This window comes from Cannabis sativa, chromosome 9, assembly GCF_029168945.1.
Source record: "Cannabis sativa cultivar Pink pepper isolate KNU-18-1 chromosome 9, ASM2916894v1, whole genome shotgun sequence".
Lineage (NCBI taxonomy): Eukaryota > Viridiplantae > Streptophyta > Magnoliopsida > Rosales > Cannabaceae > Cannabis > Cannabis sativa.
In genome coordinates, this window is record NC_083609.1 from 33,109,524 (window position 1) to 33,181,612 (window position 72,089).

A 72,089-nucleotide genomic window follows, 5' to 3' on the forward strand; every position below is an offset into this window, starting at 1 on the left:
AATTGTGTATGAATTTATATTGAACCATGTTATTTTCTGTTATTAAGTTGTAGTTTAATTTCGAATCTTCATTGTTGGTCTAACATGTTTGTTTTTCTAATGAGATAAATCCCTAATGGATTTTCACCATTAGACATACATAATAGTGTAAGATCTCGAAAGATAAATATTGTATATGCAACATCTAGCTGTTCATCAATTGATGACACCTTAGACTAGTATTTTTACAATATGAAACAAGAAGATTACATAAATAAGATTACTTTGTCTTTCCCTAATCGAGGCATCGTTGGATTCTTATTTATAAACGAAATTATCCTAATTCCTCTTAGCTTATTCATTTCGAATTAGCTTCAAAACATATCATTGGATGAATGGTCTATAAATCATTTCATGTCATTCTATATTTTCTCTTAAGAAATTAAATGACGCGCATATGATTATAATCCCGAAATTCTATTCCCAATTGATATAAAACCTCAATCTTAGAAATCTCCTACTTGTATGGGCAAATCTGACTTAGAGTTTGTATTAGTAGTGGTGGTCCAAGATAGAATTACTCATAATATTTGGTATAAATTTAAGTCTTTGACTTTAATTTTAGATTCCAAATAGAAATTTTCTTATATTTCTAATTCCAGAATACAATACAGTTACACTTTCTCAAGTGTTTAATATCCATCTTCTATTAATGAATTAAAACTGTATGGAATATGAGTTAGGTATTCTGTGACCAGGATCCACTTGCAGTATTCTAAGAACTCTTTGATGTAACTAAACCTATGTCATCAATAGACACTACCATTTTTTTTAATCTATGGCATTTGTATCTTGTTCATAGTGGATTTGACAAGATTAATCTCTGCGAAGAGTTAATATGCCTATATCCACTGAAAGTAGTTCATCTCATTCGCAGATGGATGTACATTCAGGGGTGGATATGAGTGGTTAATACCATTAAGGTAAGTGGTTAAAAATCTTGCGAACTGATAGGGGTGGAGAAATAGTTAGTAGATATGCAGTTCAAAGATCATTAAATTGATTTTTGAATTATATCCAAACTTACCTCCCCAGAAATTTCGAGTTGCATATTGATGATTAGTTACTAGTCATTGCCTAAATCCTTCTATGGTAATATAATTTCAGAATGATGTAATGGTTGGGTACTTAATGTAAATCATTACTAGATTCATGGATGACCTAATCAAAATCTTAAGAAAAGCTAGAACTGTTAACCATGGTTTGTTAGCTATTCTAAGTGATTAGGGGTGGACCATCCCATTGTCAATAGATAAGAAAGTGTTTGTTCAAACAAATACTACTTTTCTAAGAAAATGACTAAGTCTGAAAACAAGTAGCAAATAAAGGAGATATTTATTTCTTGATTCCAAAAGTGTTCTATCATCTTATATAACATATGATGATCCCACTCCCTCTGTTGTCTTGTCACAACCAAAGAGGTTAATACCATTTAGTTTTCTTCGACATAATTCACGGTACCTTGTCGTAGTGGGAGAGTTTCTAGGAACTCACCTTCTTATGACTTGGGAGACACTAGTGATTAAAATCGATTGTGAGTTTAAACAAGTAATGGATTGTCAAGATAAGAAACTAAGAAGAAAGCCAATAGAACTATGGTTTAATCCATTCACATGGAGTAACCTAAAGTTTTCTATTACAAGGACATAAAAGGAAATTTTTGTTTATAAGTCCATTCAATGGACTTAACAAAACTTCCTGTTCCTAGTGTTATAGGTTTGAGTTTATCTAAACCTATGGCTTGTGGTATACCTAGTAATTACTTACTCTAATGCAAGCAACTTACTTTAGTAAGATGCTGAAGAATTTTCTTTCTAATGGCAATCTATAGAGGCTTCACAACTTCTTAGGTATAGATTTTATTTATCTAAGGAAAAGTCTCAACTATTCCAGAAAAGATAAAGCCATGAAAGAATTTCTTATATCAACAGTGAGAGGTCTTAGATATGCTTTTGTATGCCTTAGACCAGACACCTGCTGTTGAGTGGGAGTAATGAGTAGGTATCAGATTAATCCAGGAGAAGAACATTGGAAGACAATCAAGTAAATCTTAAGATTAAGAAGAGGAACTATATGTTAGTCTATAAGGGTGTGTTTAAAACTCTTAGACTACACCATATCAGATTTCGAAATTTGCCTTTGTGCTAGAAAATCTTTCTGATAAGATGGTGGTTACTCTGGGGGTGGAATAGTGATTTTGGAGAAATGTAAAAACCTATCTGAAGTCTCTAGGTCTACCAGAGAGGGACTGAATGTTAAGATTGTAGGAAAGGTACTTATTCAGTCTAAGGAAAGTTCTATACATTTTTGGCATCATTCCGAATTGCCTTAAACTACTAGTGTTAATTTCCTGATTAACCAAAAGTAGTTGCCAAAGATATAGAATCCAGTATCCCAAGAGAGTAGACATATAGAGAGGAATTTCACATTATCAATGATTTTGTGATTAAAGGAAGAGTAATGGTGGAGAAAAGGTTGTGGTTAATTCAACCTTTCAGATCCTATTACGAGGAGTTTACTACTACTACACTTGATTTGTATATCAAGGTGTTGAGATTATTTGAAACGCACTTTTTGTTTTATATTAGTGCAAGTGGGAGTTTGTTGGGTTTTATGGCCTAAATAAAACTCATTTCAATATAATCAGATTTACTTATTAATATAGATCAGAAATAACATTTAATGTTGCATGGTTCACATGATTTATTTCATGATTATATGTACATAATGTATAAATTCATCTGAAACCCTTTTCACATACTTGATCTTGTTTATTGTGCCGTCAACACATTGGAAAGTAAACATGACTATGTGAATAAAGTTTCCTAGATTTATCGAGACACGGGGTTTTGCGATATGATAATCTACAGCAAGAGTTTACTTGTATTTGGAGAAATACTATGTTCTTTCCAGAACATTGGTTAAAGTAAAGCTCAGGTTGGATGCATGGAGTATGCATCGGAAGGGACCGATATTGAACTTCGACTTAGATTTAATTAAACTTACCGTAGAATCTATTCAAGTTAATATCGCCAAGTTGATCCTAGATCAAATGATCTTAATCCTGTTATGTTTAGGCTCAATCTTGAAAGGCTATTCGTGTTCTTTGATTTGTTAGTTAAGCCTACTTTTAGGTCAGGGTGATACGTACATTTTGGGAACACGGTAGTGCAATTGAGTGGGAGCGCTAGCATAAACATGGAATCTATAGCTTCTATCTGGCGAATAGTAAGCAAAGGATGATCTCCTTCGAGCTTGACCAAACGAAAATAAATGGTGGAGATCTCATTTCACATAAGCTGAAATATCATTTATACGGGGTCAAGTGTTTTAAGGATAAAATACATAGTAGGGTGTTACGGTAATTTAATCCCTTTACTGTGTAGATCATTCATATAGAGGATCATTGATCACATTAGGATTATAACAATGGATAACTAATGATGTGTCTATATGGTGGAACATATAGAGCATTCTATATACTGAGAGTGCAATTCTAAGTTCTATGCGTGGATTCAACGAAGAATTAATAAGTTAGTGAATTTTAGTGCTAAATTCTTGATCTACTTATTGGAAGCTCGGTTATATAGACCCATGGTCCCCCCACTAGTTGAGATAATATTGCTTGTAAGACTCATGTAATTGGTTTTGATTAATCAATTATAATTCTCAAATTAGACTATGCCTATTTGTGAATTTTTCACTAAGTAAGGGCGAAATTGTAAAGAAAGAGTTTATAGGGGCATATTTGTTAATTATGATACTTTGTATGGTTCAATTAATAAATATGATAAATGACAATATTATTTAATAATTATTTATAGTTATTAAATAGTTAGAATTGGCATTTAAATGGTTGAATTAGAAAATTGGCGTTTTTGAGAAAATCAGATGCAGAAAAGGTAAAACTGCAAAATTGCAAAAAGTGAGGCCCAAATCCACTAGTATAGGGCCAGCCACTTTTGTAGGAAATTTAAACTGATATTTTCATTATTTTAATGCCAAATAATTCAAACCTAACCCTAGTGGAATGCTATAAATAGATAGTGAAGGCTTCAGGAAAATTACACTTAAATTTTCTATTTTTCCTTCAGAGAAAAACCTGAGCCTTTCTCTCTCCCTATCTTTAGCTGCCACTTCTTCTTTCTCTTCCCTCTTGATAATTTCGAAATCCTTAGTGTATGAGTAGTGCCCACACACATCAAGTGATACCTCAATCATAGTGAGGAAGATCGTGAAGAAAGACTTTCAGCAAGAAGGAGGTTTCAGCATCAAAGATTCAGAGAAAGAGATCCAGGTTCAGATATTGATAATGCTCTGCTATAGAAAGGAATCAAGGGCTAGATATCTGAACGGAAGGAGTCATATTATTCCGCTGCACCCAATGTAAGGTTTCTTAAACTTTATATGTGTTTAATTTATCGTTTTAGAAAGTTCATATTTAGGGTGTTAATCAACATACTTGTGAGTAGATCTAAGATCCTGGTAAAATAATTTCCAACATGGCACGTGTTCGATGCGCCTGTTGGTGATTCGATGTGATTCTGACTAAGAGACCCTTCGGTTTTTGGCTAATTAGTGCTCAGATTGAATCGTTCCTCGAGAACGCCATTTATTCACATGCTTTTGACGGTTACCCTTCTCCAAGTACTCAATTGCTTTTGATTTCCCAATATTTACTTTTTGGGGGAAATCGGGGCGTTTGAAATTCTAATTGACTGCACCTTTCCACTAATATGCTTATAAATAGGGCAGGAAATCCTAATAAACCATTTTTAGCATTTTTCTCGTTAAGTAATTTCAGAGCAAAAAACACTTTTCTCTCTCAGATTCTTCGTGGAATTAACAGAAAGAGCCGATCAGCGTCGTCCGAGCGACCTCAAAGCTTCGAACAGTGAGTAAGTTTCTCATCTTTTCCTCTTTGAATGCCTGAATTTTCAATTTTCTAGGTTTTCATTTAAGAAAATTTCAATAATCTTGACTTGTTTTAGGAAAATTGTAGAGAATCTAGGTTCAGAACTATGAAACTTTGACTGTAGTAGATCATATAACTTGATTGTTGTGGCACTCCGACTTTAACTTCCCGATATTCGGTTCTCACTTTGCCCATTCAGGGTTTAGTGAAGATTAACCCTTAATTCAAGGTTTTGAAATTCTGGGTTATGAACCTAAACCACACGAAATTTTCATCTTTTTAATCTTTTGATTAGACTTGGTCAGTATATTTTTCTTGTTTTTGTTCGATATCCCGGCCAAGTACTCATCTTATGTCTTATCTTTTGTAGATGAACCTGTTGGGTTTTGTGCCCTAAATAAAACCCATTTCAATATAATCAGATTTACTTATTAATAAAGATCAGAAATAATATTTTATGTTGCATGGTTCACATGATTTATTTCATGATTATATATATAATGTATGAATTCTATTTAAGTCCAGAACATATGAATTTGTTAAAGATTATAGTGTTGTCAGCATAGTGGAATATAATCTTAATTATATGTTCGAAAGTTTATTCCCTGATTTGTCAGAACACTGGATTTAGACTGACATGGTATAATCAGCGATAGGTATTCTTACACCTTGGAAAAGTGTTATGTCCTTTCCAGGACATTGGCAAAGTTTACCAGTATCGGATGTATGGAGTATACATCGGAAGGGACCGATATTGAACTTTGATTAGATATATTAAAATTTACCGTAATATTTATTCAAATCAATATCACCTGCTGATCCTAGATCAAATGATCTTAATCCTGATATGATTAGGTTCGATCTCAAGAGTACTATACATGTTCTTTGATTTGTTAGTTAAGCCTACTTTTGGGTTAGGGTGATACGTACATTTTGGGAACATGATAGTATAATTGAGTGGGAGCGCTAACATAAATATGGAGTCTATAACTTCTATAGGAATTTAGAAGTGAAACGATGATATCCTTCGAGCTTGGCTAAACAGAGATAAATGGTGGAGATCTCATTTCACTTCGCTGAAATATCATTTATACGGAGCTAAGTGTTTTAAGGATAAAATACATTGAAGGTGTAACGGTAACTTAGTGCCTATTCAATGTAGATCATCTATTAGAGGGTCATTGATCACATTAGGATTATAACAATGGATAACTAATGACGTATCTATATCGTGGAACATATAAAGCGTTCTATATGACTGAGAGTGCAATTCCAAGTTCTAAGTGTGTTTTCAATAAGGAATTAATAAGTTAGGGAATTTACTTGGTAAATTCGGTTCGACTTATTGGAAGCTCGAAAATATAGGCCCATGATCCCCATACTAGTTGAGACCATACTGCTTGTAAGACTCAGTTAATTGATTTTGATTAATCAATTATAATTCTAAAGTTAGACTATGTCTAGTTTAAGAATTTTCACTAAGCAAGGGCGAAATTGTAAAGAAAAGATATTCTAGGTTTATCTATTAATTAAGATACTTTATATGTCTAAATTAATAAATATATTAGATGACAATATTATTTCATAATTATTTTTTAAGTTATTAAATAATTAGAATTGGCATTTAAATGGTTAAATTAAAAAATTGGCATTTTCGAGAAAATGGGAATGAAAAATAACAAAATGGGAAAGTTGCAAAGTGAGGCCAAATTTCCTTTTATGGCCGCCCACTATGCAAAGCCTTTACCATTTATTTTTTCATTATTTTAATGCCATACAATTCTAACCTAAACCTAGATGGCATTCTATAAATAGAAAGTGTTGGCTTCAGGAAACTCATGACTTGCTTATTATTTTTTTTAGAAAAATCCATAGCCACTTTTCCTCTCTCTCTTTTCTTCTCTTCAAATTTCGAAATTCCTTGAGTGAATGAGTAGTGCCCACACACATCAAGTGGTATCTCAATCAGCATCAAAGGAAGGAGAGAAAGAGATCCAAGTTCAGATCTTGATTATGCTCTGCTACAGAAAGGAATCAAGGGCTAGAGATCTGAACGGAAGGAATCATTATATTCTGCTGCACCCAATGTAACGTTTACTAAACTTTATATGTGTTTATTTCATGTTTTAGAATTCATATTAGGATGTTAATGAAACATACTTGGTAGTAAATCTAGATCTTGGTAAAATATTTCCAACAACTGGCACCAGAGGCATGGTAATGATTTACTTTCATGAAATATGAATCAAAACGATGTTTTGTGTTGATTTGAATGGTTTGATGTTGGTTTATGTACTTATGTGATGAATGTATATGTTATACGAAATTTTTCCATGAAAAATATTTTTTCTTTTTTTGAAAATATTTTATTTGGATTCCTTGTGAAAAATTAAGCAATTTTGTTTTTTACAGAATTCGATTCCGATAAAAATTGGCAAAGTTATGAATTTTTGAAATTTGGGTGCCATGGTTGTCGAGTGGGTGCATCGAGTGCACCAAGCACTCGGACAAGCCAGGCACACACACGCGCCCATCACCTTGCAGCTGATCGAGTTTTCTCGGTCAGGGACGCTGCAGGTACCGAAGATCCTCGTTGTCGTCTCCTCTTCCACGCGCGTTTGGGGCTGCTAGCAGCCTCTCCTAGGCTGCAGCTGCAGCCTCCTGGCAGCCAGCACTCCCAAACCGATTTTTGTGGGTTTTTCCCCAAAAATCCAAATTTTCATGGGATTGTTTCCCAAAATTCGATTTTTCCAATTTTAAATATTTCGTTTTTTGAAATATTTCCAATTATGGTAAGATTTAAAAATTTGTTAACTTCTTTAATATTTATATATTATTTAATTATAAGATTAGATATTTTGATATTTAACATATTTCAAATTAAAAGATAAACTTGTCTTTTTATTTAAAATATTATATTAAAAGTATCTTATATGACAAATTAAATAATTAATAAATTTGAAATTAACATAGATATTTTTATAGATACAGTTACCATAATATTTTCAAATTCAAAATTTGTTATTTTGTTAAATATTAAATTATTTATAAATTATAAGTTTAAAAATAATATTTTTCTATATATATATATCATTTTCTTCCTTATTGGAAATTTATAAATCATATCTTAAATATTTAAATAACTTAGATATTTTGTAGAAATTTGAATATTGCTTAATTTGAGATATTTTGACATATAATTATGGTAATTATTATTTATTTATTATTTTATTCCTAAAATAATAATTATCTAACCAAATCTATTGTAAAATTGGTTTATTTTAATTAAATTATAAGATTTGAAAGTGATATTGAAGATTTTTTCTTTCAAATCATTGATCTTATTTGATATTTAATTTAATTTGATTCAAATAAACCTAGATATTTTAAAATTAGTTTCTAAGTTTTGAGATTTTTGAGGTTTGTTTTTAACAACCCTAAATTTTTCAAAATTTAGTTGGTTAGTTTAAGAATAGTAATTTAATTATATTAATATCTTATTTCACATCTGTTACATGAACAATGTTTGTTTATTTATTTATATTGTTTATTAAAATTTTTTTAACAAACCTATTATTTATTTGATCTAAATTGCTATGATTAACTTGTTGACAGATCCAATGATCTGATTTTAATCATAGTCCAATTGTCAATAGATCTTATAAATAATTTTTAACAGGTAAATTTTGTACTTCTTTCATCTGTGTAAACCTAGTAACATGATAGGGTCCATCCAAATCATTTGACTTGTGTGAGCCTATATGTTTGCTATTGGGCTTAGATGCATATAGGAAACCCATTTAAGTTTTTACTAAGTAAATGGACTAGGTTGCTAAAATAAAATTTGACATAAGTAATTTTATTTAGGCCCAATTAGATTTGGGCTTATTCAATGAATAACAATTGTTTATTTAAAGGTTAAATTCCTCTCTTTTGGGCCTTGTGTGAGAGTTGGGGGCCAATAGAAGTGGGTACGACATACTGAATCCAGCTCCCCCTCACATGAACTACCCCAATTGTGAAGGCCCATTTGCCTTATTTGAATAATTGTATTAGGTTAATTATATTAGTCTAACCTAATTAAAATTGAATTAGCAACATAATTCACTTTTAAAATATATGAAATTTATTTTTCATTTTAATATTTTAAAGTTAATTTTAGAAAAACACTTAGTTAATGATATATATTCTAGATAGTTATTTCTATACTATTTATTATTTCTAATATTAAATAGGAAAATATCATTGATTGTGAAATCAATTATTTAATAATTAATTTTGGTACAATCTAAGTTTAGTATATTTTCCTAATATTAAACTAGAATTAATAATTAAGTTTCCTCTATACTTAATTATTTATTTCTTGAATTTAATACATTTAATTAAATTGAAAATTTCAATATCTAAGTTGATTTTCATCATGATACTTAAATATTGTTATTTTCATGTTATTTAATTAAAGTTGAAAATTATCTTAAGTTTGGAATCTTATTTCAGAATAACTTAAATCTGAATAAGTTTCAAAATATATTTTATTTTATTTTATTAATTTTTTTCCCACAATTTCAAAATTTCATTTCTTTAATGCAGAAATTTCGAATTTTATTTGAAAAATAGATTGAAGTTGAAAATTATTTTTTTGGACCAACTTAAATCAATGATTTTTTCATTAAATGATTAATTAAAATAAATGAACTAAAATATATTATAATTAGAAATTGAATTGATTAGTCAATGAAAGTCTAGATAGTTATTATATGTTTTGCTTGAAGTATTTTTCTAGTGTATTTAATTAAATAGAAAATTAATATTTAAGTTGATTCTTGATCATGATACTTAAATATTTGAAATTTTTCTTTAATATTTAATTAAATAGGAAAATTATATTTTTTGTTGTAAATTAATTTTATTAATTAATTTTGGGACAACATAAAATTAGAATAATTTTTCCAGGATTTATTTTTATTTTATTTTAACAAGCAGTTTCGAAAATTGTATTCTTAAATACTTCAATTTTTCGAAATACAATATATATTTATAGAAAGTTAAATTTTGAGTTGTAAATTAATTTAAATTAATTTTGAAACAACTTAAATTGAATAATTTTTTAAATATTTATTGGAAATTATTACTAAGATGGAAATAATTCACATTATTTTCATATCCATCTAAGTATAATTTATAAATATTAAATTAAAATTTATATTTAGAATTTTTCATTCTAAATTGGAAATTTTAATTAAATAAATATATATATTTAAAATAAATATTAGAAGAAAATACAACTCTTTTAAATAATGAGCTTTTAGTTATAAGGATATTCGATCTCCATTGTTGGTCTTACAATAGTTAAATGTTTTCAATATAACCTCGAGCCGCTAGACTTTGTCCCCTTTATGGATGGTTATTCGTTGAACGCAATTAACACCGTAAGATCTCTTTAGATAAGTGTTTTGTAAGTTTTCGTCTCTATTAGACTCTCCCCTACGGTGACTACTTAGAGATAAACTTATAAAAGATGAAACAATTGTGAAAGCTCATAAAATGAGAATAACCTTGACTCTCGCCTACCGGGACAACGTTGGATTCTTATTTTGATCGAATAAAAGGTTGCTAGAATGGTTTGCATTTTAGATGAGCTGACAACTATATTCAATGAATGATACTTTGACTCTTCCCTACCGGGACACTGTATCAGTTTGTTGGAAACCTTAGAAATAATTTAAGATGTGCCTGTTTTGTATTTTCACATGTCTTTGTTATTTGCTATATGTTTGATAATTTCTGAATTTTGTGTGAATTTATATTGAACCATGTTATTTTCTGTTATTAAATTGTAGTTTAATTTCGAATCTTCATTGTTGGTCTAACTTGGTTTGTTGTTCTAATGGGATAAATCCCTAATGGATTGTCACCATTAGACAAACATAATAGTGTTAAATCTCGAAAGATAAATATTGTAAATGCAACATCTAGCTGTTCATCAATTGATGACACCTTAGACTAGTATTTACAATATGAAATAAGAAGATTGTATAAATAAGATTACTTTGACTATCGCTAATCGAAGCATCGTTGGATTCTTATTTAAATACAAAATTATCATAATTCCTCTTAGCTTATTCATTTCAAATTAGCTCAATAACATATCATTGGATGAATGGTCTATAAATCATTTCATGTCATTCTATATTTTCTCTTAAGAAATTAAATGACGTATATGATTATATTCCCAAAATTCTATCCCAAAATTATATAAATCCTCAATCTTAGAAATCTCCTACTTGTATGGGCAAATCAAACTTAGAGTTAAATTAGTAGTGGTGGTCCAAGAAAGAATTACTCATTATATAGTTACACTTTCACAAGTGTTTCATAACCATTTTCTATCAATGGATTCAAACTGTATGGAATATGAGTTTAGTATTCTGTGACCAGGATACACTTGCACTATTTTAAGAACTCTTTAATATAACTAAACCTAAGTCATCAAAAGACTACAACCACATTTTTATAAATCTATGGCATTTGTATCTTGTTCATAGTGGTTTTGACAAGATCAAATCTCTGCAAAGAGTTAATATGCCTATATCCACTGAAAGTAAGTTCATCTCATTCGTAAATGGATGTACATTCAGGGGTGGGTATGAGTTTTTCGTTGTATTCTTAAAACGATCACTCTAGATTTTACCTTATGCAAAAGAAATTTGAAATGTTTGAAAAATTTCATGAATTTCTAGCAATGGTGAAAAACCATTAAGGTAAGTGGTTAAAGATCTTGCGAACTGATAGGGGCGGAGAAATAATTAGTAGATATGCAGTTCAAAGATCGTTAAGTTGATTTTTGAATTATATCCTAACTTACCTCCCTAGAAATTCAATTTGCATATTGATGATTAGTTACTAGTTGTTGCCTAAATCCTTCTATGGTAATATAATTTCAGAATGATGCAATGGTTGTATACTTAATGTAAATTATTACTAGATTCATGGATGACCTAATCGAAACCTTAAGAAAAGCTAGAACTGTTAACCATGGTTGCATGTTTGTTAGCTATTCTAAGTGATTAGGGGTGGAACATCCCATAGTCATTAGATAAGAAAGTGTTTGTTTAAACAAATACTACTTTTCTAAGAAAATGACTAAGTCTAAAAATAAAGTAGCAAATAAAGGAGATAATTTTATCTTGATTTTAAAAGTGTTCTATCATCTTATTTGACAAATGATGATCCCACTGCCTCTGTTGTCTTGACACAACTAAACAGGTCAATACCATTTAGTTTTCTTAGACACAATTCACGGTTGCTTGTCGTAGTGGGAGGGTTGCTAGGAACTCACCTTCTTATTACTTGGAAGACATTAGTGATTAAAATCCATTGTGAGTTTAAACAAGTAATGGATTTTCAAGATAAGAAACTAAGAAAAAAGCCAAGAGAACTATGGTTTAATCCATTCACATGGAGTAACCTAAAGTTTTCTATTACAAGGACATAAAAGGAAATTTTCGTTAATAAGTCTATTCAATGGACTTAACAAAACTTCCTGTTCCTAGTATTTTAGGTTTGAGTTTATCTAAACCTATGGCTTGTGGTATGCCTGGTAATTACTTACTCCAATGCAAGCAACTTACTTTAGTAAGATGCTGAAGCATTTTCTTTCCAATGGCAATCTATAGAAGCTTCACAACTTCTAGACATAGATTTTATCTATCTAAGGAAAAGTCTCAAATATTCCAGAAAAGATAAAGCCATGAAAGAATTTCTTAAATCAACAGTGAGAGGTCTCAGATATGCTTTAGTATGCCTTAGACCAGACACCTGCTGTTGAGTGGGAGTAATGAGTAGGTATCAGATTAATCCAGGAGAAGAGCATTGGAAGACAATCAAGTAAATCTTAAGATTAAGGAGATGAACTATATGTTAGTCAATAAGGGTGAGAAGAGCATTGGAAGACAATCAAGTAAATCTTAAGATTAAGGAGATGAACTATATGTTAGTCAATAAGGGTGTGTTTAAAACTCTTAGACTACACCATATTAGATTTCGAGACTTGCCTTTATGCTAAAAAGTCTGCTGATAAGATGGTGATTACTCTAGGGGTGGAGTAGTGATTTTGGAGAAGTGTAAAAACATATCTGAAGTCTCTAGGTCTACCAGAGAGAGACTGAATGTTAAAGTGGCAGGAAAGGTACTTATTCAGTCCGAGGAAAGTTCTATACATTTGTGGCACCGTTCCAACTTGTCTTAACTACTAGTGTTACTTCCTGAATAACCAAAAGTATAGAATCCAGTATCCCAAGAGAGTAGACACATAGAGAGGAATTTCACAATATCAAGGATTTTGTGATTAAGGAAGAGTAATGGTGGAGAGAAGGTTGTGGTTAATTTAACATGTCAGATCCTATTACGAGGAGTTTACTACTACTACACTTGATTTCTATATCAAGGTGTTGAGATTATTTGAAATGCACATTTTTTTTATATTAGTGCAAGTGGGAGTTTTTTGGGTTTTGTGCCCTAAATAAAATCCATTTCAATATAATCAGATTTACTTATTAATAAAGATCAGAAATAACATTTTATGTTGCATGGTTCACATGATTTATTTCATGATTATATATATAATGTATGAATTCCATTTAAGTCCATAACATATGAATTTGTTAATGATTATAGTGTTGTCAGCACAGTAGAATATAATCTTAATTATACATTCGAACGTTTATTCCCTGATTTGTCAGAACACTGGATTCAGACTGACATGGTATAATCAGCGATAGGTATTCTTACACCTTGGAAAAGTGTTATGTCCTTTCCAGGACATTGGCAAAGTTTACCAGTATCGGATGTATGGAATACACATCGGAAGGGACCAATATTGAACTTTGATTAGATATATTAAAATTTACCGTAATATCTATTCAATTCAATATCACATGTTGATCCTAGATCAAATGATCTTAATCCTGATATGATTAGGTTTCACAATCTTCCACACTATGATTGAGATACCACTTGATGTGTGTGGGAACTCACTCTATTACTCAAGGGTTGAAAAAATTTGAAGAAGAAAAGAGAGGGAAGGTGGTTCGGCTATAGAAGGAGAGTAGATGGCTCAATTTTTCTGAAGGCAAAAATTCATCTCTATTAAGTGTGACCCATCATTATCTATTTATAGGCAGCCACTAGGTTTAGGTTAGGATTTATTGGGCATTAAAATAATGAAAATATTAATTGAAAAATATATATAAGTAGTCGGCCATAGGGTGGTGGGCCCCACTTGGGTATTTTTCCAATTTTTGACAATTTTCCCTTTATTTCTCAAAAATGCCACTTTACCAATTCTAACAATTTAAAAGCCAAAACTAATTGTTTAATAATTAAAATTAATTACCAAATAAAATTATCATTTAATATATTTATTAATTAGAGTTAATAAAGTCTTTCAATTAATAAATAAAACTTAAAATCTCTTTTCTTCACATTTAAGCTCTTGCTTAGTGAAAATTCATAAACTAGACATAGTCTAATTTTAGAATTATAATTGATTAATTAAAATCAATTATCTGAGTCTTACAAGCAGTATGGTCTCAACTAGTATGGGGACCATGGGCGTATACAACCGAGCTTCCAATAAGCCGAACTAGAATTTACCAAGTAAATTTCCTAACTTATTAATTCCTTGTTGTATCCACTCAGAGAACTTGGAATTGCACTCTCAGTCATATAGAACGCTATATATGTTCCACCCTATAGACACGCTATCAACATTTAACCATCGTTATAATCTCAATAATCAAAGATCCTCTATAGATGATTTACACCAAGTAGGAATAAATTTATCGTCTTACTCCTCAATGTATTTTATCCTTAAGACACTTAGCTTCCTGTAAATGATATTTCAGTGAACTACTATATAATCACTAAAACAAGAGCTCTTCCATTTACCTCTATTAAGCCAAGCTCAAAGGAAATCATCGTTTCACTTCTATATCCCGAAAGAAGATACAGATTCCATATATATGTTTAGCGCTCCCACTCAATCATACTACCATGTTCCCAAAATGTACGTATCACCCTGACCCGAAAGTAGGTTTAACTAACAAATCAAAGAACATGAATAGCACTCCTGAGATTGAACCTAAGCATGTCAGGATTAAGATCTTTTGATCTAATCAACTAGTTATATTGACTTAGAAAGATACAACGGTAAGATTATAATATCTTTACTGTAACGCCCCGATTTCCCGAGACGTCACACTCGCTAGTCCGTTTAAAACCATTTATAATAAAAATAATAAACTAATTTATTGAAAACAATTAAAGCATGAGATCTCATTATTTTAAAACAAAAACACTTGATTCATTTACAAATTTTTAAACATTAATTTCTACAAAAGTAATCGAGCCATAATCTTTAAAGAAATATTCTTAAACCAAAACATCGTGACAATCCCCTAACATGTAATCCATGCCTCGAGCTCGCCACCCTCACTGTATAGTTTTTCCTTTTACCTGCACACAGAGTACCCGTGAGCTAACGCCCAGTAAGAAGAGCTATGTAGGACATAACCCCCCCAACCAGATAACATAGTCATAAGTATAACAATATCACAACATCAAATCAATTCATACCATACTTGCATACATATAACAACATGTCATATCAAAATTCTTACATACAATACAACATCATATCACAGTGTAATCTTAACGCATGCTATACTCACACACATAACACATAGTATCTTATCGCACATTGTCCTCACATACGATAATCTACTCCCACTCATGTTGATCAGACATGAAGTGTAACTTACCCTGCCTTGTGCTGTTCTCACACTCGGCATCCAATAGGGCGATTCCTTTTCACAAGTTGTACTCACCCATGAAAGGATAACCTGCAAGTAAACCCATACAAGCAGCCAAAAATATATCCTGCAGTGCTATGCTCACACCAGCAGCAGAAAACCTATCCTATAAGTGCTATCATCACACAAACAGTCAAAAGCCTTATCACTATCACACACTAATAACATTAGCATAAAACAACAATCTACCATAAAACATGTAAATACAAACCCATAATACAGTTGTATGTTTCAACATACACCCTGTGCACAGATGTCCACTCTTCTTACCTCAGTTATTAAGAACACCTTCTTGCTACTCCAAGCACCTCAATGAATTTTCTTGTTGAGGATAAGACCCTCAAATCCTGCTGCTTAAGATTTGTTATCTCGTCATTACTACCTATAACAACACATGGTTCAAGGCCCTAACATTAAAATTCATACTCTTACAGTACAGCAGAAAGATCACTATTTTTGACCAACAACTATACTAATTCTGTAACACCCTAACTATCTTAGGCGTATTACGTGATTTTTAAACGTACTGTGCAGCTCGTTGCTAATCAACGAGGTTTATGGAAAAACGTGATTAATTAAAATTTTGCTTTTTCATTAAACTTATAAACCATTTTACCAAAAAGTCTCGGGATCCCGATTTATAAAAATATTTACAAACGTTTTTACTATTCAATTTTTACATCAAAATGAGGTCATCTAACGACCGTTACAAAAATCTCGGCCTTGTCCCGAGGATCGTACGCTCCAGAGCCTAACCGCCCCGACATGTACAATCCCATAAGCTCGCTCACGGTCCATCAAGAATCGCCTTGCCTTTACCTACACATGCAACGTAAACCGTGAGTCGACGGACTCGCAAGAAAAGCATAATAATATCATACATAAAACCGATCGCCGTGTCCAACACGATACCGAGTCCCGCCATCGCCATGTCCAACATGGTACCGAGCACTACCGCCATGTCCAACATGGTACCGAGTTTTGAACGTTCGGGGGACGGCACTATTGACAAGTATCCTCACGATCGGTCGAACCGGTCATACTCCGCTGCTGGTCATACTCCGGCTGTACCGACGGGATAGGTCAATAGCACCGAACCAAGAACCGGTGTCGGCTGATCGGTCGAACCGGTCATACTCCGCCGGCTTGGTCATACTCCGGCTGTACCGACGTGACAGGGTTGGGTGGTTCGAAGCCTAAATACATATCTAATGTAAACTAACAGGCTTCCTACATGCACGCTAAACATGTAAACTACATATGCATACTGTTATACTAATCTTACCTGGATTTCGATTTCGTGTGTCTTGGCCAACTCGACCGGAACCGAAGCCGAACGGCGGATCGGCTCCTAAACCATAAAAATCACAACGCTATAAGTGACACGCTAAATCACTTCCGGGGACTAAAACTCGAAACTAAAAGTTTCCCTATCGATAAAAAGCATGGCAATACCCCTAAAATCCCAAAAACGAGGAAAACTAGGGTTCTGAAAAATCCCCCATCCGGAAGTCCGGTTGCCCAACCGGAATTCCGGTTCTGGGAAAATACGAACCCCCATCCGAATTCCGGATGCTCAACCGAATTCCGGTTCCTCGCAAACGGCAACCAAAAATTCCCATATCTTGACCAATTCGAACCCAAATGGTCCCAAACTTTCCAGACCTCCTACATAGGTCCCAAATGACCATTCCAAGGCCTCAAACCTACCCAGAAACCTCACAAGCAAATTTCACCATTGGAGCTCAAGCTTTGAGTTCCAAACTCAAGCTTGAGCAAACCACCAAAACCAGCATGCAAACCAACTAAAATCAACCTAAACTAGCATAATATAACCTCTGAAAACAAACAACAACCTCCAGTAATTCACAGAAACAAAACATGGCATTTTCTTCTCAAAATCACATATTTTCACATATAAACTTCTAGCATGCTCAACCTAGTAATCAAGCATCAAAACAACCCTAAACTAACATGCTTAAACACAAAATAATCACCAGATTACAGCAGCAACAACAACATAAAATCCAACATGCATTTCATCCAATTTTTCACAAAATTTCAAGAAAACTAAATAGAAGAGCAAGACAAGAATTACCTCAACTAAAATCACTATGATCAAGCCAAAACACAAGAAATCACCAACCAAAAATCCCAGCTTTGAATCCCCAAGCTCAGCCGAAAAAGAGGAAAAGAGAGAGAGCTTTCTATTTTGAAACTTTTCTATTTTTTTCTAAGTGTTGGAAAAGAAAGAAAAAAGGATTTTCAAGCACATATTAACCCTTTTATTAAATCCATTTCAGCCAAGAAAATAATTAAAATTAACATTTAATTTCCATTTAAAATCACATAAGACAAAATATCATTGGGGCAAAAAGACCATTTTGCCCCTCCATACTAAAACCACAAGATAACCACTAAAGGGGTATTTTTGGGACATTCTAAATTCCCGGCCATTCCCGACATTCCCAATGTCTAAAACCCGTCCCCAAAATACTAACATACTAAGTTGTGATTTCTACTGAGCCAAACGCCGCGTTCCAAAATACCGGACACCGGAAATGCGAAATATAAAAGCCGATGACATAATTATGCATATCTGAATTCCATAAATATCCATGATAAATTATTTAAATAGCTATAAATAATTTCCTGATTAACATAAATAACTGCTAATTTCCAAATTAACTAAGCGGGCTTTACAACTATCCCCCCCTTAAAAGGATTTCGTCCCCGAAATCTAACCTGAATAACTCTGGATATTGAGCTCGCATATCTGATTCTAGCTCCCAGGTGGCTTCTTCCACCTTACCGTTTCTCCAGAGAACCTTGACCAACGCTATGGTCTTATTCCGAAGGACTTTATCCTTTCTATCCAGGATCTGCACTGGCTGTTCCTCATAGGACATATCTGGCTGAAGCTGAAGGCTCTCATAACTGATTATATGAGAGGGGTCTGAAACGTATTTTCTCAACATTGAGACATGAAATATGTTGTGCACTGCTGATAAAGCTGGAGGCAATGCTAACCGATATGCCACTTAACCTATCTTCTCGAGAATCTCGAAAGGTCCTGTAAATCTAGGGCATAACTTGCCTCTTTTCCCGAAACGTTTAATCCCCTTCATCGGAGATACTCGCAAAAACACATGGTCCCCTACTCGGAACTCAACATCTCGACGTTTCGGATGCGTAACTCTTCTACCGTCCGCTCCGGGAGGCAAGCATTCTAGCTTTAATCTTCTCTATTGCCTCATTGGTCCGTTGAACCGATTACGGACCAAGGTATTTCCTCTCCCTGTCTCATCCCGGTGGATAGGGGATGCACTTCCTACCGTACAACAGTTCATAGGGTGCCATCCCTATCGTACTCTGATAACTGTTGTTGTACGAAAACTCTATTAACGGTAGGTATTTATTCCATGAACCCTCAAAGTCCATAACACAGGCTCTCAGCATATCCTCCAATATCTGAATTGTCCTTTCGGACTGACCATCCGTCTGAGGATGGAATGCTGTACTGAATTTTAGCTTTGTACCCATTGCCCGTTGCAAACTCTGCCAAAATTTGGAGGTGAATTTCGGATCCCTGTCCGAAACAATAGACTTCGGTACCCCGTGAAGTCTCACTATCTCCCTGACATATAACTCTGCCAACTGATCCACTGTAAACGTCGTTCTGACCGGCAGAAAATGAGCAGATTTCGTAAATCGGTCCACCACTACCCAGATGGAATCATACATACCCGTGGTCCTAGGTAACCCGACCACAAAATCCATAGTAATATCCTCCCATTTCCATTCTGGTAGGGTTAGAGGCTGTAACAACCCTGCTGGTCTCTGATGTTCAGCCTTGATCTGCTGACATGTGAGGCATCTCGATACGAATTCTACCAAATTCTTCTTCATACCGTTCCACCAGAAGTACGGTTTCAAGTCTTGGTACATCTTGGTGGTGCCGGGATGCAGAGAATATGGGGTAGAATGAGCCTCCTCAAAGATCTCGTTCCTCAAGTCCACACTGTTCGGGACGCAAACCCTGGCTTTATACAAAAGCATCCCACTATCTGACACTGAAAAGTCCTTGGCTTGACCAGCCAATACCTCATCTCGGATCTTCACTAACTCCGGATCTGTCGTCTGAGCAACTTTTATTCTTTCTAACAGATCAGATTGCAGCGTTAAGTTGTGTAGCTGACCTACCACAAACTCAATGCTGGACCTGACCATATCCTCTGCTAGCTGAGGTGAGATCTGAACCATGCTAGCTACCTGCCCGGGCCCCTTTCTACTCAGGGCGTCGGCCACTACATTGGCTTTTCCGGGATGATAGAGGATCTCGCAATCATAATCCTTCACTAACTCCAACCAACGCCTCTGTCTCATGTTCAAATCTTTCTGAGTAAAGAAATACTTGAGACTTTTATGGTCGGTATAGATCTCGCACTTCTCACCATACAAGTAATGCCGCCAAATCTTCAGTGCAAAAACCACTGCGGCCAATTCTAAGTCATGAGTCGGGTATCGCTGTTCATAGTCCTTTAACTGACGGGAGGCATAAGCGATAACCCGATCGGCTTGCATCAATACGCACCCCAAACCCTGTTTGGATGCGTCACAATAGACCACGAACTTCTCCTTGTCCGAAGGCAAAGCTAGTACCGGAGCAGTAATCAACCTCTGTTTCAGCTCCTGAAAACTAGCTTCGCATTTATCTGACCAGATAAATCGCTGATTCTTCTTTGTAAGTTCGGTTAGGGGCATTGAAATTTTGGAGAACCCCTCCACGAACCTACGGTAATACCCAGCTAATCCCAAAAAGCTTCTGATCTCTGTCACTGTCTTCGGTCTCGGCCAATCCCTGACGGATTCGATCTTTCCGGGATCCACCTTGATCCCGTCTTTACTCACAATGTGCCCTAGGAAGGACACCTGAGACAACCAGAACTCACATTTCTTGAACTTGGCGTAGAGTCTATGTTCTCGAAGTCGTTGCAGTACCATCTGAAGATGTAACTCATGCTCCTCTTCTGACTGAGAGTACACGAGGATGTCGTCGATAAACACAATCACACAGATATCGAGGAAATCCTTGAATACTCTATTCATCAGGTCCATGAATGCTGCAGGAGCATTGGTTAGTCCGAATGACATAACCAGGAACTCGTAGTGTCCATACCTAGTGCGGAAAGCCGTCTTTGGAATGTCCTCCTCTCGGATCCTCAACTGATGATAACCCGAACGGAGATCAATCTTAGAAAAGACCGTCTTCCCCTGAAGCTGATCGAACAAGTCATCGGTCCTAGGTAATGGATATTTATTCTTCACCGTCAGCTTGTTCAACTCTCTGTAGTCGATGCACATCCTCATAGAACCATCCTTCTTCTTCACGAACAAAACCGGGGCTCCCCAAGGTGACACACTGGGCCGAATGAACCCTATGTCAAGCAACCCCTGGAGCTGAATCTTTAACTCCTTAAGTTCAGCTGGAGCCATCCTATACGGGGCTTTAGAAACCGGATCCACCCCTGGTGCCAAGTCAATCACAAAGTCAATCTCCCGCTGAGGTGGTAACCCTGGAAGTTCTTCGGGAAAAACGTCCAAAAATTCCCGAACCACGCTGATGTCCTCTGGCCGAATGGTGTCTGGCCGAGTGGTGTCCACCACCACGGCCAGAAACCCTAAGCACCCACCGTGCAATAATTCTCTCGCTGACATAGCCGAGATCACCGGGATCCGAGATCCCTGAACCGAACCCACAAATACGAACGGTTCTTCACTTTCCGGTTGGAAGACCACCATCTTCCTCTTGCAATCAATGCTCGCCGAATATTTAGATAGGAAATCCATTCCTAAAATAATATCAAATTCGACTAAGCTCATCTCTATCAGATCAGCGCTTAACTCTCTACCATCTATCCCGATCGGCATAGACCTAATCCACCTATTGGAGATAACCAATTCTCCGCCGTGTAATGTGGTTCCAAACCCCGACTCATATCTATCAAAGGGTCTACCCAACTTACTAAAGACTGCGGCCGCCACATAAGAACGTGTAGCCCAGAATCAAACGACCTTTGAATAAAGCGAGTCGTTAATAAGAATCCGACTGTAACAACCGATGGGCCGGCATCCGCATCGGCTGCGTGATGGCGAATACCCCGGCTGGAGTGGGTATCGCCGGAGCTCTCGGTGCCTCCGGCCGAGCCGGGGACATTCCCTCTTGAAGTGCCGGGCATGCCACAATGAAAGCATCCCCGCCCCTTGCACTCTCCCCGATGGTGCCTCTTGCGGCTAGGGCACTCGGGATAGGAGAAGCGAGTCTCATTACCACCAGGACGACTCCCTCTCGTTGCGGTTCCCCCGAACCTTTTGTTCGACTTGAGCCGGAAGCAGTGGGTGCCCTCTTCCTCTGATCAATGGCCGAACCACTACTCCCCCTGCTAAATCCTGATGCAGGAGGGGTAGGAGCTCCGCCACCAACCGGAGTACTGGCTGAATCTGACATACACCCCACTGCGCCCTCAGCTCGCAGTGCCTTCTCCACCATCTGAGCGTAGGTGGTGCTGTCGTCAGTGGTAATCATCGTGGTCATGCACGATCTTGGGATTCAACCGTCCGGATACTTCTCCTTTCCGCCGAAGTCGGTCGGCACAATACCCGAGGCTAACCTCGCCAACCGGTCAAACTGAGTTGTATACTCAGTGACACTCATGTTCTCCCGCTGAGTCAGGTGAACAAATTCCTTTCTCTTGGCGCTTCTAACCGCCTCGTTGTAGTACTTCGCGTTTAAAAGTTCCTGGAACCTCTCCCAAGTCATGGTGGTGACATCGTGAATGCGAGACACCATGTCCCACCATACCAGGGCATCCTCCCAGGAACCGAAATGTGGCGCACACCACTCTGTCGTTGCGGTGACACCCATAAAGTTCAAGATTCGGTGATCACCGTAAGCCACCGCTCGGCTTTCGACACATCCGGACCTCCCGGGAATACGGAGGTGCTTGCTTCCGAACCGCTCATATAAAGGTTCCAATGTGGGCCGCCACTACCATCTCGGCCCGGGCAGCGAGGTGTGCCACCGGAACTACCGGCACCGGAACCGGCAGGAGCACCCCGTCGTCTCAACCTCTCGAATCTCGAGGTCTTGCTCTTCGATCTGGCTTGCATCTCCGCAAACCGCAACTCCCGATTCGGGGCTCCCCGATCGGCCGGGGGAGCTCGGGCAGCCTGTGGCGGGTTCTCATCACCCCGACCACGAGCCCTGCCTCGGGGACCTCTACCTCGGCCCCTAGCAGGTGGGGGAAACCGAGCTCCCTCTCCCTGATTCGACCCCACTGAGTTGCCTCGACTCCTGGTAGTCCGCCTGGCGTCCATCTAGTTAGAACCGCCTGCGAAACCAAGAGTTGGCATATCAGGTCGTATTCAAGGCGAGCTTACTAATGCCGCTTAATTTGGAAATTAGAAATGAAACATGCGCCTATTCTACTATCAGGCTACTAACATGCTTCCTAACAGGCTTTTCTTTTTCATAACTGAATAAAATAAACTACTAAAGCAATAAAGGCTTACTGAACCGTGAACCGAGCTAGCTGGCCGATGATGATTGTACATGTCGTGACGATCTTCGGAAGACAACACAGCGGCTACGATACCAAATTGTAACACCCTAACTATCTTAGGCGTATTACGTGATTTTTAAACGTCTTGTGCAGCTCGTTGCTAATCAACGAGGTTTATGGAAAAACGTGATTAATTAAAATTTTGCTTTTTCATTAAACTTATAAACCATTTTACCAAAAAGTCTCGGGATCCCGATTTATAAAAATATTTACAAACGTTTTTACTATTCAATTTTTACATCAAAATGAGGTCATCTAACGACCGTTACAAAAATCTCAGCCCTGCTGTCCCGAGGATCGTACGCTCCAGGCCTAACCGCCCCGACATGTACAATCCCATAAGCTCGCTCACGGTCCATCAGCAACTGCTTTGCCTTTACCTACACATGCAACGTAAACTGTGAGTCGACAGACTCAGTAAGAAAAGCATAATAATATCATACATAAAACTGACTGCCGTGTCCAACACGATACTGAGTCCCGCTACTGCCATGTCCAACATGGTACTGAGCACTACTGCCATGTCCAACATGGTACTGAGTTTTGAACGTTCAGGGGACGGCACTATTGACAAGTAACCTCCTGATCGGTCGAACCGGTCATACTCCGCCGTCGGTCATACTCCAGCTCGTACCGACGGGATAGGTCAATAGCCTCGAACCACCAACCGTGTCGGCTGATCGGTCGAGCCGGTCATACTCCGGCTTGGTCATACTCCGGCCGTACCGACGTGACGGGGTTGGGTGGTTCGAAGCCTAAATACATATCTAATGTAAACTAACAGGCTTCCTACATGCACGCTAAACATGTAAACTACATATGCATCTTGTTATACTAATCTTACTCGGATTTCGATTTCGGGTGTGCGGTCAACCCGACCGGAACCGAAGCCGAACGGCGGATTGCGGCTCCTAAACCATAAAAATCACAACGCTATAAGTGACACGCTAAATCACTTCCCGGGGACTAAAACTCGAAACTAAAAGTTTCCCTATCGATAAAAAGCATGGCAATACCCCTAAAAACCCAAAAACGAGGAAAACTAGGGTTCTGAAAAATCCCCCATCCGGAAGTCCGGTTGCCCAACCGGAATTCCGGTTCTGGGAAAATCTGAACCCCCATCCGGAATTCCGGATGCTCAACCGGAATTCCGGTTCCTCGCAGGCAGCAACCAAAAATTCCCATATCTTGACCAATTCGAACCCAAATGGTCCCAAACTTTCCAGACCTCCTACATAGGTCCCAAATGACCATTCCAAGGCCTCAAACCTACCCAGAAACCTCACAAGCAAATTTCACCATTGGAGCTCAAGCTTTGAGTTCCAAACTCAAGCTTGAGCAAACCACTAAAACCAGCATGCAAACCAACTAAAATCAACCTAAACTAGCATAATATAACCTCTGAAAACAAACAACAACCTCCAGTAATTCACAGAAACAAAACATGGCATTTTCTTCTCAAAATCACATATTTTCACATATAAACTTCTAGCATGCTCAACCTAGTAATCAAGCATCAAAACAACCCTAAACTAACATGCTTAAACACAAAGTAATTACCAGATTACAGCAGCAACAACAACATAAAATCCAACATGCATTTCATCCAATTTTTCACAAAAATTCAAGAAAACTAAATAGAAGAGCAAGACAAGAATTACCTCAACTAAAATCACTATGATCAAGCCAAAACACAAGAAATCACCAACCAAAAATCCCAGCTTTGAATCCCCAAGCTCAGCCGAAAAAGAGGAAAAGAGAGAGAGCTTTCTATTTTGAAACTTTTCTATTTTTTTCTAAGTGTTGGAAAAGAAAGAAAAAAGGATTTTCAAGCACATATTAACCCTTTTATTAAATCCATTTCAGCCAAGAAAATAATTAAAATTAACATTTAATTTCCATTTAAAATCACATAAGACAAAATATCATTGGGGCAAAAAGACCATTTTGCCCCTCCATACTAAAACCACAAGATAACCACTAAAGGGGTATTTTTGGGACATTCTAAATTCCCGGCCATTCCCGACATTCCCAATGTCTAAAACCCGTCCCCAAAATACTAACATACTAAGTTGTGATTTCTACTGAGCCAAACGCCGCGTTCCAAAATACCGGACACCGGAAATGCGAAATATAAAAACTGCTGATGACATAATTATGCATATCTGAATTCCATAAATATCCATGATAAATTATTTAAATAGCTATAAATAATTTCCTGATTAACATAAATAACTGCTAATTTCCAAATTAACTAAGCGGGCTTTACAAATTCAGTAAAAGTTGTCTTCATAAAAATTATAGGAAATTTTATTATCTTTCCAATGATATAAAGATCATTAAAAATGAGTTAAAACTGAGGGAGTTATGATTGTTTTACTGAAACTATTTCTGAGAAGAAATATGGAGTAACGAATTACACAACTTAGAAAAAATACAAACTTTTGACATTGAATGGTTCAGAACTAGAAGATAACATCTTCATCAAAGTTTTAGGAAATTAAATTACCTTTCCAATGATACCAAAATCTTTTAAATTGGAATTATATTCAAAGAGATATTACAATTTTACCAAAACAGTTTTGCAAGAACAAGATTCTAGAAACGAATCACATGATATTGAAACAAAAGTAACTTTTTGACATAGTATGACTTCGAATTAACAAAAAGTTTCTTCATAAAACTTATGGAAAATCGAATAAGCTTTCCAACGATACAAAAATCTCTAAAAACGAATCAATATCAAGAGAGATATCATCACTTTACTGAAACTTGTTTTTTTTTCTGAAAACGAAAAATATAATAGGTCCGAACCCTAGATAACATTTAGCATTATTGAGCAAGAAAATATTTCATACCTCTTCACAACTTTCTATTTGATGTCTCAAGCCCACAAGCCTTGATTATAAATCCAAAACTTTAAGAATGAAGGTAGAAAATAAGAAGAATTGTGGAAGGTTTGAGAGGAGCAACCATGAAGAAGAATGAGGCTTTGACTAATTGATTTGGAGAGGAAAAATAAAACTATGATAGTTTAGGGTTTGATAAAAAAGATTATGAGATATCGTATTCTGATAGGTTTAGGTTAACTAAAAATAATAATATATAATAAAATGCTAAAATATTATTAAATCAACAAATATCTAATTTTTAAATTTTAAAAGTAAGCCCTTTATTTCGTAACTTTAGGCTCAGTTTTCACCTAGAAAAATTCCGAATTATGATATAACTATTTCTACAAAATTTATGGATCTTTGAATTATCTTTCCAACGCCACTGGAATCACCTCAATCGGAGCTCTAAAACTCTAGATATGATCATTTTAGTAAAACAGTTTTTTAATCCTACGAATTTATCAAAACCTACGAATTTTTGTGACATTAATTCCATTATAATGTTATTTAATGCACTCATACAATAAATTAAACCCACTAAATAATCTGTAAAACTCTAATAGACTTTCATATTGGGCTTTAATTGAGTAATTATCCTAATTCGTAAAAACACCATAATTTTACCTTGATACTTACTATAATTTCAACTATGTTTAGAAATCTATCAATACTATTCTAAGCAATAGTCTCTATTCACTATTAGTAGAAATAAATAAATGTTTATTCTCACACAAATTGTATAACAAATAAAATTTAAAATATATGTATATTTTTACCGGGTATTACATTCTACCCTCCTTAAAGAAATTTCGTCCTCGAAATTTAACTACCAAATACACGAGGGACTTCATGTTTGTCACCACTTATTACATGACCTCCTTATCTACCTTATGGACCAACAAATATGTACTTAACTTTTATTTTATTGGTCAAACTACAACACATATAACATATACAGTCTAATTTAAGTATTGTTATTCCTTTATATATTACTTAAATAACGAAACATACTCCATCACAATACTTACATATACGTGCTTTAAATACATAAATTTTTCAATAACATGCTCGTAATTTTATAAAAAAAAAAACTCTTCTCTTATGAACATCCTAATATGCCACTTGAGAACACATTATACAATACAAAAATAACAAACAACAAGGAGTAGGGTAGAAGAACTTATGCAAACTTCTCTTTAATTGTTCCCATTCTTTCATTGAATGTTAATTTTTTTTTTTACTTAATTTCCTCCATAAAGCTACAATTCCATTATTATAGTTTCGTAGCATAATTATTAAGAATGTTGCCCTACACATAACGATTTAATATATCATCAACAAACCGATGTCATTCAAACAGACCATATGTCTTCTATAAATTACATAAACTACATGTAAGCTAAAGATCGTTAAAGGTCTTCTTACACATGTGAGCTAGCCAATATATAGACTTAGAAGCACACAAGTTAACATACTCCCAGGAATGAGCTACATGCATATCACTATAAAAGAAACATTTACTAATCCATCCAACTAATGAAATAGGAATAAGACTTACTATCAAAATCACTCTTTCTAAGAATGACTCGAGAACAAAAATCGCTTAATCCAATTCTCATATATATTTTTCTTTTACTCGCTTAATCATATACCATTTGTAACGCCCCCGCTTCAAGTCTCCATTGGGCCCTTACACCCACAGAATGAATGACTCTTATACACGAGTACACTACTCTGGCTACTGATAGTACCAATCAATCCATTTAAGCCCTCTTCAACTGTGTAGTCCCATACCTACACAGCCTAAGAATCATCACACTTGACCTTCCCCAAGCGGTGTGGGATTGCACAGCTTACCCGGTATATCCCCTTACGTATCACGGGACTACTGACTGTCACAATCTGTTCTTCTATTATAACCTTAATGATTAGATTTCACCCTTAACCAAAATTCAACTTAATTATTTCTAATAAGTAGAGTAGAGCTTAAAATTATCTATCCATTAACACTTAAAAAAAATCAAACTTAAGAACGTACCAATAGTTATATATGTCTAATTTATTAAACCTGAAATATACACTCTCGTTAGAAATACTAATATAACAACAAAATTCCTTTTTTTTTCTTAACATACTCTATTCCAATCTGCTTATAACACAATTCATTTTGAAAAATACTCTTCTTATGCTCCTTATTTATGAAAATAAGTACAACTTATCGAAAATCAAACTTAAATTACGTAATATAGCAATACCTTGAAACATTTTCTTAAATTTTTTTTTTCTTCCAAAAATATCTCATTGATCGAATCCTACCCATAAAATTTTAAGACATATTCTTCTAAACACAAAGAAAACTTCTAGTTACACTGAAGATGTAACGCAACATAAAATATGTAAAACTAACATGAACATATTGACCAAAACTTACAGTACAGTGAGTCGAGCTCGTCTCGTGGCAATGAACTTTACATGTTAGGGTCAACCACATCCTTTAGGACCGTATTGCTCTGATACCATATTGTAACGCCCCGATTTCCCGAGACGTCACACTCGCTAGTCCGTTTAAAACCATTTATAATAAAAATAATAAACTAATTTATTGAAAACAATTAAAGCATGAGATCTCATTATTTTAAAACAAAAACACTTGATTCATTTACAAATTTTTAAACATTAATTTTTACAAAAGTAATCGAGCCATAATCTTTAAAGAAATATTCTTAAACCAAAACATCGTGACAATCCCCTAACATGTAATCCATGCCTCGAGCTCGCCACCCTCACTGTATAGTTTTGCCTTTTACCTGCACACAGAGTACCCGTGAGCTAACGCCCAGTAAGAAGAGCTATGTAGGACATAACCCCCCCAACCAGATAACATAGTCATAAGTATAACAATATCACAACATCAAATCAATTCATACCATACTTGCATACATATAACAACATGTCATATCACATATTATTCTTAAATACAATACAACATCATATCACAGTGTAATCTTAACGCATGCTATACTCACACACATAACACATAGTATCTTATCGCACATTGTCCTCACATACGATAATCTACTCCCACTCATGTTGATCAGACATGAAGTGTAACTTACCCTGCCTTGTGCTGTTCTCACACTCGGCATCCAATAGGGCAATTCCTTTTCACAAGTTGTACTCACCCATGAAAGGATAACCTGCAAGTAAACCCATACAAGCAGCCAAAAATATATCCTGCAGTGCTATGCTCACACCAGCAACAGAAAACCTATCCTATAAGTGCTATCATCACACAAACAGTCAAAAGCCTTATCACTATCACACACTAATAACATTAGCATAAAACAACAATCTACCATAAAACATGTAAATACAAACCCATAATACAGTTGTATGTTTCAACATACACCCTGTGCACAGATGTCCACTCTTCTTACCTCAGTTATTAAGAACACCTTCTTGCTACTCCAAGCACCTCAATGAATTTTCTTGTTGAGGATAAGACCCTCAAATCCTGCTGCTTAAGATTTGTTATCTCGTCATTACTACCTATAACAACACATGGTTCAAGGCCCTAACATTAAAATTTGTACTCTTACAGTACAGCAGAAAGATCACTATTTTTGACCAACAACTATACTAATTCAGTGAAAGTTGTCTTCATAAAAATTATAGGAAATGTGGAGTAACGAATTACACAACTTAGAAAAAATAAAAACTTTTGACATTGAATGGTTCAGAACTAGAAGATAACATCTTCATCAAAGTTTTAGAAAATTAAATTACCTTTCCAATGATACCAAAATCTTTTAAATTAGAGTTATATTCAAAGAGATGTTACAATTTTACCAAAACAGTTTTGCAAGAACAAGATTCTAGAAATGAATCACATGATATTGAAACAAAAGTAACTTTTTGACATAGTATGACTTCGAATTAACAAAAAGTTTCTTCATAAAACTGATGGAAAATCGAATAAGCTTTCCAACGATACAAAAATCTCTAAAAACAAATCAATATCAAGAGAGATATCATCACTTTACTGAAACTTGTTTTTTTTTCTGAAAACGAAAAATATAATAGGTCCGAACCCTAGATAACATTTAGCATTATTGAGCAAGAAAATATTTCATACCTCTTCACAACTTTCTATTTGATGTCTCAAGCTCACAAGCCTTGATTATAAATCCAAAACTTTAAGAATGAAGGTAGAAAATAAGAAGAATTGTGGAAGGTTTGAGAGGAGCAACCATGAAGAAGAATGAGGCTTTGACTAATTGATTTGGAGTGGAAAAATAAAACTATGATAGTTTAGGGTTTGATAAAAAAGATTAGGAGATATCGTATTCTGATAGGTTTAGGTTAACTAAAAATAATAATATATAATAAAATGCTAAAATATTATTAAATCAACAAATATCTAATTTTTAAATTTTAAAAGTAAGCCCTTTATTTCGTAACTTTAGGCTCAGTTTTCACCTAGAAAAATTCCGAATTATGATATAACTATTTCTACAAAATTTATAGATCTTTGAATTATCTTTCCAGCGCCTTTGGAATCACCTCAATCAGAGCTCTAAAACTCTAGATATGATCATTTTAGTAAAACAGTTTTTTAATCCTACGAATTTATCAAAACCTACGAATTTTTGTGACATTAATTCCATTATAATGTTATTTAATGCACCCATACAATAAATTAAACCCACTAAATAATCTATAAAACTCTAATAGACTTTCATATTGGGCTTTAATTGAGTAATTATCTTAATTCGTAAAAATACCATAATTTTACCTTGACACTTACTATAATTTTAACTATGTTTAGAAATCTATCAATACTATTCTAAGCAATAGTCTCTATTCACTATTAGTAGAAATAAATAAATATTTATTCTCACACAAATTGTATAACAAATAAAATTTAAAATATATGTATATTTTTACCGGGTATTACATTTGCCAAGATCAATATCGGTCCCAGTCCAATGTATACTCCATACATTCGTACTAGCATACTTTGCCAATGTTCAAGAAAGAACATAACACTTATGCAAAGTGTAAGTATACTTCATCGCTGATTATCACATCAGGGTAAATCCGATGCACTGATGAAACAGGGACTTTGTCTTTTGAAGCATATAATCACAATCACATTCCACTGTGTTGACATCACTATAATTGTAAATGACTATGTTCTGGACTTAACAGATTTTGTATATATTAAACCATGATCATGAGAACAACATGTAAACATAAATGACTTCTAATCTTTTATTGATAACAAATCAGATTAGATTGAAATGGGTTTTATTTAGGGCATAAAATGTTGGGTTTTGTGCCCTAAATAAAACTCATTTCAATATAATCAGATTTATTATTTAATAAAGATCAAAAATAACATTTTATGTTGCATGGTTCACATGATTTATTTCATGATTATATTTAATGTATAAATTCTATTAAGTCCATAACATATGTATTTGTTAATGATTATGGTGTTGTCAGCACAGTAGAATATAATCTTGATTATACGTTCGAATGTTTAATTCTCTGATTTGTCAGTTCACTGGATTTAGACTGGCATGATAAACAGTGATAGGTATGCTTACACCTTGGATAAGTGTTATGTCTTTTCCAGGGCATTGGCAAAGTTTACCAGTATCGGATGTATGGAGTATACATTGGAAGGGACCGATATTGAACTTTGATTAGATATGATAAAGTTACCCTAATATCTATTCAATTCAATATCACCTAGTTGATCCTAGATCAAATGATCTTAATCCTGATATTAGGTTCGATCTCAAGAGTATTATACATGTTCTTTGATTTGTTAGTTAAGCCTACTTTTGGGTCAAGGTGATACGTACATTTTGGGAACATGATAGTGCAATTGAGTGGGAGCGCTAAACATAGATATGGAATCTATAGCTTCTATAGGTATTTAGAAGTGAAACGATGATTTCCTTCGAGCTTGCTAAATAGAGATAAATGATACAACGTTCATTTTAGTGACTATATTAGTTCACTAAAATATCATTTATAGGTGGCAAGTGTTTTAAGGATAAAATACATTGAAAGGGTGTAACGGTAATTTTATCCCTATGCAATGTAGATCATCTATAGAGGATCATTGATTATTGGGATTATAACAATGGATAATTAATAGCGTATCTATATTGTGGAACATATAGAGCGTTCTAATGACTGAGAGTGCAATTCTAAATTCTATGCGTGGATGCAACAAGGAATTAATAAGTCAGTGAATTTACTTGGTAAATTCTTGGTCTGCTTATTGGAAGCTTGGTTATGTAGGCCCATGGTTGCCATACTAGTTGAGACCATACTGCTTGTAAGACTCAGATAACTGATTTTAATTAATCAATTATAATTATAAAATTAGACTATGTCTAGTTTATGAATTTTCACTAAGCAAGGGCAAAATTGTGAAGAAAAGAGATTCTTAATTTTATTTATTAATTAAGAGACTTTATATGTCTAATTAATAAATATATTAAATGACAATATTATTTAATAATTAATTTTTAGTTATTAAATAGTTGGAATGTGCATTTAAGTGGTTAAATTGGAAAATTGGCGTTTTTGAGAAAATGGGATGGAAAAATGACAAAATGTCAAATTTGCAAAGTGGGCCCAATCCACAATCCATGGCCGGCCACACTAATGCAATTTACCATTTATTTTTTCATTATTTTAATGCTAATTAATTCTAACCTAAACCTAGGTGGTTACCTATAAATAGGTAGTGATGGCTTTAGGGAAAAGATGATGCATCTCATTCCTTCAGAGAAAAATTTAAGCCTTCTACCTATACCTTAGCCGCCACCCTCTTCCTCTCTTTTCTTCTTCATATTATTCAACCTTTAGTGATAGAGTGAGTGCCCACACACATCAAGTGGTATCTCAATTATAGTGTGGAAGATTGTGAAGAATCCAATCAACAAGAAGGAGAATCAGACTCAGGAAGGAGAGAAAGAGATCCAGGTTCAGATCTTGATAATGCTGTGCTACAGAAAGGAATCAAGGGCTAGAGATATGAACGGAAGGAGTCATTTAATTTCGCTGCACCGAATGTAAGGTTTCCTAAACTTTATATGTGTTTATTTCATTGTTTTAGAAATTCATATTAGGATGTTAATGAAACATACTTGGTAGTAAATCTAGATCCTGATAAAATATTTCCAACAACTGGCCTCAGAGCCTTGGTAATGATTTACTTTCATGAAATATGTGCTACTTGATGATGATTTGTGTTGATTTGGATGGTTTCATGTTGGTTTATGTGCTACTTGATGAATATATGTGATTTACAAAATTTTTCCATGAAAATAATTGTATTTTGTTTCTGAAATTATTTTATTTGGATTCCTTGTAAAAAATTAAGCAATTTTATTTTTTACGGAACTCGATTCGAATAAAAATTGAAAAACATATGAAGGTTTGAAAATCAGGGTTGAATGTGTGCTCAATCGCACGAGACAGCCCTCGAACAAGCCAATCCGCGCGCGCATCTTGAGACAATTTCCTGTCTGAAGGCGCTGATCGCTCGGACACCAGCTGCTCCAGGACGCTGCACCCACCTTGCCCAAATGCTTCATCTGACCGAGAAAACTCGGTCAGGGAGGCTGCATCCCTCCTCGTGCGCGCGCGCGTGTGAGGCTGCATGCAGCCTCCTTCTCGGCATCACGTTTAAATATATTATTTTTAATATATTTAAAATTAAATATCATTTTTTAAATTATTAATATTTATTTTTTAATAGATTATTATTAATTTTGATATTTTGAGGTTTAAATTTAAAAATTAATTATTTTATTTTTTAAATTATGGTGATATTTAAAACTTTGTTAATTTCTTTAATATTTATATATTATTTAATTATAAGATCAGAGATTTTGATATTTAACATATTTTAAATTAAAAGATAACTTTATCTTTTTTATATGAAATATTATATTAAAACTATCTTATATGACAAATTAAATAATTAATAAATTTGAAATTAACCTAGATATTTTTATAGATATTCTAACCATAATATTTTCAAATTCAAAAATTTATTATTTTGTTAAATATTTAATTATTCATAAATTATAAGTTTAAAAATGATATTTTACCTTTTTTATATCATTTTACTTATTAGAAATTTATAAATTATATTTTAAATATTTAAATAATTTTGTAAAAATTTGAATTATGCTTAATTTGAGATATTTTGACATATAATTAGGATAATTATTATTTATTTATTATTTTATTCTTAAAATAATAATTATATAACCACATCTATTTTAAAATTGGTTTATTTTATTATTTTAATTTTATTAAATTATAAGATTTGAAAATGATATTGAAGATATTTTTTTTCAAATCATTTATCTTGTTAGATATTTAACTTAATTTGATAAAAATAATTCAAATAAACCTAGATATTTTAAATTAGTTTTTCAATTTTGAATTTTAAATTTTGAGATATTTAAGGGTTGGTTTTTAACAACCCTAAATTTTCAAAATTTAGTTGGTTAGTTTAAAAAAAAAATAATTTAATTATATTAATATCTTATTTCACATCTGTTATATGGACAATGTTTGTTTAATTTTATTGTTTATTCAAAAAAAAAATAACAAACATATTATTTATTTGATCTAAATTGCTATGATTAACTTGTTGACAGATCCAATGATCTGATTTTAATCATAGTCCAATTGTCAATAGATCCTATAAATAATTTGTAACAGGTAAATTTTGTACTTCTTTCATCTGTGTAAACCTAGTAACACGATAGGGCCCATCCAAATCATTTGACCTGTGTGAGCCTATATGTTTGCTTTTGGGCTTAGATGCATATAGAAAGCCCATTTAAGTTTTACTAAGTAAATGGACTAGGTTGCTAAAATAAAATTTGACATAAATAATTTTATTTAGGCCCAATTAGAATTGGGCTTATTCAATGAATAACAATTATTTATTTAAAGGTTAAATTCCTCTCCTTTGGGCCTTGTGTGAGAGTTAGGGGGCCAATAGCAGTGGGTACGACATACTAAACCCAGCCCTCCCTCACATGAACTACCCCAATTGTGAAGGCCCATTTGCCTTATTTAAATAATTGTATTAGGTTAATTATATTAGTCTAACCTAATCAAAATTGAATTAGCAACATAATTAACTTTTAAAATATATGAAATTTATTTTTCATTTAATATTTTAAAGTTAATTTTAGAAAAACACTTTGTTAATGATATATATTCTAGATAGTTATTTCTAATACTAGTTATATTTTCTAATATTTAATTAGGAAAATATTTTAAGTGGAAAATTAATTATTTATTTTAATTAATTTTGGACCAACTTATTTATAAAATATTTTTCCTACTATTAAATTAGAATTAATAATTAAGTTTCTTATATACTTGATTATTTAATTCTTGTATTTAATACATTTGATTAAATTGAAAATTACATATTTAAGTTGATTTCATTCTTAATACTTAAATATTATTATTTTCATGATATTTAATTAAATAGAAAATTATTTTAAGTTGGAAATTTTAATTTCAAGCAGCTGAAATTTGAATAATTTTCAAAATATATTTCATTTTATTTATTAATCATTTTATATATTTCGAAATTGCATTTCTTAAATGCAGAAAATTTTGAATTTTATTTGAAAAATAGATTAAAGTTGAAAATTATTTTTTTAATTTTTTGACCAACTTAAATCAATGATTTTTTTTCATTGAATGATTAATTAAAAATAAATGAACTAAAATATATTATAATTAGAAAATGAATTAATTAGTCAATGAAAGTCTAGATAGATATAATCTGTTTTGCTTGAAGTATTTTTCTAGTGATATTTAATTAAATAGAAAATTAATATTTAAGTTGATTTTAATCATGATACTTAAATATTTGAAATTTTCTTAATATTTAATTGAATCAGAAAATTATATTTTTGTTGAAAATTAATTTTGGGCCAACATAAAATTAGAATAATTTTTCAGGATTTATTTTATTTTATTTTAGAGCATTTTCGAAAATTGTATTCTTATATACTTTAATTTTTCGAAATGCAATATATATTTATAGAAAATTAAATTTGAGTTGTAAATTAATTTAAATTAATTTTGATACAACTTAAATTGAATAATTTTCTAAATATTTATTAAAAAATTATTACTAAGATGGAAATAATTCATTTTATTTTTCATGTCCATCTAAGTATAATTTTATAAATATTAAATTAAAATTTATATTTAGAATTTTTCATTCTAAATTAGAACCTTTAATTAAATAAATATACATATTTAAAAATAAATTGATTAAAATAAATATTAGAAGAAAATACATTTTAAATAATGAGCTTTATTATTATTAGGACATTCGATCTCCATTGTTGGTTCTACATAGTTATTGTTTTAGTGAGTAATCCTCCCTAATGGAGGAACATTCATTAGCAATTTAACGTCGTAGAATCTCGAAAGATAAGTACTATTTGTAAGTGTTTATTTTAGTATGGATCACCCTAATGGTGGCGACTTTAATAGGGTTTGCAAATGTATGAAACAATGGTGGAAGCTCATAAGATAGAATGGCCTCGACTCTCGCCTAAACGGGACAACGCTGCATTCTGATCTTTATCGAATAAAAGGTTGCTAGAATGTTTATCATTTTAGATGAGCTGACAACTCTATTCAATTGATGGTATCTTTGACTCTCGCCTAAACGGGACACTGATATCAGTTTGTTGAAGACCTTGGAAATTATTTAGGATTGTATGTTTTAGTATTTTTGCTTGTCATTCCTACTTGCTAAATGCTTAATAATTTCTGAATTGTGTGTGAATTTATATTGAACCATGTTATTTTCTGTTATTAATGTAGTTTAAATTTTGAATCTTCATTGTTGGTTTAACTTGGCTTGTTTTTTTAATGGGATAAATCCCTAATGGATTGTCATCCATTAAACAAACATAATAGTATTAGATCTCGACAGATAAATATTGTAAATGCAACATCTAGCTATTCATCAATAGATGACATCTTAGACAAGTATTTACAATATGAAACAAGAAGTTTAAAAAATAAGAATAATTTTGACTCTCGCTAATCGGGACATCGTTGGATTCTTATTCTAAATTCGAAATTATCCTTATTTCTCTTAGCTTATTCATTTCGAATTAGCTTAAATAATATATCATTGGATGAATGGTTTATAAATCATATAATGTCAATCTATTTTCTCTTAAGAAATTGAATGGCGCACATGATTATATTCTCGAGATTCTATCCCGAAATGATACAATCCTCAATCTTAGAATCTCCTACTTGTATATGTTTACTTTAGGCAAATCAAACTTAAAGTTAGATTAGTAGTGGTGGTCCAAGAAAGAAGAATTACTCGTGTATATTTGGTATAAATTTAAGTCTTTGACTTTAAATTTTAGATTCCCAATAGAAATTTTATATTTCTATTTCCAGAATACAATACAATTCAACTTTCTTAAGTTATTAATATCCATTTTCTATCAATGGATTCAAACTGTATGTTAAAGTATGGAATATGAGTTTAGTATTCTGTGACAAGGATCCACCTGGACTATTCTAAAACTCTTTATTGTAACTAAACCTAAGTCATAAAAAGACACAACCACATTTTAGTATCTATGGCATTTGTATCTTGTTCATAGTGGTTTTGACAAGATCATTCTCTGCAAAGAGTCAATATGCCTATATCCACTGAAAGTATAATCATCTCATCCGCAGATGGATGTACATTCAGGGGTGGATATGAGTTTTTCGTTATGTTCTTAAAACGACCACTCTAGATTTTACCTTAAGCACTAAATTTGAAATGTTTGAAAAATTTCATGAATTTCTAGCAATGGTGAAAAACCATTAAGGTAAGGTGGTTAAAGATCTTGCGAACTGATAGGGGTGGAGAAATATTTGGTCAATATGCAGTTCAAAGATCATTAAGTTGATTTTTTGAATTATATCCAAACTTACCTCCCTAGAAATTCAATTTGCATATTGATGATTAGTTACTAATTGTTGCCTAAGTTCTTCTAAGGGAATACCCTAGTAAAAGGAAAATTTCACAATGATGGAATGGTTGTGTACTTAGTGTAAACCATTACTAGATTCATGGATGACCTAATCGTAATCTTAAGAAAAGCTAGAACAGTTAACCAAGGTTTGCATGTTTGTTAGCTATTCTAAGTGATTAGGGGTGGACCATCCCATAGTCATTAGATAAGAAAGTGTTTGTTTAAACAAATACTACTTTTCTAAGAAAATGACTAAGTCTGGAAATAAAGTAGCAAATAAAGGAGATATATATTTTTCTTGATTCCAAAAGTGTTCAATCATCTTATTCTATATATAAGATGATCCCACTGCCTCTGTTGTTTTTTGTCACAACCGAAGAGTTTAATACCATTTCGTATTCTTAGACAAAATTCACGGTACTTTGTCGTAGTGGGTGGGTTTTAAGGAACTCACCCTGTTATGACTTGGAAGACACCAGTTGCTAAAATCCATTGATAGTTTAACCCATTCATATGGAACAACCAAAAGTTTTCTATTACAAGGACAAGAAAGGAAATTTCGTTAATAAGTCTATTCAATGGGCTTAACAAAACTTCATGTTCCTAGTATTATAGGTTTGAGTTTATCTAAACCTATGGCTTGTGGTATGCCTGGTTAATTTACTTACTCTAGTGCAAGCAACTTATTTTAGTAAGATGCTGAAGCATTTTCTTTTCCAATGGCAATCTATAGAAGCTTTTCGACTTCTAGACATAGATTTTATTTATCTAAGGAAAAGTCTCAACTATTCCAGAAAAGATAAAGCCATGAAAGAATTCCTTGAATCAACAGTGAGAGGTCTCATATATGCTTTAGTATGCCTTAGACCAGACACCTACTGTTGAGAGGGAGTAATGAGTAGGTATCAGATTAATCCAGGAATTTCATGTTAGTCGATAAGGGTGTATTTAATACTCTTAGACTACAGCAAATCAGATTTCTAGACTTGCCTTAGTGCTTAAAGTCTGCTGATGAGATGGTGATTACTCTGGAGGTGGACTAATAATGATTTTGGAGAAGTGTAAAAACCTATCTGAAGTCTCTAAGTCTACCAGAGAGAGACTGAATTTTAAAGTAGCAGGAAAGATACTTATTCAGTCTAAGGAAAGTTCTATACATTTTTGGCATTGTTCCAACATTTATTAACTGCTAGTGTTACTTCCTGATTAACACAAAAGTAGTTGCCAAAAAGTAAAGAATCCAGTATCCCAAGAGAGTAGACATATAGAGAGGAATTTCACAATATCAAGTATTTTGTGATTAAGGAAATGTAATGGTGGAGAAAAGGTTGTGTTTAATACAACCTGTCAGATCCTATTACGGAGAGTATTCTACATACTACACTTGATTTGTATATCAAGGTGTTGAGATTATTTGAAATGCACTCTTTGTTTTATATTAGTACAAGTGGGAGTTTGTTAGGTTTTGTGCCCTAAATAAAACTCATTTCAATATAATCAGATTTACTAATTAATAAAGATCAGAAATAACATTTTATGTTGCATGGTTCACATGATTTATTTCATGATTATATTTAATGTATAAATTCTATTTAGCCCAGAACATACGTATTTGTTAATGATTATAGTGTTGTCAGCACAGTGGAATATAATCTTGATTATATGTTCGAATGTTTAATTCCATGATTTGTCAGTTCACTGGATTTAGACTGGCCTGATAATTAGCGATAGGTATGCTTACACCTTGGATAAGTGTTATGTCTTTTCCAGGGCATTGGCAAAGTTTACCAGTGTCGGGTGTATGGAGTATACATTGGAAGGGACCGATATTGAACTTTGATTAGATATGATAAAGTTACCGTAATATCTATTCAATTCAATATCACCTAGTTGATCGTATATCAAATGATCTTAATCCTGATATGGTTAGGTTCGATCTCAAGAGTATTATGCATGTTCTTTGATTTGTTAGTTAAGCCTACTTTTGGGTCAGGGTGATACGTACATTTTGGGAACATGATAGTGCAATTGAGTGGGAGCACTAAACATAGATATGGAATCTATAGCTTCTATAGGTATTTAGAAGTGAAACGATGATTTCCTTCGAGCTTGCTAAATAGAGATAAATGATACAACGTTCATTTTAGTGACTATATTAGTTCACTAAAATATCATTTATAGGTGGCAAGTGTTTTAAGGATAAAATACATTGAAAGGGTGTAACAGTAATTTTATCCCTATGCAATGTAGATCATCTATAGAGGATCATTGATTATTGGGATTATAACAATGGATAATTAATAGCGTATCTATATCGTGGAACATATAGAGTGTTCTATATGACTGAGAGTGCAATTCTAAGTTCTATGCGTAGATGCAACAAGGAATTAATAAGTTAGTGAATTTACTTGGTAAATTCTTGGTCTGCTTATTGGAAGCTCAGTTATATAGGCCCATGGTCCCCATACTAGTTGAGACCATACTGCTTGTAAGACTCAGATAACTGATTTTAATTAAGCAATTATAATTCTAAAATTAGACTATGTCTAGTTTATGAATTTTCACTAAGCAAGGGCAAAATTGTGAAGAAAAGAGATTCTAGATTTTATTTATTAATTAAGAGACTTTATATGTCTAATTAATAAATATATTAAATGACAATATTATTTAAAAATTAATTTTTAGTTATTAAATAATTTGAATTGGCATTTAAGTGGTTAAATTGGAAAATTGGCGTTTTTGAGAAAATGGGATGAAAAAATGACAAAATGGCAAAATTGCAAAGTAAGCCCAATCCACCATCCATGGGCGGCCACACTAATGTAATATACCATTTATTTTTTCATTATTTTAATGCTAATTAATTCTAACCTAAACCTAGGTGGTTACCTATAATTAGGTAGTGATGGCTTCAGGAAAAAGATGATGCATCTCATTCCTTCAGAGAAAAATTCTAAGCCTTCTACCTATACCTTAGCCACCACCCTCTTCCTCTCTTTTCTTCTTCATATTATTCAACCTTTAGTGATAGAGTGAGTGCCCACACACATCAAGTGGTATCTCAATCATAGTGTGGAAGATTGTGAAGAATCCAATCAACAAGAAGGAGAATCGAACTCAAGAAGGAGAGAAAGAGATCCAGGTTCAGATCTGGATAATGCTGTGCTACAGAAAGGAATCAAGGGCTAGAGATCTGAACGGAAGGAGTCATTTAATTCCGCTGCACCCAATGTAAGGTTTCCTAAACTTTATATGTGTTTATTTCATTGTTTTAGAAATTCATATTAGGATGTTAATGAAATATACTTGGTAGTAAATCTAGATCCTGGTAAAATATTTCCAACATAAAATCCCAACATGTATTACATATGTTTTTTGACTTGTTTGTTAAAGCTGACCACTTGGATCGGCCCAATACTTACATCTTGGGAACATGATAGTGCAATTCAGTGGGAGTGCTAATCATAGATATGAAATCTATAGCTTCTATAACTATTTAGAAGTGAAATGATGATTTCCTTAGAGCTTGGCTTAATATACATAAATGGAACAGATCTTATTTCAGTAATTATATTAGTTTACTGAAACATCATTTATAAGAAACTAAGGTGTCGTTTGGTAACACTTTTTTAATCAGTTTTTTGTTTTTAAAATTGGAAAAGTGAAAACATTTTTCAAAAACATGTTCTATAAAACTGTTTTTACTTTTCAATTTTTTAATTGAGAATCAAAATTTCAAAAACAATAAAAAAAAAACCACTTTCAATATTTTTTTAAATAGTTTTTTTTTCTTAATCAATACCTTGGACTTCGATCATGACCCGGACCCAAATCCCCCCACGGCCTTGGCGCTGAACCCGGCCTCTAACTTGAACCCAAATCCGACCCCGGACCTAGACCGTGTTGGGTTTTATGCCCTAAATAAAACTCATTTCATATAATCAGATTTACTTATTAATAAAGATCATAAATAACATTTTATGTTGCATGATTCACATGATTTATTTCATGATTATATGTGTATATAATGTATGAATTCTTTTTAAGTCCAGAACATATGAGTTGGTTAAAGATTATAGTGTTGTCAGCACAGTGGAATATAATCTTTATTATATGTTCAAAAGTAGATTCCCTAATTTGTCAGAACACTGGATTTAGACTGACATAGTATAATCAGCGATAGGTATTCTTACACCTTGGAAAAGTGTTATGTCCTTTCCAGGACATTGGCAAAGTTTACCGGTATCGGATGTATGGAGTATACATTGGAATTGTAAAGCCCGCTTAGTTTAATTTGGAAATTATCAGTTAATTATGATTAATTATGGAAATTATTTATAGCTATTTAAATAATTTATTATACTGTTATTTATGGAATTCAGAAATGCATGGTTGTGTTATTCAGTAGTTTTCATATTTTGCATTTCCGGTGCCCGGTATTTTGGAACTCGGCGTTTGGCTCAGTAGAAATCACAATTTAGTATGTTAGTAGTTCGGGACTGGTTTTAGACATTGGGAATGTCGGGAATGGCTGGGAAGTTAGAATGTCCCAAAAATACCCCTTTAGTGATTTTTATGTGATTTTAGTATGGAGGGGCAAAATGGTCTTTTTGCCCCAATGACTTTTTGTCTTTTAGTGAATTAATTATTTGAATTTAATTGTGTATGTTATTTAATTATTGGCTGAAGTAAAAGGATATAAGTGGCTTTATGTTTATTTCCTTCATTTTTACAAAAAACACTTAGAAAAGAAAAATAGAATTTTCAAACACTCTCTCTCTTTTTCTCTCTATTTCGGCTGGTTGCTTGGGGTGCAAAGGCTGGGTTTTTCTTCAATTTTCAAAGTTAGATTCAACCTATAATTGTGAACTCTTGTTTGTTGTATGTGATCTCTAACTTTCTCTCTTTTATTTGTTGGAAAAAATTATGAAAATGGTGATGCATGCATGATAAATTGAGGTTGTTGCTGCTGTGTTTGGTTGTTGATTTCTGAGGTTTAAAGCATGTTTAATTGAAGTTAAATAAGCTGTTTATAAGCATGATTCTTAGGTTGAGCAAGTTATAGTTTTGATATGCAAAAATGTGATTTTTTTGGAAGAAAATGTTGTGAATCTGTTTCTGTGTTATTGTTATTGTTTTTATTTGTTTTCAGAGGCTTAGTTAAGCTTGATTATGTAGAATTAAGTTGGTTTGATTGCTTGCTAGGTGGTTTTGCTCAAGTTTGAGTTTAGAACTCAAAGCTTGAGCTTTAATGGCAAATTTTGTATCTGTGGTTTCTGGGTAGGTTTGATGCCTTGGAAATGTTCTTTGAGGTATTTAGAGCAGGTCTGGAAGGTTTGGTATGAATTGGGTTTGATTTGGTTGAGTTAGGAATTTTTGAAAAATTCCTGCGAGGAACTGGAATTCCGGTTGTGCAACCGGAATTCCGGATGAGGGTCCAAGAAATTCCCTAACCGAATTGGTTGGGCAAACCGGTCCTAGGTTGGGGAATTTTCAGAACCCGTGTTTTTCCTCGTTTTTATGTTTTAGGGGGTATTGCCATGCTTTTTATTGATAGGGAAACTTTTAGTTCCTAGTTTAAGTCCCCGGGAAGTGATTTAGCGTGTCACTTATAGTGTTGTGATTTTTATGGTTTAGGAGCCTGTAATCCGCCGCTCAGCTAAAGTTCCAGTCAGGTTGACCGGCACACCTGAATTCGGAATCCAGGTAAGATTAGTATAACAGTATGCATATGTAGATTACATGTTTAGCGTGCATGTAGGAAGCCTGTTAGATTACATTGGTTATGTATGTTGGCTTCGAACCATCCAACCCTACCACGTCGGTACAGGCTGGAGTATGACCAGCAGCCGGAGTATGACCGGTTCGACCGATCAGGCTGGCACTTGGTTGGTGGTTCCGTACTATTGACCTATCCCGTCGGTACAGGCTGGAGTATGACCAGCAGCCGGAGTATGACCGGTTCGACCGATCAGGAGGATACTTGTCAATAGTACTGTCCCTGTGAACGTTCAAAACTCAGTACCATGTTGGACATGGCAGGAGTGGCTCAGTACCGTGTTGGACACGGCAGTAGCGGGACTCAGTATCGTGTTGGACACGGCAGTTAGGGTTATGATCAGGGGTATGGGCGTCTGATCATAACCGGGATTATGTATGAGTATTATTATGCTTTTCTTACTGAGTCTGTCGACTCACAGTTTTACGTTTATGTGTAGGTAAAGGCAAGGCTAAAGCTGATGGGCCGTGAGCGAGCTTGTGAAGATTGTACATGTCGGGACGGTTAGGCCTGGAGCGTACGATCATCGGGACAGCGAGGCTGATTTTTGTAACTGGTCGTTAGACGACATTTATTTTGTGTATCAGTTAAATAGTTAAATCTTTTGTAAATAATTTTATAATCGGGATCCCGAGTCTTTTGTAATATTGTTTTATAAGTTTAATTAAAAAGCAAAATTTTAATTAATCACGTTTTTTTCATAAACCTCGTTGATTAGCAACGAGCTGCACAGTATGTTTAAAAATCACGTAATACGCCTATGTTAGTTAGGGTGTTACAGGAATGGAGCGATATTGAACTTTGAATTAGATTTTGAAACTTACCGTAAATATCTATTCAATTCAATATCATAAGTTGATCCTAGATTACATGATCGAAATCCTGATATGGTTAGGCTCAATTTCAAGAGTGTTACTCGTGTTCTTTGATTTGTTAGTTAAGCCCAGTTTTGTATCAGGGTAATACGTACTTTTTGGGAACACGGTAATACAATTGAGTGGGGGAGCGCTAACATAAATATTGAATCTATAGCTTCTATTTGGCAAATAGAAGTAAAGGATGATTTCCTTCGAGCTTAACCAAACGAAGATAAATGGTGGAGATCTCATTTCACTTAGGTGAAATATCATTTATACAGGGTTAAGTGTTTTAAGGATAAAATACACTGTAGGGTGTTACGGTAATTTAATCCTGTACAGTGTAAATCATCTATATAGAGGATCATTGATCACATTAGGGTTATAACAATGGATAACTGATGACGTGTCTATATCGTGGAACATATAGAGCGTTTCTATATGACTGAGAGTGCAATTCCAAGTTCTAAGTGTGGATTCAATGAGGAATTAATAAGTTAGGGAGTTTACTTGGTAAATTCGGTTCGACTTATTGGAAGCTCGGTTATATAGACCCATGGTCCCCATACTAGTTGAGGCCATACTGCTTGTAAGACTCAGTTAATTGATTTTAATTAATCAATTAAAATTCTAAAAGTTAGACTATGTCTACTTTATGAATTTTCACTAAGCAAGGGCGAAATTGTAAAGAAAAGAGATTTTAGGTTTATTTATTAATTAAGATATTTTATATGTCTAAATTAATAAATATATTAAATGGCAATATTATTTGATAATTATTTCCAAGTTATTAAATAATTAGAATTGGCATTTAAAAGGTTAAATTGGAAAATTGGCATTTTTGAGAAAATGGGAATGGAAAATAACAAAATGGGAAAGTTGCAAAGTGAGGCCCAATACCCTTTGTATGGCCGGCCCTTGCATAGGAAATTCCATTTGTAGTTTCCATTATTTTAATGCCATGCAATTCTAACCTAAACCTAGAGGGTTTTCTATAAATAGAAAGTGTTGGCTTGAGGAAACTAAGACACACATCTTTGATCATTTTGTTTCTCTCAGAAAAGCCTCACACGCCACCTTCTCTCTCTCTTTTCTTCTTTGTAATTTCGAAATGCTTGAGTGATGAGTAGTGCCCACACACATCAAGTGGTATCTCAATCATAGTATGGAAGACTATGGAATTTCTGCATCAAAGAAGGAGAAAAGAAGATCCAGGTTCAGATCTTGGTGATGCTCGCGCGTAAAAGGAATCAAGGGCTAGAGATCTGAACGGAAGGAGTCATATTATTCCGCTGCACCCACTGTAAGGTTTTCTAACTTTATATGTGTTTATTTTCATTGTTTTAGAATTCATATTAGGTTGTTAATCCAACATACTTGTTAGTAAATCTAGATCCTGGTAAAATAATTTCCAACAGACCGGACGTAGATAAAATCAAAAAATAAAAAATAAAAAATGAATTTTACAGAACACACTTTTGTTTTCTATTTTTAATATTGAAAAACAAAAGTGGTTACAGAATGCATTTTTATTTTTCAAAAGCAAAAATTTTACTTTCATTTTGTGATTAAAAAATTAGAAAACAAAAGTGTTACCAAACGGCACCTAAGTGTTTTAAGGATTTAATACGGTTAAGGGTAGAACGGTAAATTTGTTCCTACTCGATGCAAATAATCTGTAGAGGATCTTTAATTATTTAGATTGAATTGATAGATAATTTATAGCGTATCTATTCTTGGTGAATAGAGCATTTTATGTAATCAGGAGTACAATTCCGAATCTATAGTGGAGTCAGGAGGAATTTATAAGATAGAGAATTTACTCGGTAAATTCTATAACTACTTATTGGGAGCTTGATTATATAGGCTCATGGTCCCCATACTAGAGATAATATTGTCTTGTAGACTCAATTAATTAATTTTCATTAATCGATTAGAATTCTAAATAAAATTATATCTTGTTTATGAGTTTCACTAAGCAAGAGCTTCTTTGAGAAGAAAAAGAGAATTTAAGGTTTGTTTATTAATTAAGAGACTTTGAAAGGTCTAATTGATAAATAAGTTAAATGGCAGCTTTATTTGATAATTAATTATAATTATTAAATAGATAGAATTAATATTTATAGAGCTAGAATTAAAAGATGGCATTTGTGAAAATAAATATAAATTTATTAATAAAATGGCAAAATTAAAATTTAATAGGCCCATTTAAGATTCGACCAAGGTGGATTTAATAAAGCCATTTTTGATCTTTTTTATTCTATTTTAAATCAAAACATAACCCTAAGAGCTACCTTATAAATAGAATATGCTTGCTCTTATTTTCAGTGTATAACTCTAACCCTAATTGACTCTATTTGTCAGAAAAAATAGAAAATAAGCTGAGCCACCATCATATTCGAATTCTTCTCTTCCTCTTCTTGAAATTTTGAAACCCTAAGTGTATGAGTAATTTCCCACATAATTCAAGGTAATACTTAAGATAGTGTGGAAGACTGTGTAGTTTTTGTCAACTGAAGGAGAATCCAGGTTCAAATCTTGATCATACTCTGCAACAGAAAGGATCAAGGATTAAAGATCTGAATGGAAGGAGTCATATTATTTTGTTGCCATCATTGTAAAGTTTTCTACAACTTTTATGTGTTTATTTCATTGTTTTAGAGAATTCATATTTAGAATGTTCGATTATAGAATTATAATCAACACACATGTTAGTAAATCTAGATCTCGGCAAAATAATTTCTAACAAATATACGATGATATTTTAAAAGTGATAACAATAATCTTATGAGATATATTATCACCAAAATAATTATGGATCATATGAGCATGAGAGGAGACATATTCATGTTGCACTCTTTTTTCCCTAGCTCAGGTTTTGCCCGACTGGATTTTCCTGGCAAGGTTTTTAACGAGACAACTTGTAAATAATTATGAATATGAAATATATATATTGCACTCTTTTTTCCTTAGCTCAGATTTTGTCCTACTAGGTTTTCTTGACAAAGTTTTTAACGAGGAAATTTTAAATCATATTAACATACTTGGACTTTATGAAGCAAGTAGAGAATGTGTGAGAGTGAGATCATTGACATAACATATTCAGAAAACATATGGATTACATTCAATAAAGAAATATCAACACAAACAATACTCTATGAAGATAATATTGCTTGCATCACTCAACTAAAAGGAGGGTACATTGAAGAAGATAAAATTAAAATACATTTCACCAAATTCTTCTAAATACAATTCAAGAGAATGCATAATGATGTCCAACATATTCAATCAAGTGCCAATCATGCACACTTACTCAAAAAGTTATTACCAACATCAATATTTGAGAAGACGACATACAAGGTTGAAATTCGTCGATTAGAAGATCTCCATGAATGCCTAAATGAGGGGAAATTATTTCATACTGCGCTCTTTTTCCCTTATCTGAGTTTTTGTCCTACCAGGTTTTCTGGCAATTTTTTTAATGAGGTAGTTTCTATGGACATCCAAGGGAGAGTGTTACGAATATTATAAATGAATGTTCAAATCACCAAATTAATTATCCCAATTAATGCATTATTCTGATAAGTCTAATGGTAAATAATTAGGGTTTATATTTATATTATGTGTTAATCATGTAATAAGTGGGATTATGATCCTACTAATCTATTTCAACATAAAATTTAAATTTTGTTATAAGTGAGTAAATAAGCGTAATTTATAAATTACAGAGATTTATAAAGCATGTGTGAATGTAATATGAGCTATATGTGGAATAGAAATATTTTTAGGTTTGGCGACCTTGAAGACCCGATAAGTGGATAAATAAGCATAATTTATTAATTACAGAGATTTATTTAAAATACGTGGATATAATATGAGTTATTTGTGAAATAAAAATATTTTCAGGTTCGGTGACCCTAGAGACTCGATTGGAGGCCAAAATTGTCACATCGGTTTTAGTTAAAAATATTGATAAGATTATTGATATAAGTTGATTTTAGATTACCGAGGTATTTTAGGGTACTCGAAGTTGACCAAATACCCTAAAAGTAAAGATTTCTTAATGGCTAAGAAATATAAGATAACTATTAATAATAAAAATTTTATTAACATTATTATTTTATTATTATTAATATTATATTATATTATTATTATTATATAATGTAAATTGAAACTTTCGTACGTATATTTTATATATATATATTAAGTTTAACATATATAACATTAATAACAGTAAAGAACGAACGAACGAACCCTCGTTCTTCCCTCTTCAATAAAACTTTCTCTCTCTATATCCATTTTCTTATATTTTTAATCTGAAACCTAGTGATCTAAGCTCCGGTAGTAGCAGGATAGCAAATCCTTGAAGAGGGAAAGCTTAAGGGACGAGATTATCGGGGATAGTTCTCCACTTGAGTTGGCCGACATGTATGAAACTGGATTAAAGGTAAGAAAAGTATATAGTACTGCATAGTATGTTGTATGTAATACAATTAGTATTGTTATGAATTGATTAATATTGAGATATAGTTAATATTGTTATATATTGAAAAGACTGATTGGTTGAGTATTGATAATGTGATAATATTATCCATGTGATATATGGGCTCACCTGATTAGGTGATGCAATTTTTTTGGCGACGTACTGAGCATAAGTACGGGCATTAGTGATATATGATGAGTACCGAGCGTAGGTACGGGCTCACCTGATTAGGTGATGAAATTTTCCTAGCAACGTACTGGGCGTAAGTACGGACGTCAGTGATATATGATGAGTACCGAGTGTAGGTACGGGCTCACCTGATTAGGTGATGCAAGTTTCCTAGCGATATATTGGGCGTAAGTACGGGCGTCAGTGACATATGATAAGTACTGGGCGTAGGTACGGGGTCGTCTGATTAGACGATGCGATATATTTGTGCCAGATTGTGGCACGGGCTCACCTGATTAGGTGATTCAATTATATGATATATGGGTGCATGTCTTTGGCATAGGCTCACCTAATTAGGTGATGCAGTTATGCGATATATGGGTGCCAGGCTATGGCACGGGCTTGCCTGATTAGGCAATGCAATACAGGATTATTAGATTAAAGCATCGACTTGCCTGATTAGGCAACGTGATGTTATGAAGATGGTCACTTTATCAGGTAACATATATATAATTTATATGATTAAATGAAGAGGAATTTTATTATTGGTATAATGGTTTTGTATTACCAAATATATGTATACTGATGTTTATTCGTGGCAGATGCTAGTAGTGATTTGGATTTCACCTTATGAATAATGTGTGATGGTTTGATTCTTATTGTGTATAAATGACAATATTCTAATAATAAACTATATGATTGTTATTATTACTTTTCTTGTTGAGTCCTTGTGACTCAAGGGTGCTATGTGGTGCAAGTAAAGGCAAAGAAAAGCTAGATCAACCATGAGGTGACAGTCTTCTCCAGCAATGTACATATTGACCTCACCGGCCTGTGTGCCGAGTTCCTAAGAGTTGTTTTGGGTTGGCTATATCTGTTGTGTATTTGATTTTCTGTTTAAATGGTTGTCGTATATATTTCTTTAGCAAAACTATTTTATAACAAGGATCCCCGGAACACACTTTTTATGCTGTTATAATGTCTGTTTTCAGTGTTTTACTTTAGTCAAATTTTTAATAATTAATTATTCTATTAGTATTAAACTAGTTTATAAAATCATACACGTGGCGTCCCTATAGACTAGGGCGTTACAACCAGTATCAGAGCGGCCATGGTTTTAAAGGTCCTGAAGACTGGTCGAATATGTACATTTGTTGTGAGGACAGGTCGACTCATGGTATAGTGTTTATAATATTTGTTATTGGATTACCTGCCTAGGCTATTATAAAGTATGTTAAAAAAGTAGTATAGTGATATTTTTTATAAGAATATGTGTATGGTATACTCATATTGATATTGATATCCGTCTTAGTTTTAAATGGTTAGAAAATGTGGACTAAATGTCTGATAAGTTATACAGTAAGAGCAATCAAATAGTCTGATTAGCGAGCTATCTGGGCTCGGGACAAACGGTAAGAAAGAGAATTATTTATTTCCATAAAAATATGGTAACATGTAAATTCTACTGTGCAAGATATGATTAGACAGTATGAGAAAACAGATCTGAGATCTGAGAGAACTATGGGCTCATCTTGTGTCTGTTGTTGTACTACCGACACTTCCTGTTGTACCACTAGATGTGGTGGAATATATGAAGCCAACTTACTAGTAGATCAAGAAGCGAAAGCTCAATGAACCACTAATTATGGGATAGAACAAAAAGTTTCCAGGGTGACCAGAATAGCAGTCAAGTTGAGAATAAGTAATGGCGACCTTATCTTGAGTGTTCAAAATGCAAAAAAAGGCACCATTTTGGGCTAATGTAGAGCCAGATATTGTTATTGTGGGGTAGTGGGTCATTTGAAAAAAACCTATCTACAGTTAAGGAAGACTAATGTTAAAGAAGAAAAGTGTACGGGACCTGCCCAAGTGCTAGATATAATTCAAGGGGACCCGGATAACGGTCCTCCGGCCGGCTCAAATTAATGGGAAATATTACAATTGTTGTTTCAATTGATATTAAACATTGTACATTCAGTTAGAGACATCAAGAAATCTGAATGGACTGTGCATGTATGTTATTTAGTGGTAACCCATTTGACGGGGTAGACAAATTAGATAAATGACAATATGAGTTAAATTGCTGATATTCCTAAGTGGAATATAGGACGTGAGTAATTAATGGAGGTATCGATTTAATTGATTCAAATAACAAAATATTTTGTTTAGGAGTGATCTAGCATTAGCAAAGGTGGGACAATTTATGAGTATTGTCTGGAATCCTAGGTGAATTGAAGGTAGCGATTGTGTAGTAATTTTGAGATTATGTAGGCGTGGGACTACCTATGTTAGCAAGAAGCATCTTGTCTTTGGTAGGCCACCATGAAGGAACTCTATGGTTGAGTGTCCTTGATTTGGTGTGATTTCATTTAGAAAATTTCCCCATGAAGCGAGGACGTTACCAAGGTAACATATAAAAGAACGTCAGGAAGAGTAGTGGTATCACTAAGGTAAAGAAGATTATCTGAATACTTAAGGTGATACGGTAATGATGGAGAGTACTTTATAATTGACTGGATAGTCAATATGGTATATAAGGAGACCATTGATATTTTGGGAAAAGATTACTTTATTATGCAATTATATACTCACCCAGAATGGGGAAAAGCTTATGAATTGAGATGCAATTTAGTAGACATGTAATTGAGTGATTGGTGGATGTTGGATCACAAAGTAGGTTATTTATTAATAACGAGCTATATAATTGAGTGTAAAATAAGTTTTAAAGTGGTTAACTAAGTATGAAGATAGTGATGATTGCAAGGAAGCAGTGGTAGCATATGAACTAGGGAGTGAAACCTTAGTGGTAATGATGGAAAAGAACACGAGAGTCTCAGATGTTGATGAATCAACATTATCAACGGGGGACTCACTATAAGTTGGCATGGTAGTACATGCCAAGGGATTATTAATAAAATAAAGAATATACTTGAGGTATGTATATTTCGGGATGTGTTTGAAAAGATTATCAAGATTTCTACCAAACATAGAAAAGAAACTTCAGGATCAAGAAATGATCTTTAATTACTTGTTATTAGTTAAGAATTTGGGAAATGAGTATTTCCAGTTTAGTTACGGGTACTTGGTATGAGCAGTGTTGCCTCTACCGTATTGTTTTAATCAATTTACTTTATAACGGAGGTTAACCATAAATGATTGGGAAATTTAAAAGTTGTGCCAATTCAAGGGAAATTGATGCAAGTTAAAATAAGTAGAAATTGACAAGAATTAAGTTGACAATAAGATGGGAATTCCTCAAGTTTAAGTGAACAAAACTGATGAGGAATTGCAAGAGGTTAATAAAGGGTGTGATGTGAATTGATTTTTTTCTTTTTTTATAAAAGAATGAAATCAAGAAATGTAATTAAGAACGACAAAAAAGCATCTACTTTCTGATAACCCACCATGAGCTTACTTTGGAGTTAAGCATACTTAACTTGGGATAATCTCAAGATGGGAAATCTTCTAGGGAGTCATCTCGAAAAGCGTATGAGTGAGGACAAAGTATGCTAGAAAGATTCATATTAGGATGCATAATCGGTAGTTGTTCCAGAAATTATCAAGAGGAAGTGATGTGTTAATAAGTAAAAATTTACAAGGTATTGAGATAAGTATATATTAGTGGGTGGAAATAAGAAATGCTCTAATTGAATATCTGTCAGAAATGAATACTTAACTTGTTACTAAGTTAAGTCAATAGATAAGCTTAGGAGGTCCCATAGAAGGAATAGAAAGACATAATTACGAATTATGTACTGTAGGATCTTATGATTTTGATTGAGTAGTAAATATTGGACATACCGAGTTAATATGTTGTCTATTAGTGTAGACAATTTATACAATAAATTAGGATATGGAATTCATACGAAGAAATAGTCTAATCTTGTGAAATTCCAAGGTTGATATCTTTGGCTATGATGTTAAGAATTAAAGAAGGTTAATAAGAACCATGGAAGTTAAAGCGAAAATAGTATGATGTTTTATTCTTGAAAGGTGGGTAACCTGAGAAGATCAATGGAATATTAGAAACATGTTGTGAGCATATTTGATAAAGGTTAGATTATCTAGAATAATCTCTTCCTCTGACAAATTGTTTGTCTAAAAGTGATAATTAAATGTACCACTGGTTAGGTACCTAAATAAGTGCGGTTCGAGAAAGATATTAGATACATGTTCACTGGAGTAAATAGGCTAGGTAGCCTATTAGCTAGCCTTAAATCTTGCGTTATTCGGAGTATATAATGTGTTTCGTGTCTCCATTCTAAGAAAATATACATTAGACTCGACCCATATTCTGAGTTGTGACGATGTTAAACTTTAGACAAATTTATTATATTGGGAAGAATATCTTGTCCATGTTTTGGACTAGAAAGAGGAGGTACTATGAAATAAGACAATTCCACTAGTTAAGAAAGTGCTGTAGAAAAATAGTACTATGAAATAAGACAATTCCATGAGAGTTACAATCTTAGATATGGGGGTAATATCCCAATTGTTTAAATAAATTTTGAGGACGAAATTTTTATAAGGAGGGGATGGTTGTAATATCCCGATAAGTGTAATGGTAAATAATTAAGGTTTATATTTATATTATGTGTTAATCAGGTAATAAGTGGGATTATGATCCTACTAATCTATTTCAACATAAAATTTAAATTTTGCTATAAGTGAGTAAATAAGCGTAATTTATAAATTACGGAGATTTATATAGCATGTGTGAATGTAATATGAGCTATATGTAGAATAGAAATATTTTCAAGTTCAGCGACCTTGAAGACCCGATAAGTGGATAAATAAGTGTAATTTGTTAATTACGGAGATTTATTTGAAATATGTGGATATAATATGAGTTATTTGTGAAATAAAAATATTTTCAAGTTCGGTGACCTTGGAGACCCGATTGGAGGCCAAAAATGTCACAACGGATTTAGTTAAAAATATTGATAAGATTATTGAGATAAGTTGATTTTAGAAATACCGGGGTATTTTGGAGTACTCGAAGTTGACCAAATACCCTAAAAGTAGAAATTTCTTAATGGCTAAGAAATATAAGATAATTATTAATAATTAATTTTTTATTAATATTATTATTATTATATAATATAAACTGAAACTTATCAGTTTCAGTTTCGTACGTATATTTTATATATATATTAAGTTTAACACATATAACATATATAACAGTAAAGAACGAACGAACGAACCCTCATTCTTCCCTCTTCAATAAAACTTTCTCTCTCTCTATATCTATTTTTATCGATTTTCAATCTGAAACCTAGCGATCTAAGTGTTGGTAATTATTTTACCAGTATCTTAGATCTACTCACAAGTATGTTGATTAACACCCTAAATATGAACTTCTAAAACGATTATGCAATAAACACATATAAAGTATGAGAAACCTTACATTAGGTGCAGCGGAATTAAATGTCTCCTTCCGTTTAGATATCTAGCCCTTGATTCCTTTCTGTAGCAGAGCATTATCAATATCTGAACCTGGATCTCTTTCTCTCCTTCTTTAGTGTTGAAACTCCTTCTTGTTGAAAGTCTTTCTTCACGATCTTCCTCACTATGATTGAGGTATCACTTGCTGTGTGTGGGCACTACTCTAATCACTAAGTATTTCGAAATTTCAAGGAAGAAAAGAGAGAGAGAAGGGGAGGCTAGGTATAGAGAGAGAAGGCTCAGGTTTTTCTCTGAAGGAAAAAGTAGAAAGTTAAGTGTTAATTTCCTGAAGCCTTCACTATCCATTTATAGCATTCCACTAGGGTTAGGTTTGAATTATTTGGCATTAAAATAATGAAAATATCAGATGATAAATGCTATAAAAGTGGCCGGCCCTAGCAATGTGGATTTGGGCCTCACTTTTTGCAATTTTGCAGTTTTATCATTTTTGCATCTAATTTTCTCAAAAAACGGCAATTTTCAAATTCAACCAATTAAATGCCAATTCTAATTATTTAAAAACTATAAATAATTATTAAATAATATTGTCATTTATCATATTTATTAATTGAACCGTACAAAGTATCATAATTAACAAATATGCCCCTAAAACTCTTCTTTACAATTTCGCCCTTACTTAGTGAAAACTTCACAAATAGACATAGTCTAATTTGAGAATTATAATTGATTAATCAAAACCAATTATATGAGTCTTACAAGCAATATTATCTCAACTAGTGGGGGGACCATGGGTCTATATAACCGAGCTTCCAATAAGCAGATCAAGAATTTATAACCTAAATTCACTGACTTATTAATTCTTTGTTGAATCCACGCACAGAACTTAGAATTGCACTCTCAGTATATAGAATGCTCTATATGTTCCACCATATAGACACATCATTAGTTATCCATTGTTATAATCCTAATTTGATCAATGATCCTCTATATGAATGATCTACACTGTAAAGGGATTAGATTACCGTTACACCCTACTATGTATTTTATCCTTAAAACACTTAACCTCGTATAAATGATATTTCAGCTTATGTGAAATGAGTACTGCACCATTTATTTTTGTTTGGTCAAGCTTGAAGGAGATCATCCTTTACTTATTATTCGCCAGATAGAAGCTATAGATTCCATGTTTATGTTAGCGCTCCCACTCAATTGCACAACCGTGTTCCCAAAATGTACGTATCACCCTGACCTAAAAGTAGGCTTAACTAACAAATCAAATAACACGAATAGCCTCTTGAGATTGAGCCTAATCATAACAGGATTAAGATCATTTGATCTAGGATCAACTAGGCGATATTGACTTAAATAGATATTACGGTAAGTTTACTAAATCTAAGTCAAAGTTCAATATCGGTCCCTTCCGATGCATACTCCATGCACCCAACGTGAGCTTTACTTTAACCAATGCTCTAGAAAGAACATAGCCTTTCTCCAAATGCAAGTAAACTCTGTGGTAGATTATCATATCAATAAAACCCTGTGTCTGATAAATCTAGGAAACTTTATTCACATAGTCATGTTTACTTTCTAAAGTGTTGACAACACAATAAACAGGATCAAGTATGTGAAAAGGGTTTCAGATGAATTCATACATTATGTACATATAATCATGAAATAAATCATGTGAACCATGCAACATTAAATGTTATTTCTGATCTATATTAATAAGTAAATCTGATTATATTGAAATGAGTTTTATTTAGGGCATAAAACCCAACAAACTCTCACTTGCACTAATATAAAACAAAAAGTGCATTTCAAATAATCTCAACACCTTGATATACAAATCAAGTGTACTAGTAGTAAACTCCTCGTAATAGGATCTGAAAATTTGAATTAAACACAACCTTTTCTCCACCATTACTGTACCTTAATCACAAAATCATTGATAATGTGAAATTCCTCTCTATATGTCTACTCTTTTTGGGATACTGGATTCTATACCTTTGGCAACTACTTTTGGTTAATCAGGAAATAATACTAGTAGTTAAGGCAATTTGGAATGGTGCCAAAAATGTATAGAACTTTCCTTAGACTGAATAAGTACCTTTCCTGCAACTTTAACATTCACTCCCTTTCTTGTAGACCTAGAGACTTCAGATAGGTTTTTACACTTCTCCAAAATCACTATTCCACCCCCAGAGTAATCACCATCTTATCAGAAAGATTTTCTAGCACAAAGGCAAATCTCGAAATCTGATGTGGTGTAGTCTAAGAGTTTTAAATACACCCTTATTGACTAACATATAGTTCCTCTTCTTAATCTTAAGATTTACTTGATTGTCTTCCAATGTTCTTCTGCTGGATTAATCTGATACCTACTCATTACGCCCACTCAACAGCAGGTGTCTGGTCTAAGGCATACTAAAGCATATCTGAGACCTCTCACTGTTGATATAAGAAATTCTTTCATGGCTTTATCTTTTCTGGAATAGTTGAGACTTTTCCTTAGATAAATAAAATCTATGCCTAGAAGTCGAGAAGCTTCTATAGATTGCCATTAGAAAGAAAATGCTTCAGCATCTTACTAAAGTAAGTTGCTTGCATTAGAGTAAGTAATTACCAGGTATACAACAAGCCATAGGTTTAGATAAACTCAAACCTATAATACTAGGGACAGGAAGTCTTGTTAAGTCCATTGAATAGACTTATACACGAAATTTCCTTTTACGTCCTTGTAATAGAAAACTTTAGGTTACTCCATGTGAATGGATCAAACTATAGCTCTCTTGGCTTTCTTCTTAGTTTCTTATCTTGACAATCCATTACTTGTTTAAACTCACAATGGATTTTAATCACTAGTGTCTTCTAAGTCATAAGAGGGTGAGTTCCTAGAAACTCTCCCACTACGACAAGGTACCGTGAATTATGTCTAAGAAAACTAAATGGTATTGATCTCTTCGGTTGTGACCAGACAACAGAGGTAGTGGGATCATCATATGTCAAATAAGATGATAGAACACTTTTGGAATCAAGAAATAAATATCTCCTTTATTTGCTACTTTATTTTCAGACTTAGTCATTTTCTTAGAAAAGTAGTATTTGTTTAAACAAACACTTTCTTATCTATTGACTATGGGATGGTCCACCCCTAATCACTTAGAATAGCTAACAAACCATGGTTAACAGTTCTAGCTTTTCTTAAGATTTTGATTAGGTCATCCATGAATCTAGTAATGATTTACTTTAAGTATACAACCATTGCATCATTCTGAAATTGTATTACCATAGAAGGTCTTAGGCAACAACTAGTAACTAATCATCAATATGCAAATCGAAATTTCTGGGGAGGTAAGTTTGGATATAATTCAAAAATCAATTTAATGATCTTTGAACTGCATATCTACTAACTATTTCTCCACCCCTATCAGTTCGCAAGATCTTTAACCACTTACCTTAATGGTGTTACTAGTGCTAGAAATTAATGAAATTTTTCAAACATTTCAAATTTCTTTGCATAAGGTATAATCTAGAGTTATCGTTTTAAGAATACAACGAAAAAGTCATATCCACCCCTGAATGTACATCCATCTGCGAATGAGATGAACTTACTTTCAGTGGATATAGGCATATTTACTCTTTGTAGAGATTGATCTTTTCAAAACCACTATGAACAAGATACAAATGCAATAGATTAAAAAAATGTGGTTGTGTCTTTTTGATGACTTAGGTTTAGTTACATCAAAGAGTTCTTAGAATATTGCAAGTGGATCCTTGTCACAGAATACTAAACTCATATTCCATACAGTTTGCATCCATTGATAGAAGATGGATATTAAACACTTGTGAAAGTGTAACTGTATTGTATCTTGGAATTAGAAATATAAGAAAATTTCTGTTTGGAATCTAAAATTAAAGTCAAAGACTTAAATTTATACCAAATATAATGAGTAGTTCTTCTTGGACCACCACTACTAATTTAAACTCTAAGTCAGATTTGTCCATACAAGTAGGAGATATCTAAGATTGAGAATTTTTATCATTTTGGGATAGAATTTCGGGAATATAATAAAAAATGTCATTCAATTTCTTAAGAGAAAAAATAGAATGACATGAAATTATTTATAGACCATTCATCGAATGATATGTTATTGAGCTAATTCGAAATGAATAAGCTAAGAGGAATAAGGATAATTTCGTATATAAATAAGAATCCAACGATGCTTCGATTAGCGAGAGTCAAAGTAATCTTATTTATACAATCTTCTTGTTTCATATTGTAAAAATACTAGTCTAAGGCGTCATCTATTGATGAACAGCTAGATGTTGCATATACAATATTTATCTTTCGAGATCTTAACACTATTATGTATGTCTAATGGTGAAAATCCACTAGGGATTTATCTTATTAGATAAACAAACCAAGTTAGACCAACAATGAAGATTCGAAATTAAACTACAATTTAATAACAGAAAATAACATGGTTCAATATAAATTCATACACAATTCAGAAATTATTAAACATATAGCAAGTAGGAATGACAAGTGAAAATACTAAAACATACAATCCTAAATAATTTCGAAGGTTTTCAACAAACTGATATCAGTGTCCCGTTTAGGCGAGAGTCAAAGCTACCATCCATTGAATAGAGTTGTCAGCTCCTCTAAAATATTAAACATTCTAGCAACTTTTTATTCGATCAAGATTGGAATTCAACGTTGTCCCGTTTAGGCGAGAGTCAAGGCAATTCTATCTTATGAGCTTCTACCATTGTTTCATAATTTTGTAAGTCAAATATGGTCGCCACCATTAGGGTGATCCATACCATATAAAACACTTACAAACTACTTATCTTTCGAGATTAAATGATGCGAACTTGCTAATGAACGTTCCTCCATTAGGGAGGATTACTCACTAAAACAAACGCTATGTAAAACCAACAATGGAGTTCGAATATCTTAATAATAAAGCTCATTCTTTAAAATGTATTTTCATTATTATTTATAATAAAATATATTCATTAAATATTAAATTTAGAATTAAAATTATAAATTAGAATTTAATTTAATATTTATACAATTATACTTAGATGGCGATTGAAATAAATTGAATTATTTCCATCTCAGTAGTAATTTTGATATATAAATATTAAGAAAATTATTTAAGTTGTATTAATTTAAATTAATTTGCAACTCAAAATAAATTTTCATGAGAATATATTTATTGTATTTTGAAAAAAAAAGTATAAAACTTTATATTTTCGAAATACTTAAATAATAATTACTTAGAAAAATACTTCAAGCAAAAATATCACCTATCTAGATTTTCCTTTGACTAATTAATTCAATTTCTAATAATATACTTTAATTCATTTATTTTAAATTAATCAATAAATGAAAAAATCATTGATTTAAGTTGGTCCAAGAATTAGTTAAAATAAATAATTAATTTACAACTTAATCTATTTTTCAAGATAAATTCAAAATCATCCTGCATTATGAAATGCAATTTTGAAAATTGATTAATAAAATAAAGAAAATATATATATATATATGTTGAAAATTATTTATATTTAAGCTGAAAAGATAAATTTCAACTAAAAATAATTTTCTATTTAATTAAGTGTCATGAAAAAGAAATATTTAAGTATCATGATGAAAATCAACTTAGATATTTAATTTTCAATTTAATTAAATGTATTAAATTCAAGAAATAAATAATTAAGTGTAGCAAAGGCTTAATTATTAATCTCTAGTTTAATACTAGGAAAAAATATACTTAAAATAAATTGTACCAAAATTAATTATTTAAATAATTAATTTCAGAATGTATAATATTTTCCTATTTAATATTAGAAATAAAAAGTAGTCTACAAATAACTATCTAGAAAATATCTTATTTGACTAAGTATCTATTCCACAAAATTTGAAAAAATATTTAATTTAAGTTTTATTAGAAAAAATCTAGAACTTAAATATTTTCAAATTTAAATTTAACTAAATATCAAAAATTAAGTTGTAACCACTTAATTTGAAAATATTCCATTTTAAGTTAATATTTGAAAAAATATCAACTTAAAAAATATCTAAAGAATCTTAATAACTAATTCGTAAAATTCTTCAACTTAATTTTGAAATTTTAAATCCAAAAGATATTCAGATTTAAGCTGATTAGTTATAGATAACTAAATATCAACTTAAATAAGAATATTTAATGAAAAATTTAAATTAAGCTTCAGAAAGAATCTAGATGGTTATAATTCTATATTTAATTAAATACAAGAAAATACATATAGTTTAGCTTAGAATAAAATTCTTTAATCAATTTTATTAGGTTAAACTAATTTAATTAACCTAGTACAGTTATTCAAATCAGGCAAATGGCCTTCACAATTGGGGTGGTTCGTGTGAGGGGGGGCTGGGTTCAATATGTCGTACCCACTACTATGGCTCCCAACTCTCAAACAAGGCCCAAAAGATAGGCATTTAACCTTAAAATGAACAACTGTTATTAATTGAATAGGCCCAAAACTAAATGGGCCTAAATAAAATCTATCAAAAACTATGATATTTTATTTAGCAACAACAACCTATATGCATCTATAACAAAATTAAACATATAGGCTCACACAGGCACACAATTTGGATGGATGCTATCATGTTGCTAGGTCATACACAGATGAAAGAAGATTGTGAAAATTACCTGTTACAAATTATTTACTTGACCAAGGGAGCCATGAGTTAAAATTAGATCATTGGATCTGTCAACAAGTTAACCATGGCTATTTGCAATCAAGCAATAATAGGTTTTAAAAACTTACAAACAAGCTAAAACGCATACTCCTGCAACAAGGTTAGCTGGATAGTTGGATGTAGGATTTATTTAATTTTAAATAATTAAATTTTGAAAAATAATTAAATAAAAAAAATGTTTATTTTCGAAAAAATAATAATATAATAAAATATATATTTTCGAAATTAATAAAATAATATTTAAAATTAAACCTACAATTTTGAAAAATTAGGTTTCAACTAACCTAGATATCATTTCAAAATTTGCTAACTACTTTTAAAAATTTAATGTTATTTTATAAATTAAATATTCAATAAAAATAAAAAAGATAAATAAATATCTTTTTCAGATTTTATGATTTAATTTAAATAAATAAAATAGTAAAATTTAAAAGTTAGCAAAATATCTTACTTCTATTTAAAATTACATGATTATAGTTATCTTATTTTAAATTTAAATAAGGTCAAATTATTTAAAAAAAATATTTAATTTAAAATTTAAAATCTGACCTTAAATTTAAAAATAAGATAAGATATAATCAAATTTAAAAATAAGATAGATAATTAAGCAAAAAAGATAGATATTTACTATTTTCAAATTCAAATTACACTAATATCATGAATTAATTTTAAAAAAAAATTAATTAATTTAATTATGATATTTAGAATTGAATTAGGAATAATAAATGTCTAAATACAAAACTACACAAAAAATCGGAAGTTAAATCCATGAAATAGCATGAAAAATCGAAGAAAAACGAAAAAATTGTGAGCTGTACGGACAGTATGCATTTCATACTGTCCATGGGCGCAAATGGGAGTGCTTGGGCGAGGAAACACGGCGCAGCAAGGGTGCTGCATGATTTTCGCGCGCGCGTGGTGCAGTGATACCATCCCGATATTTTTCGAAACTTCAAAAAATCATAACTAATTCAAATTAAATCGAAATTGAGTTCTATAAAAAAGTAAATTGCTTAATTTTTTCCATACTATCCAATAAAAATAATTCGAGAAACAGATATTCAATTATTTTTCACGAAAATTCACAAACATCAATCAATCATCAAACAACACTCAAAACAACATGATACCATCCAAAACATCAAACAAATCGGTTTAAGTCCAAATTTCTTGCAAGCAAATCAATTACCATGGCTCTGAGGCCAGTTGTTGAAAATTATTTTACCAGGATCTTAGATCTACTCACAAGTATGTTGATTAACACCCTAAATATGAACTTCTAAAACGATTATGAAATAAACACATATAAAGTATGAGAAACCTTACATTGGGTGCAGCGGAATTAAATGTCTCCTTCCAGATATCTAGCCCTTGATTCCTTTCTGTAGCAGAGCATTATCAATATCTCAACCTGGATCTCTTTCTCTCCTTCTTTAGTGTTGAAACTCCTTCTTGTTGAAAGTCTTTCTTCACGATCTTCCTCACTATGATTGAGGTATCACTTGCTGTGTGTAGGCACTACTCTAATCACTAAGTATTTCGAAATTTCAAGGAAGAAAAGAGAGAGAGAAGTGGCGGCTAGGTATAGAGAGAGAAGGCTCGGGTTTTTCTCTGAAGGAAAAAGTAGAAAGTTAAGTGTTAATTTCCTGAAGCCTTCACTATCCATTTATAGCATTCCACTAGGGTTAGGTTTGAATTATTTGGCATTAAAATAATGAAAATATCAGACGATAAATGCTATAAAAGTGGCCGACCCTAGCAATGTGTATTTGGGCCTCACTTTTTGCAATTTTGCAGTTTTATCATTTCTGCATCTAATTTTCTCAAAAAAGCGCCAAATTTCAAATTCAACCATTTAAATGCCAATTCTAATTATTTAATAACTATAAATAATTATTAAATAATATTGTCATTTATCATATTTATTAATTGAACCATACAAAGTATCATAATTAACAAATATGCCCCTAAAACTTTTTCTTTACAATTTCGCCCTTACTTAGTGAAAAATTCACAAATAGACATAGTCTAATTTGAGAATTATAATTGATTAATCAAAACCAATTATATGAGTCTTACAAGCAATATTATCTCAACTAGTGGGGGGACCATGTGTCTATATAACCGAGCTTCCAATAAGCAGATCAAGAATTTATAACCTAAATTCACTAACTTATTAATTCTTCGTTGAATCCACGCATAGAACTTAGAATTGCACTCTCAGTATATAGAATGCTCTATATGTTCCACCATATAGACATATCATTAGTTATCCATTGTTATAATCCTAATTTGATCAATGATCCTCTATATGAATGATCTACACTGTAAAGGGATTAGATTACCGTTACACCCTACTATGTATTTTATCCTTAAAACACTTAACCCCGTATAAATAATATTTCAGCTTATGTGAAATGAGTACTCCACCATTGATTTTCGTTTGGTCAAGCTCGAAGGAGATCATCCTTTACTTACTATTCGCCAGATAGAAGCTATAGATTCCATGTTTATGTTATCGCTGATTATACCATGTCAGTCTAAATCCAGTGTTCTGACAAATCAGGGAATCTACTTTTGAACATATAATAAAGATTATATTCCACTGTGCTGACAACACTATAATCTTTAACCAACTCATATGTTCTAGACTTAAAAAGAATTCATACATTATATACACATATAATCATGAAATAAATCATGTGAACCATGCAACATAAAATGTTATTTCTGATCTTTATTAATAAGTAAATCTGATTATATGAAATGAGTTTTATTTAGGGCATAAAACCCAACAAACTCCCACTTGCACTAATATAAAACGAAAAGTGCATTTCAAATAATCATTAACACCTTGATATACCAATCAAGTGTAATAGTAGTAAACTCCTCGTAATCGGATCTGACTGGTTGAATTAAACACAACCTCTTCTCCACCATTACTCTTCCTTAATCACAAAATCCTTGATAATGTGAAATTCCTCTCTATATGTCTACTCTTTTGGGATACTGGATTCTATACTTCTGGCCAACTACTCTTTTGTTATACAGGAAGTAACCCTAGTAGTTAAGGCAAGTTGGAACACTGCCACAAATGTATAGAACTTTCCTTAGACTGAAAAAGTATCTTTCCTGCAACTTTTAACATTCAGTCTCTTTCTGGTAGACCAAGTGATTTCAGATAGGTTGTTACACTTCTCCAACATCACTACTCCACCCCCAAAGTAATCACCATCTCATCAGCAGACTTTCTAGCACACAGGCAAGTCACGAAATCTGATGTGGTGTAGTCTAAGAGTTTCAAAAACACCCTTATTGACTAACATATAGTTCCTCTTCTTAATCTTAAAAATTTACTTGATTGTCTTCCAATGTTCCTCTCCTGGATTAATCTGATACTTACTCATTACTCCCACTCAACAGCAGGTGTCTGGTCTAAGGCATACTAAAGCATATCTGAGACCTCTCACTGTTGATTCAAGAAATTCTTTCATGGCTTTATCTTTTCTGGAATAGTTGAAACTTTTCCTTAGATAAATAAAATCTATGTCTAAGAAGTTGTGACGCTTCTATAGATTTCCATTGGAAAGAAAACTGCACCAGCATCTTACTAAAGTAAGTTGCTTGCATTAGAGTAAGTAATTTCCAGGTATACCACAAGCCATAGGTTTAGATAAACTCAAACCTATAATACTAGGAACAGGAAGTTTTGTTAAGTCCATTGAATAGACTTATGAACGAAAATTTCCTTTCATGTCCTTGTAATAGAAAACTTTAGGTTACTCCATGTGAATGGATCAAACTATAGTTCTCTTGGCTTTCTTCTTAGTTTCTTATCTTGACAATCCATTACTTGTTTAAACTCACAATGGATTTTAATCACTAGTGTCTTCCAAGTTATAAGAAGGTGAGTTCCTAGAAACTCTCCCACTACAACAAGGTACCGTGAACTATGTCAAAGAAAACTAAATGGTATAGACCTCTTCAGTTGTGTTAAGACAACAGAGGCAGTGGGATCATCTTGTAAAATAAGATAATAGAACACTTTTGGAATCAAGAAAAAATATCTCCTTTATTTGCTACTTTATTTTCAGACTTAGTCATTTTCTTAGAAAAGTAGTATTTGTTTAAACAAACACTTTCTTGTCTAATGACTATGGGATGCTCCACCCCTAATCACTTAGAATAGCTAACAAACATGCAAACCAAGGTTAGCAGTTCTAGCTTTTCTTAAGATTTCGATTAGGTCATCCATGAATCTAGTAATGATTTACATTAAGTATACAACCATTACATCATTCTGAAATTACCATATAAAGATTTAGGCAACGACTAGTAACTAATCATCAATATGCAACTCGAATTTCTGGGGAGGTAAGTTTGGATATTATTCAAAATCAAATTAATGATCTTTGAACTGCATATCTACTACCTTTTTCTCCACCCCTATCAGTTCGCAAGATCTTTAACCACTTACCTTCACCACTGCTAGAAATTCATGAAATTTTTCAAACATTTCAAATTTCCTTTGCATAAGGTAAAATCTAGAGTGATCGTTTTAAGAATACAACGAAAATTCATATCCACCCCTGAATGTACATCCATCTGCGAATGAGATGAAATTACTTTCAGTGGATATAGGCATATTAACTCTTTGCAGAGAATTATCTTGTCAAAACCACTATGAACAAGATACAAATGCCTTAGATTTATAAAATATGTGGTTGTATCTTTTGATGACTTAAGTTTAGTTACATCAGAGAGTTCTTAGAATAGTGCAAGTGGATTCTGGTCACAGAATACTAAACTCATACAGTTTGAATCCATTGAAAGAAAATGGTTATTAAACACTTGTGAAAGTGTAACTGTATAATTAGTAATTCTCTCTTGGACCACCACTACTAATCTAACTCTATGATTTGCCTATACAAGTAGGACATATCTAAGATTGAGGATTTATATCATTTAGGGATAGAATTCCGGGAATATAATCATATGCGTCATCTAATTTCTTAAGAGAAAATAAGACTTTATATGATTTATAGACCATTCATCCAATGATATGTCATTAAGCTAATTCGAAATGAATAAGCTAAGAGGAATTAGGATAATTTCGTTTTAAATAAGAATCCAACGATGCTCCGATTAGCGAGAGTCAAAGTAATCTTATTTATACAATCTTCTTGTTTCATATTGTAAAACACTAGTCTGAGGTGTCATCAATTGATGAACAGCTAGATGTTGCATATACAATATTTATCTTTCGAGATCTAACACTACTATGTTAGTTTAATGGTGAAAATCCATTAGGGATTTATCTCATTAGAAAAACAAATCAAGTTAGACCAACAATGAAGATTCGAAATTAAACTACAATTTAATAACAGAAAATAACATGGTTCAATACAAATTCATACACAATTCAGAAATTATTAAGCACATAGCAAGTAGGAATGACAAGTGAAAATACTAAAACATACAATCCTAAATAATTTCCAAGGTTTTCAACAAACTGATATCAGTGTCCCGTTTAGGCGAGAGTCAAAGCTACCATTCATTGAATAGAGTTGTCAGCTCATCTAAAATGATCAAACATTCTAGCAACCTTTTATTCGATCAAGATGTGAATCCGCGTTGTCCCGTTTAGGCGAGAGTCAAGGCTATTCTATCTTATGAGCTTCCACCATTGTTTCATATTCTTGCAAGTCTTATACAGTCGCCGCCATTAGGGTGAGCATAAACTATATAAAAAAAACTTACAAGATTACTTATCTTTCGAGATTAAACGGTGCTAACTTGCTAATGAACGTTCCTCCATTAGGGAGGATTACTCACTAAAACAATAGCTATGTAAAACCAACAATGGAGATCGAATATCCTTATAATAAAGCTCATTATTTAATGAAGGGTTGTATTTTCTTCTAATATTTATTTTAATCCATTTATTTTAAATATATATTTATTTAATTAAAATTTCCAATTTAGAATGAAAAATTCCAAATATAAATTTTAATTGAATATTTATAAATTATACTTAGATGGATATGAAAATAACGTGAATTATTTCCATCTTAGTAATAATTTCCATAAATATTTAGAAAATTATTCAATTTAAGTTGTTTCAAAATTAATTTAAATTAATTTACAACTCAAATTTAATTTTCTATAAATATATATTGCATTTCGAAAAATGAACTGTATAAGAATACTACTTTCGAAAATGCTTTAAAATAAAATAAAATAAATCCTGGAAAATTACTCTAATTTTATGTTGGCCCAAAATTAATAAAAATTAATTTTCAACAAAAAATATAATTTCCCTATTTAATTAAATATCTAAGAAAAATTTCAAATATTTAAGTATCATGATTAAAAAATCAACTTAAATATTAATTTTCTATTTAATTAAATACACTTAGAAAAATACTTCAAGCAAAACAAATAATATCTATCTAGACTTTCATTGACTAATTAATCCAATTCCTAATTATAATATATTTTAGTTCATTTATTTTAATTAACCATTAAATGAAAAAATCACTGATTTAAGTTGGTCCAAAATTAAATAAATAATTTTCAACTTTAATCTATTTTTCAAATAAAATTCGAAATTTCTGTATCAAGGTGATGCAATTTCGAAATTTTGGGAAATGATTAATAAAATAAAATAAAATATATTTTGAAAATTATTCAAACTTAAGTTATTCTGAAATAAGATTCCAAACTTAAAATAATTTTCAACTTTAATTAAATAACATGAAAATAACAATATTAAAGTATCATGGTGAAAATCAACTTAAATATTGAAATTTTCAATTTAATTAAATGTATTAAATTCAAGAAACAAATAATTAAGTAAAGAGGAAACTTAATTATTAATTCTAGTTTAATACTAGGAAAAAATTCTAAACTTAGATTGTACCAAAATTAATTAGGAAACAATTAATTTCACAATCTATGATATTTTCCTATTTAATATTAGAAATAATAACTAGTACTAGAAATAACTATCTAGAATATATCATTGACTAAGTGTTTTTCTAAAATTAACTTTAAAATATTACAATGAAAAATAAATTTCATATATTTTAAAAGTTAATTATGTTGCTAATTCAATTTTAATTAGGTTAGACTAATATAATTAACCTAATACAATTATTTAAATAAGGCAAATGGGCCTTCACAATTGGGGTAGTTCATGTGAGGGGGAGCTGGGTTCAGTATGTCGTACCCACTTCTATGGCCCCCAACTCTCACATAAGGCCCAAAAGAGAGGAATTTAACCTTAAAATAAACAATTGTTATTCATTGAATAAGCCCAAATCTAATTGGGCCTAAATAAATTTCCTTATGTCAAAATTTATTTTAGCAACCTAGTCCATTTACTTAGTAAAAATTTAAATGGGCTCCCTATATGCACCTAAGCCCAAAAGCAAACATATAGGCTCACACAGGTCAAATGATTTGGATGGGCCCTATCATGTTACTAGGTTTACACAGATGAAAGAAGTACAAAATTTACCTGTTACAAATTATTTATAAGATCTATCGTCAATTGGACTATGATTAAAATCAGATCATAAGATCTGTCAACAAGTTAATCATAGCAATTTAGATCAGATAAATAATAGGTTTGTTAAAAAATTTTGAATAAACAATATAAATTTAACAAACATTGTCCATGTAACAGATGTGAATCAAGATATTAATATAATTAAATTATTATTCTTAAACTAACCAAATAAAGGAAACTAATTTTAAAATATCTAGGTTTATTTGAATCAAATTAAATTAAATATCTAATAAGATCAATGATTTAAAAAGAAAGAATCTCCAATATCACTTTCAGATCTTATAATTTAATAAAATAAACCAATTTTAAAATAGATTTGGTTAAATAATAATTACCATAATTATATGTCAAAATATCTCAAATTAAGCAATATTCAAATCTCTACAAAAATATCTATGTTATTTAAATATTTAAGATATGATTTATAAATTTCTAATAAGGAAAAAAATGATATATATATATATATAGAAAAAAATATCATTTTTAAACTTATAATTTATAAATAATTAAATATTTAACAAAATAACAAATTTTTGAATTTGAAAACATTATGGTAAGTATATCTATAAAAATATCTATGTTAATTTCAAATTTATTAATTATTTAATTTACCATATAAGATAATTTTAATATAATATTTTAAATAAAAAGACAAAGTTATCTTTTAATTTAAAATATCTTAAATATCAAAATATCTAACCTTATAATTAAATAACAAATAAATATTAAAGAAGTTAACAAATTTTTAAATCTGACCATAATAGGAAATATTTAAAAATTGAAAACAATCCAAAATAGAAATATTTAAAATTGGAAAAAATTCCAAATTGAAAATATTTAAAATTGGAAACATTTCAATTTAGAAATATTTAAAATTGGAAAAATGAATTTTGGGAAACAATCCCATGAAAAAATTGGATTTTTGGGGAAAAAACCTCAAAAATTCGCAATTTGTGGGGAACTGCCAGGATAGGCTGCATGCAGCAACCATGATTTCCAATCTTCCAAAATTCATATCTTTCTCAATTTTTATCGGAATCAAGTTCCGTAAAAACGAAAATTGCTCAATTTTTCACAAGGAATCCAAATAAAATATTTTCAAAAATTGAAAAAATATATTTCATGGAAAAATTTCGTACAACATTAACATTCATCACATAAGCACATAAACCAACATGAAACCATCCAAATCAACACAGAAACATGCAATCATCGTTTTAATTCATATTACATGAAAGTAAATCATTACCATGGCTCTGGTGCCAGTTGTTGGAAATTATTTTACCAGGATCTAGATTTACTAACAAGTATGTTGGATTAACAACCTAATATGAATTCTAAAACAATGAAAATAAACACATATAAAGTTAGAAAACCTTACAGTGGGTGCAGCGGAATAATATGACTCCTTCCGTTCAGATCTCTAGCCCTTGATTCCTTTCTGTAGCAGAGCATCACCAAGATCTGAACCTGGATCTTGTTTTCTCCTTCTTTGATGCAGAAATTCCATAGTCTTCCATACTATGATTGAGATACCACTTGATGTGTGTGGGCACTACTCATCTCACAAGGATTTCAAAATTTCTCTCTATTTTTCTCTCTCAATTTCGTGGCTTATCATCCATAGAAGAGAAGAGAACAAGGTTGCTTTATATAGGGAAAAGGGAGAGCACAACTTTCCAAATAAACAGTTTCCTCTTTTACTGTGTAGTTGATTAACTGCCTTATTTAGTGTGATTCACCACTTTCCTATTATAGCTAGGCTTTGATTAGAAATTACATGACAATTAAAAAATAAAAATAATAATTGGGAAACACAAAGGGAGTGCTCGGCCATTGAGGGAATATGGGCCTCACTTGGATTTTGCAGTTTCCTCAATTTTTTTCAATTTCTCCAAAAATGCCATTTTTCCAATTCTAATCATTTAAATTCCAAAACTAATTATTTAATAACTAAAATAGATTATTAAATAATATTGTCATTTAAAATAATTATTAATTAGACATACAAAGTCTCTTAATTAATAATTAAACCTAGAAACCCTTTTCTTTACGATTTCATCCTTAAACTGTGAGAATTCATAAAGTAGACATAGTCTAACTTTTAGAATTATAATTGATTAATTAAAATCAATTAACTGAGTCTTACAAGCAGTATGGCCTCAACTAGTATGGGGACCATGGGTCTATATAACCGAGCTTCCAATAAGTCGAACCGAATTTACCAAGTAAATTCCCTAACTTATTAATTCCTCATTGAATCCACACTTAGAACTTGGAATTGCACTCTCAGTCATATAGAAACGCTCTATATGTTCCATGATATAGACACGTCATTAGTTATCCATTGTTATAACCCTAATGTGATCAATGATCCTCTATATAGATGATTTACACTGTACAGGGATTAAATTACCGTAACACCCTACAATGTATTTTATCCTTAAAACACTTAACCCTGTATAAATGATATTTCACCTAAGTGAAATGTGATCTCCACCATTTATCTTCGTTTGGTTAAGCTCGAAGGAAATCATCCTTTACTTCTATTTGCCAAATAGAAGCTATAGATTCCATATTTATGTTAGCGCTCCCCCACTCAATTGCACTACCGTGTTCCCAAAATGTACGTATTGCCCAGACTAAAGATTAGG